The sequence below is a fragment of the Arachis ipaensis genome, chromosome B2 (assembly GCF_059453495.1).
Source record: "Arachis ipaensis isolate K30076 ecotype BB chromosome B2, ASM5945349v1, whole genome shotgun sequence".
Lineage (NCBI taxonomy): Eukaryota > Viridiplantae > Streptophyta > Magnoliopsida > Fabales > Fabaceae > Arachis > Arachis ipaensis.
This window is the reverse complement of record NC_142437.1, coordinates 87,798,958-87,871,046: the sequence shown is the minus strand read 5'-3', so window position 1 is coordinate 87,871,046 and position 72,089 is coordinate 87,798,958. Positions and strand designations below refer to the sequence as shown.

The 72,089-nt window shown below is 38.2% G+C and overlaps 3 non-coding genes across 3 annotated transcripts; all 3 read right to left on the bottom strand.

Annotated features, from left to right (window-relative positions):
* Positions 1-10,171: 10,171 nt before the first annotated feature.
* Positions 10,172-10,275, bottom strand: LOC148574737 (small nucleolar RNA R71). The gene has a single exon (XR_015906322.1). It is a non-coding gene; the product is annotated as a small nucleolar RNA R71 (small nucleolar RNA).
* Positions 10,276-48,309: 38,034 nt separating this feature from the next.
* Positions 48,310-48,413, bottom strand: LOC148574736 (small nucleolar RNA R71). The gene has a single exon (XR_015906252.1). It is a non-coding gene; the product is annotated as a small nucleolar RNA R71 (small nucleolar RNA).
* A 20,263-nt stretch (positions 48,414-68,676) lies between these two features.
* On the bottom strand, positions 68,677-68,784 carry LOC148574735 (small nucleolar RNA R71). The gene has a single exon (XR_015906279.1). It is a non-coding gene; the product is annotated as a small nucleolar RNA R71 (small nucleolar RNA).
* Between the last annotated feature and the right edge of the window lie 3,305 nt (positions 68,785-72,089).

The window sequence follows — 72,089 nt, the reverse complement described above, 5'->3', positions numbered from 1 at the left end:
TTGATTATGATAATTGATTATGATATGATGATGATGAATGATTGTATGAGGTTGAGAAGTGGTATGATATATGTGATATTGATGTTAATGATATGGTCATGTGGTTAGAAAAGTGGAATGTGAGTTGATTATGGTCTTACATCCATGATGTTGATGGTGGGGAGTAGTGAAATGTGATGGAATGATTTGTATAAATGGTGTAATATGATATAAAGATTAGATGTTGATGAAAAATAGAGTTTGGAATGGTTTTATTTGGTTTTGGTTGGTTTGAGTGGTGAAAGTGGGGAGATTGGTAACTTGTGAAACATTTGGTAAAAGTTGATTTTTGGTGAATTTTGTCTGATCATAACTTTTGCCTCGGTTTTCAAAATTTGTTGAAATTGATTTAGAATTAAAGTTTATTAAAAACCCTTCGATTTGATATAAAGTTTGTAAAATTTGGAATTTTGTAGAGGGAGTTATGATCATTCAAAGATTGGTGTTAAAATTCTGAAATTCTATAGAGTTGCAGAATTTTATGATTTCTGGTATGTGCGCACGCACACCTCTGTAAAAATTTTAACCTGTGCGTACGCACACTGACAACGGCCAATTTGCATAGGTTAGGAATTTGATTATCAAAATGGAATTGGCGTTGTAAGTATAGTCCTAATCCAACAAATTGGCCATCAATCAAATGTTATCACAATACAAAACAAAATATAAAACCGAGAGTATTTAGCTCCTGGGTCGTCTTCCCTAGGAGTTGCAATGAAATGTAATATTGGCTATGAAGGAGAGAGCATGGGGAATTGGGAATGAAAGCAAGAGCAAGAAATGTAAATAGTAAGAAAGTAGATGGAAAGCAAGAAATGCAAGAAATGTAAATGGCAAGGAAGTAAATGATCATGCAAGAAATTAAAGGAAAGCAATTAAAGGACTCTTGGTAAGAATTGGGGAGTTTAGGATTTCTATCCTAGTTATGGACTACAAGCATGGCAATTGTGTGGAATCAATCCAAATCAATCAATCCTCCTTGAGAATTAGTCAAAAAGCCATAATTGATCTCAATCCATAAGTCCTAGTCAACTCACTAATTACTTAGTGAAAGACTAGCGTCAATGGAAATCAAACCAATTAACTAATCTCACACAATGCGGAATGAACATCCACAACTCAATTCCACCCAAACATCCAAATTCTCAACCAAGAGTACGAAAACTAAACATGCAAGAAATTAAACATCAAAGCAGATAAAAGTCAAAGCAATAAAAGTCAAAGCAATAAAATGCAAGTAAAGGAAACTTAAAATACAAGAAACCTCTTGGCAAGTAATTGAAGGCTAAGGCTACCTATCCTAGTCATTGACCACAAACATATGATGATTATGAAGAGTTAATCCTACTTAGTCAATCTTACATCAAAGATAAGTCAAATAGGCATAGTTAATTTCAATCCCTAAGTCCTATGTCAACACTAAGGGGGTCACATAGAGTCAAGGGAGACCAAATCAACTAACTCACTCTAATATATCAAACAAGAATGGATATCAATGACTCAATGATCACCAAAGTCATCAAATTCAAGCCAAGAGTGGAGAAAAACTAAGTAAAAACTAAGCCAAGTATTTTATCAAACACTTGGTGTGCATGAGAATAAAATAATATTAAAATATATTAAAGTAAATTCTAAAACTACCAAAGTAAGAAAAGTAGAGATAACAACTAAAGAAAGCAATAAATGACATGAAAATATAAATTTGCATTAATTGGAATTAAAATAACAAAGAGTATTCATAAGCATAAAAATGACAAAATAAAGGAAATAACAAGAGAAATGAAGAAGAATAAAGAAACAATAACAATAAATGACAAGGAAAAGTAAATAGAAACAAGAATTAAACATAGAAATTACAAGAAAATAAACTAAGAAACCCTAATTCTAGAGAGAGGAGGGAGCTTCTCTCTCTAGAAACTAAGAGAAAACATCATAAAAACTAAACCTAATTGCCCCCTTCATTCCTCTTCACTTTGGCCTTAAATAGCTTCAGAAAATGAGTTAGATTGGGTTTTGGAGGCCCAGAATTCGCTCCCAGAGATTTGCATTAATGAGCTCACGTGCAGGGACCTGTGCGGACGCACAGGTAGACTTATGTCCACTATAGCAAATTATATATCAAATCGAAGCCCCGGACGTTAGCTTTCTAATGCCACTGGAACCGCCTCATTTGAATCTTTGTAGCTCAAGTTATGACCAATTTAGTACAGAGAGGTCAGGGCTGGCAGCTTTCCAAATCCTTCATTTCTTGAATTCTTCCACTTTATATGCTTTCCTTCCACTTTCTCAAGCCATTCTTGCCTTCAAAACCTTAAATCACTCAAAAAATATATATCAAGGCATCGAATGGGAGAAAAGTGAATTAAAATTGGCAATTTAAGCATGAAAAGCATATTTTTCACAATTAAGCACAATTAGGAAAGAATTCACAAAAGCATACTATTTAGGCGAATAAATGTGGTTTATGTGATAGAATCCACTCAAATCAAACCAAAATATAACGTAAAATATGGATTCATCATGCATCTTTATTTTGCTTAAGTATATAGTATAGATATGGATTGTGATTGGATGATGTGAATAGCATATGCCTAGTTTATTTTGATCCTAATTGTTCATGTTACTTTTTGCTTGTTAAAAATTAGGGAAAGAATAAGGAATTTTTGAAAAAATTTGCATCCATCACAACATACACGCATATAGGAAATAAGTTTTGGTGAAAAACAACAAAATTTCCAAGAATTTTGTTTCAAGGGCACTTTATTGAATTGATTTGAAAACTGTTTTCAAACTTGCTTGAATGATTTCTTTATGGAACATAGAAGAGTAAAGAACAAATACCTTGTGAGTTTTTGAGCTATATTGAGTGGTTACACCTTTTAACCACTAATTCTGTTCATTGTGTGATATATCTCTTCTATGATTGTAATCTTGGTTTTGCTTGATTCTTTATGTCCAATGATTGATGTTTTGAATTGCATTGAGCACGATTGAGGCCATTTTTTATAAAAGCTTACTTTACCCATATTGCCTACCCTTTGCATCTACCTTTATTAACCCCTTTTGAGCTTTATCTACCCCATTGTTCTTGATATTAGCACATCACAACCTTAATCGAAAAACCATGATTTACCTTGGATTGCATCCTTGATTAGCTTAGGTTGAAGAAGTGTGTTTCATCTAAGTGTAGGAGAATTTTGGAAAACATTGGTAGTAAATAAAATTGTGCATTTTTGGGCATTTTATTGAAAATTTTGGAAAATGGGAACAATCATGTATGAACTACTAAAACCATATGCATTTTACTTTCATTTCCAAAAAAAAAATATATATCATCCTGAAAAGGGGATGAAATTTACCCCTAAGTGAAGAAAATGAATAAAAAATGTATATGTGATGTGAATGATAAATCATACATGAGTGTTTGTGAAAAAGAAATGATGGAAAGTTAGGATTGCATTTTATTTTGATTTGGTTGATATAGGTTGGGTTGGATACTTAATCTAATCAAGGATTCAATCATTTTAGTCCACTTAGCCATATCTATCCCACCTTAACCCTAACCCCATTACAACCCTAATAAGTCCTCATGATAACTGCATTCATGCATCACTTGTTGTTGATTGTTAGATGAAAAGTAAATCCTTGAAAACATTGTTAGGGGAGACTTGAGTGGATTTACCCTTAGACACCGAGTGATTGGAGTGTATACACACACCTAGTGAAGATTCAATTACTCGACTCTATGTTTCCATACATCTTATCATGTATTCTTGCAAGTTGCTCCATTTCGATGAGTTGAATCAATTCTTTAGATTTTGCTTGCATTGGATTATTTTCTTGCTTAGCCCTATTTGTCTATACTTGCTTGGGAATTTGATTGTTTATCTTCACCAATTGCATATAGATACTATAGATAGATATATAGGTATGGATAGTATATAGCATACTTGCATGCATATAGGTAGTTGCATTTAATAAGTTGATTACCCCCTTTTTTTATCATTCTCCTTGTTGGTTTAGCATGAGGACATGCTATTGTTTAAGTGTAGGGAAATTGATGAGTTCATATTTGATGGTATATTTTGACTCAATTTGGATGGATTCTAACACATGAACTCACACTTAAGCGCCAAAATAGCATACTTTTGTGTTTTGTCCCCAATTTGATCCTAAATGTGAAAACATGCAATTTTGTGCTTGAAATGAGCAATTTAATTCCACTCTTATTCCCATTTGATGCCATGACATGTTTGCTGAGTGATTTGAAGCATTAGAGGCAAGAATGGGTAGCCAAAAGTGGAAGAAAGCATGTACAAGGGAGAAAACATGAAGAAAATAAGGAAAAGTACACACAGCGAAGTGTGCGTGCGCACGACCACCTGTGCGTCCGCACAAGACCCTGCACGTGATTTCATTAATGAAACATGTTCTGCGCGAATTTTGGGGGCTTTTGGCCCATTTTGGAAGGCTTGGATGCTGAATTGAAGTGCTATATGAGGGGAGAATCAACACATATGAATAGGGAGGACTTAGATTTTATTTTCCTAGTTTTAGAGAGTAATTAGGAGTAGGAGTAGGAGTAGGAGTAGTGTAGCATTGCTCTCTTAGGGTTTCTTTTCCATTTCCATTGTAGCATTTTATAGCAAGCTTTGATCTTTGATTTTGCTTCTTTAATTGTAAGTACTCTCAATTTCATCTTTAATTATAGCACTTTTACTTTCACTTTCTTTGGTTCAAGTTACTTTGTTCATAATTGCAATTTTGTGTTTCTTGAAGTTTTGACCAATGAATTTTATGTTTCATGCTTCCTTTATGTTTGATTGCTTTTTTATATTTGGTTTTGTTGATATTTGGTTATAGTTCTCTCTTTTTCCTTGCAATTTTCCATGTTTTACTTCCATGCATACATGGTGTTTGTGAAAATGCCAACCTTAAAATTTGAGTAGATTTTCCTATCTTGGCTTGTGGTTTGAGTTTCTAGGATACTAGAGTCATAATGTCTGACATTTAGTGGTAATTCTTGGGTAGTTAGTTGACTCTTGTTTCCATTGACGTTAGCCTTTTATCAACTAGTGTGGTAAATTGGCTAGAACTTATGGATTAAGGTCAATTATGCTTGCTTGACTTACTTCTCGATGTTAGGGGCTAACTAGGCGAGATTGAGTCGTGATAATTACCAAAGTTGTGGTTATGGCAATGATAGGATTCCTTAGATTCTCATTCCCAAGTCAAGGCTTTTCATGCATTTATAGCATTTTCACTAGTTTTGCGCTTACATTCTCTTCAATTGCATTAATTACAATCTTGATCATTCCTTAGTTCTTTCATTACTTAAGTTCTTTCAATATTTTATTTCTTGATTACAAACCCCTTTTTGTCCTCTTAACAACCAAAAGTGTAACACTTCATTTGCATCCTAGGGAGAATGACCTGAGGTTTAATTACTCTCGGTTACTTTGTATTGAATTTATTATTTGATCTTGAGAGTTCATTATTGGTTTAGACTATACTACTAATGAATTGATTCTTGATTCTAAACCGGCAAAAACTCTCTTCATCAAATTTGGCGCCGTTGCCGGGGACTACAAACGGTGTTATATCTTTTGGTTGTTGTAAATATGTTAATAGTGTAAATAGCACTTTTCGGTTATTTGTTTTCTTTTGTTAGTAAGTTTTTGTTTATATTTCCTTTATGAATTTTTTACACCATCACCACAATGCATCCCAATGGAACCCAAACACTTGCTTTTCTAGCCACCAATTCTATACACCATCACCTCACTACATACAAAACCCTTATCCTCATGAGTTTGATTGTTAACCTTCATCACCTCAATCTTCATCTTCACATATGGATCAAGCCACACAAGAAATACTTTTCATGCTCATTCAAGAACAACAAGAGTTCTGGAAGAAGCAAAAGCAAGTCATGTCTACAGTAGCGAAAACTCTTGACCGGTTAGCCTCATTGCGTTCATGCCGTGACCGAGAAATTCTAGTGGATGAAAAGTGTGGAGTGAGCGAAGAATTGCAAAATCAAGTAGAAGATTGATGAGCGGATAATTTATACCCTTTTTGGCATTATTTTTACATAATTTTTAGTATGTTTTAATTATTTTTTATTATATTTTTATTAGTTTTTATTCAAAAATCATATTTCTAAAATTTACTATGAGTTTGTGTATTTTTCTGTGATTTCAAGTATTTTCTGGCTGAAATTGAGGGACCTGAGCAAAAATCTGATTCAGAGGCTGAAAAAGGACTGCAAATGCTGTTGAATTCTGACCTCCCTGTACTCAAAGTGAATTTTCTGGAGCTACAGAAGCCCAATTGGTGCGCTCTTAATTGCGTTGGAAAGTAGACATCCTGGGCTTTCCAGAAATATATAATAATCCATACTTTGCCTGAGATTTGATGGCCCAAACTGGCGTTCAAAGACAGCCTAAAATATCTTGACGTAAAACGCCCAAACTGGCACCAAAGCTGGCATTTAACTCCAGGAACAGCCTAAGCACGAAAAAGCTTCAATGCTCAGTCCAAGAACACACCAAGTGGGCCCCGAAAGTGGATTTCTGCACTATCTGCACTTAATTACTCATTTTCTGTAAACCCTAGTTACTAGTTTAGTATAAAAACTACTTTTAGAGATTTATAGAAAGGAGAGTTTTTATCAATATAATACTATCATCTATTGTACACGTTTGGAGGCTGGCCTCACGGCCTTGCCTAGACCTTTCACTTATGTATTTTCTACGGTGGAGTTTCTACACCCCATAGATTAAGGTGTGGAGCTCTGCTGTTCTTCATGAATTAATACAAGTACTATTGTTTTTCTATTCAATTCACGCCTACTTCTTCTCTAAGATATTCACTCGCACTTCAACCTGATGAATGTGATGACCCGTGACACTCATCATCATTCTCACTTATGAACGCGTGCCTGACAACTACTTCCGTTCTATCTGCAATAGCTTGAGTATGTATCTCTTGGCCTCCTGGTTCACGATGCATGGTTGCCTCTCCTGAAAACAGAGCATTCCATTCCGTGAGATCAGAGTCTTTGTGGTATAGGCTAGAACCATTGGCAGCATTCCTGAGATCCGAAAAGTCTAAACATTGTCTGTGGTATTTCGAGTAGGATCTGGGAAGGGATGACTATGACGAGTTTCAAACTTGCGAATGTGGGGCACAAGTGACAGTGTGCAAAAGGACAATGGTCCTATTCCAACGCTAGCGGGAATTGACAGATGATTAGTCGTGCGGTGATAGCGCATATGGATTTGTTTTCATCCGAGAGGATCATACAGCTTGCCATGGAAGGAGGTAACGCATGGTTGGAAGAAGACAATAGGAAAGCAGAGGTTCAGAAGCAACAAAGCATCTCCAGACGCTTATCTGAAATTTCCACCAATGAATTACATAAGTAACTTTATCTTATTTTATATTTTATTTATATTTTAATTATCAAAACCTCATAACCATTTGAATCTGCCTGACTGAGATTTACAAGGATGACCATAGCTTGCTTCAAGCCGACAATCTCCGTGGGATCGACCCTTACTCACGTAAGGTATTACTTGGACGACCCAGTGCACTTGCTGGTTAGTTGTGCGGAGTTGTGAAAAAGAGTTGAGATTAAGATTGTGCGTACCAAGTTTTTGGCGCCATTGTTAGAGATCACAATTTCGTGCACCAAGTTTTTGGCGCCGTTGTCGGGGATTGTTCGAGTTTGGACAACTGACGGTTCATCTTGTTGCTCAGATTAGGTAATTTTATTTTAATTTTAAGCTTTTTGTTTTTATTCTTTTTATTTTCAAAAAAATCATTCAAAAAAAAAATAATTTATATTTGCTCTTCAGAATTTTTAAAAATGAATTCTAGAGTTTCAGATGATATATTGAAGCCTGGCTGGCTATTAAGCCATGTCTAAATTTTTTGGACTGAGGCTTCCACTTATCATTGCAAGAGCCTTTGGATTCCCATCTAATTGGTTGTTGTATGTGTGATTTGTATGCTAAAGCTTGGCTGGCCATTGGCCATGTCTAATCTTTTGGACCGAAGCTTTCACATAAAGCTTGGCTGGCTATTAAGCCATGTCTAAATTTTGGACCGGAGCTTTAGACTAACATTGCATGATTCCTGGAATTCTTATTAAATTTTTTTATCTTTTTATTTCCTTTTCCAAAATATTTTTGAAAAAATTACCAAAAATTTTTTTAATAAAATCATAAAAAATTTTTTTTTTGTGTTTCTTGTTTGAGTCTTGTGTCAAATTTTAAGTTTGGTGTCAATTACATGCTTTAATCTTTCTTTAATTCATGCATGTGTTTTTCATTGATCTTCAAGTTGTTCTTGATGATTTTCTTTGTTTGATCTTTACATTTTCTTATTTTGTGTCCTTTCTTGTTTTTCATATGCATTCTTGAATTATTAGTGTCTATAGTTTAAAAATTTTTAAGTTTGGTGTCTTGCATATTTTTCTTTTCTTAAATATTTTCAAAAATATGTTCTTGATGTTCATCATGATCTTCAAAGTGTTCTTGGTGTTCATCTTGACATTCAAAGTGTTCTTGCATGCATTTTTCGTTTTGATCTTAATTTTTCATGTTTTGTGTCATTTTTATGTTTTTCTCTCTCCTCATTAAAAATCAAAAATAAAAAAATATATTTTCCTTATTTTGCTCATAAATTTCGAAATTTTGAATTGATTTAGTCAAAAAGTTTTAAAATTTGGTTGTTTCTTGTTAGTCAAGTCAAAATTTTCAAATTAAAAATTCTATCTTTTTCAAATCTTTTTCAAAAATCATATCTTTTTCATTTTTTTTTCTACTTTCGAAAATTTTAAAAATTTGATTTTCAAAATCTTCTTCTTATTTTTATTTCATATATTTGAAATTAATGCTAACAATTAATGTTTAGATTCAAAGATTTTCAAGTTGTTACTTGCCTATTAAGAAAGGTTCAATCTTTAAATTCTAAAATCATATCTTTTAGTTTCTTATTAGTCAAGTAATCAACTTTAATTTTCAAAAATAAAATCTTTTTAATTTCCTTTCCAAATCTTTTTCAAAGTCAATTTCAAAATCTTTTCTAACTTCTTATCTTTTCAAAATTGATTTTCAAATCTTTTTCAATTAACCACTTAACTTTTTGTTTGATTTTAAAAATTTACTATTTCAATCATATCTTTTTCAAAACTACCTAACTACTTTTCTCTCTCCAATTTTCGAAAATCACCAACCACTTTTTTAAAAATATTTTTAATTAATTAATTCATTTAGTTTTCAAATCTTATTTTATTTCTTCTCTTAATTTTCGAATACTAACCAATAAGTAAAATAAAAACAAAAATATTTTTCTTTTATTTTAATTTAAAATTCGAATTCTCTCTCTCTCATCTCTTTCTATTTATTTATTTATTTACTAACACTTCTCTCCTTATAATTCAAACCCTCTCTCCCTCTCTGTGTTTGAATTCTTCATCTTCTCCCTTTTTCATTTTACTCTTCTATTCTTCTACTCATATAAAAGAATCTCTATACTGTGACATAGAGGATTCCTCTTCTTTTCTGTTCTTATCTTTTTTATATGAGCAGGAGCAAGGATAAGAACATTCTTGTTGAAGCTGATCCGGAACCTGAAAGGACTCTAAAGAGGAAGCTAAGAGAAGCTAAAGCACAACACTCTGGAGAGGACCTGACAGAATTTTTCAAAAAAGAAGAAGAGATGGCCGAACCCAATAACAATGGTGGAGATACAAGGAAGATGTTTGATGACTTTATTGCACCCTCTTCTAACTTCTGTGGAAGAAGCATCTCAATTCCTGCAATTGGAGCAAACAACTTTGAGCTTAAGCCTGAATTAGTTTCTCTGATGCATCAGAACTGCAAGTTTCATGGACTTCCATTGGAAGATCCTCATTCAGTTCTTAGCTGAATTCCTACAAATCTGTGACACTGTTAAGACCAATGGGGTTAATCCTGAGGTCTACAGACTTATGCTTTTCCCCTTTGCTATAAGAGACAGAGCTAGGACATGGTTGGAATCACAACCTAAAGATAGCCTGAACTCTTGGGAAAAGTTGGTCAATGATTTCTTGGCCAAATTCTTTCCACCTCAGAAGTTGAGCAAGCTTAGAGTGGAAGTCCAAACCTTCAGACAGAAGGAAGGTGAATCCCTCTATGAAGCTTGGGAAAGATACAAGCAATTGATCAGAAGGTGTCCTTCTGACATGTTTTCAGAATGGAGCATCATATGTATATTCTATGATGGTCTGTCTGAATTGTCCAAGATGTCATTGGACCATTCTGCTGGAGGATCTCTTCATCTGAAGAAGATGCCAGCAGAAACCCAAGAACTCATTGAAATGGTTGCAAATAACCAGTTCATGTACACTTCTGAAAGGAATCCTGTAAATAATGGGACAACTCAGAAGAAAAGAATTCTTGAGATTGATACTCTGAATGCCATATTGGCTTAGAACAAAATATTGACTCAGCAAGTCAATATGATTTCTCAGAGTCTGACTGAAATGCAAGCTGTATCAGGCAGTACTAAAGAAGCCTCCCCTGAAGGAGAAGCTTATGATCCTGAGAATCCGGGAATGGAAGAGGTGAATTACATGGGAGAATCCTATGGAAACACCTATAATCCTTCATGGAGAAATCATCCTAATCTCTCATGGAAGGATCAACAGAAGCCTAATCAAGGCTTCAATAATAATAATGGTGGAAAAAATAAGTTTGGCAATAGCAAACCTTTTCCATCATCTTCTCAGCAACAGACAGAGAATTCTAAGCAGAGTCACTCTAACTTAGCAACTGTAGTCTCTGATCTATCTAAGACCGCTTTCAGTTTCATGACTGAAGCAAGGTCCTCCATTAGAAATTTGGAGGCACAAGTGGGTCAGCAGAGTAAAAGAGTTACTGAACTCCCTCCTAGTACTCTCCCAAGCAATACAGAAGAGAATCCAAAAAGAGAGTGCAAGGCTATAATTATAACCAACATGGCCGAACCTGGAGAGGAAGAAATGGCAGTGATTTTCAGTGAGGAAGACCTCAATGGACGTTCACTGGCCTCCAAGGAGTTCCCTAATGAGGAACCAAAGGAATCTTAGGCTCATATAGAGACCATAGAGATTCCACTAAACATACTGTTGCCATTCATGAGCTCTGATGAGTATTCTTCCTCTGAAGAGGATGAAGACATTGTTGAAGAGCAAGTTTCTCAGTATCTAGGAGCAATCATGAAGCTGAATGCCAAGTTAATTGGTAATGAGACTTAGGAGGATGAACCCCCATTGCTCGTTGAAGAACGGATGATTGACGGTTTAGAATTCAGAATAAATTCCCGTTGCAAGTATAGTTTCTAAACCAAGCAATCATCCTTTCTTACAAATGTTTTGGTTGTCACAAGTAACAAACCCAATAAAATTTATAAACCGAAGTATTCAAACCTCGGGTCGTCTTCTCAAGAAATTGCAGGGAGGTGTTCTTATTATTAGTTATGGAAAACAATGTTTTTGGGTTTTGAAAGGTTTGAACAAGGAAAATAAATTTCAGGAATTAATAAATTAATATCTAATAAAACTCTTGGCAAGGTATGAAAATTTGAAAGTCCTATCCTAGTTACTCTTATGAGAATTGAGTTTAACCCCACTTAGTTAACCTTTACAAAAGCAAGAAAAAGTCAAGTGGACTAATTAGTTATATTTCCAAGTCCTAGCCAACTCCTAAGGAAAGACTAGAGTTAGTGGAATTCCAGTCAATTAGAGGAATTAATTAACAATCACGATAAGTTTAATAACTCAAGAGCCTCCAGTTAATCAATTAAAGCCAAGAATATAAAAAAGCTAAATAAGAATCATAAATCTGAAATATCTCAATTGCATTTAATAAAAGGAAATTAATCCAAAAATATAAAGAGTTCATAAGCCAATTTGGCAACATAAGTAATTAAATAAGAGCATTAAAGTATCTGAAAGTAAAAGAGAAATATAAAGTAAAAAAATATTGAACCTGATGAAAAGTTGAAATCCTAAATCCTTTAAGAGGAATCCTAATCCTAAAACCTAAGAGAGAGGAGAGAACCTCTCTCTCTCTAAAAACTACATCTAAACTTATGAAAAGTGAATAATGGAAGGCATGTTGATGAATGAATGGATTTTCCCACTTTATAGCCTCTAATCTGTGTTTTCTGGGCCGCAAACTGGGTCGAAAACAGCCCAGAAATCGCTGGAGAAGAAATCTGCCACGCTGATTTTTGTCACTGCGACGCATCCGCGTGGAGCGCGCGTTCGCTTCACCTAGCGTCAGGGCAACTATGGCATATTATATATCAAATCGAAGCCCCGAACGTTAGCTTTCCAATGCAACTAGAACCGTATCGTTTGAACCTCTATAGCTCGAGTTATGACCGTTTTAGTGCGAGAGGATCAGGCTGACAGCTTTGCAGTTCCTTCAACTTCTTGTATTCCTTCCACTTTTGCATGCTTCCTTTCCATCCTCCAAGCCATTCCTGCCCTGTAATCTCTGAAAACACTTAATACACATATCATGACATCGAATGGTATAAAGGGAGAATCGATATTAATGAAATTAAGGTCAAAGGATCATGTTTTCAATCATAGCACAAAATCGAGAAAGAAAATATAAAACATGCAAATAGTATGAATAAGTGGGTAAAGATTGATAAAATCCACTCAAAATAGCACAAGATAAACCATAAAATAGTGGTTTATCACTTGTCAATGAACTGAATCATCTGGTTCAACTGAAATTACCTCAGAAGAAACAGGATCTTGGAAAGTTCTTAATACCTTGTACCATAGGCACCATGACCTTTAAGAAGGCTATGTGTGACCTTGGGTCAAGTATAAACCTCATGCCTCTCTCTGTAATGGAGAAACTAGGGATCTTTGAGGTACAAGCTGCAAGAATCTCACTAGAGATGACAGACAATTCAAGGAAACAGGCTTATGGACTTGTAGAGGATGTCTTAGTGAAGGTTGAAGGCTATTACATCCCTGCTGACTTCATAATCCCAGAGACTGGGAAGGATGAAGATGAATCCATCATCCTTGGAAGACCCTTCCTAGCCACAGCAAGAGCTGTGATTGATGTGGACAGAGGATAGTTAGTCCTTCAAGTGAATGAGGACTACCTTGTGTTTAAGGCTCAAGGATCTTCTTCTGTAACCATGGAGAGGAAGCATGAAAAGCTTCTCTCAATACAGAGTCAAACAGAGCCCCCACGCTCAACTTCTAAGTTTGGTGTTGAAAGGCCAACATCAAGCTCTGAGTCTCTCTGAAGCTCTCTAAGAGCTTCACTGTCAAGCTACTGACATTAAAGAAGCGCTTATTGGAAGGCAACCCAATGTTATTTAATTATATTTATTTATTTTCCATTGTTATTTTATGTTTTCTTTAGGTTGATGATCATGTGAAGTCACAAAAACAACTGAAAAATAAAAAACAGAATGAAAAACAACATTAAAAATAGCACACCCTGGAGGACAGGCTTACTGGCGTTTAAACGCCAGTAAGGATAGCAGAATGGGCAGCACTCTGGGCGTTTAACACCAAAAAGGGCTGTCTGGCACAGGCTGGCGTTAAACGCCAGAAATGGGCATCTGGCTGGCGTTTAATGCCAAAAATGGGCATTTGGCTGGCGTTTAACGCCAGAAATGTGCAGCAGAGTGGCGTTTAACGCCAGGAAAGGTAGCAGAGCTGGCGTTAAACGCCAGAATTGGCATAGAATGGGCGTTTGAACACCAAAATGGTGCAGGGACTCGAATTCCTTGACACCTCAGGATCTGTGGGCCCCACAGGATCCCCACCTACCCCACTTCTTCTTCTCTCCTCTTCACACCTTTGCATAACACTCTTTCCCAAACACCATTCACCTATCAAATTTTACCCTCTTCCCCATATTCTCTTCACCACTCCAATCCATCCATCATTAAACCCACCTACCTCACCATTCAAATTCAAACCATTTTCCTCCTAAAACCCAACCCCTCATACACGGCTACCCTCTCTCCCTTACCCTATAAATACCCCTCCTTACAACCTTCAATTTCACACTTCATACACACTTAACCCCCCTTGGCTGAACCTTCTCCTCACCTCCATCTCCCCCACTTCTTCTTCTTTTACTACTTTCTTTCTTCTTTTGCTCGAGAACGAGCAACCATTCTAAGTTTGGTGTGGGAAAAGCTAAAGCTTTTTTGTTTTTCCATAACCATTAATGGCACATAAGGCCAGAGAAACCTCTAGAAAGAGAAAAGGGAAGGCAATTGCTTCCACCTCCGAGTCATGAGAGATGGAGAGATTCATCTCAAAATCCCATCACTAGAAAGAGGATGGAGCAAACAAGAGAGCCCACTCATGGACCTCAACAAGAGCATGAGGAAGTTCCTCATCATGAAATCCCCGAGATGCCTCAAGGGATGTATTTTCCTCCATAAAACTATTGGGAGCAAATCAACACCTCCCTAGGAGAATTGAGTTCCAACATGGGACAACTAAGGATGGAGCACCAAGAGCATTCCATCCTCCTCCATGAAATTAGAGAAGACCAAAGAGCCATGAGGGAGGAGCAACAAAGGCAAGGAAGAGACATAGAGGAGCTCAAGCACTCCATAAGATCTTCAAGAGGAAGAACTAGCCGCCATCACTAAGGTGGACCCGTTCTTTAATTTCCTTGTTCTTATTTTTTCTGTTTTTCGTTCCCTATGCTTTATGTTTTATCTATGTTTGTGTCTTTATTACATGATCCTTAGTGTCTAGTGTCTATGTCTTAAAGTTATGAATGTCCTATGAATCCTTCACCTTTCTTAAAATAAAAAATGTTTTAATTGCAAAAGAACAAGAAGTACATGATTTCAAATTCTATCTTGAAATTAGTTTAATTATTTTGATGTGGTGGCAATACTTTTTGTTTTCTGAATGAATGCTTGAACAGTGCATATTTTTGAATTAGTTGTTTATGAATGTTAAAATTGTTGGCTCTTGAAAGAATAATGAAAAATGAGAAATGTTATTGATAATCTAAAAAATCATAAAATTGACAAAGCAGTGAATAGACAAAGCTTGCAAAAAAAATAGCGAAAAAAAAAGAGAAAAAAAAGAAAGAAAAAGAAAAAGCAAGCAGAAAAAGTCAATAGCCCTTTAAACCAAAAGGCAAGGGTAAAAAGGATCCAAGGCTTTGAGCATTAATGGATAGGAGGGCCCAAAGGAATAAAATCCTGGCCTAAACGGCTAAACCAAGTTGTCCCTAACCATGTGCTTGTGGCGTGAAGGTGTCAAGTGAAAAGCTTGAGACTGAGCGGTTAAAGTCGTGGTCCAAAGCAAAAAGAGTGTGCTTAAGAGCTCTGGACACCTCTAACTGGGGACTCTAGCAAAGCTGAGTCACAATCTGAAAAGGTTCACCCAGTTATGTGTCTATGGCATTTATGTATCCGGTGGTAATACTGAAAAACAAAATGCTTAGGGTCACGGCCAAGACTCATAAAGCAGCTGTGTTCAAGAATCAACATACTGAACTAAGAGAATCAATAACACTATCTGAATTCTGAGTTCCTATAGATGCCAATCATTCTAAACTTCAAAGGATAAAGTGAGATGCCAAAACTGTTCAGAAGCAAAAGGCTACAAGTCCCGCTCATCTAATTGAAGCTAATCTTCATTGATAAGTTTGGAATTCATTGTATATTCTCTTCTTTTTATCCTATTTTATTTTTAGTTGCTTGGGGACAAGCAACAATTTAAGTTTGGTGTTGTGATGAGCGGATAATTTATACCCTTTTTGGCATTATTTTTACATAATTTTTAGTATGTTTTAATTACTTTTTATTATATTTTCATTAGTTTTTATTCAAAAATCACATTTCTGGACTTTACTATGAGTTTGTGTGATTTTCTATGATTTCAGGTATTTTCTGGCTGAAATTGAGGGACCTGAGCAAAAATCTTATTCAGAGGCTGAAAAAGACTGCAAATGCTGTTGGATTCTGACCTCTCTGCACTCGAAGTATATTTTCTGGAGCTACAGAAGCTCAATTGGCGCGCTCTTAATTGTGTTGGAAAGTAGACATCCTGGGCTTTCCAGAAATATATAATAGTCTATATTTTGCTTGAGATTTGATGGCCCAAACTTGAGTTCAAAGACAGCCTAAAACATCTTGGCGTAAAACGCCCAAACTGGCACCAGAATTGGAGTTAACTCCAGGAACAGCCTAAGCACGAAAAAGCTTCAATGCTCAGCCCAAGAACACAACAAGTGGGCCCTGAAAATAGATTTCTGCACTATCTGCACTTAGTTACTCATTTTCTGTAAACCCTAGTTACTAGTTTAGTATAAAAACTACTTTTAGAGATTTATAGAAAGGAGAGATTTTATCAATATAATACTATCATCTATTGTACACGTTTGGAGGCTGGCCTCACAGCCATGCCTAGACCTTTCACTTATGTATTTTCTACGGTGGAGTTTCTACACCCCATAGATTAAGGTGTGGAGCTCTGCTGTTCTTCATGAATTAATACAAGTTCTATTGTTTTTCTATTCAATTCACGCCTACTTCTTCTCTAAGATATTCACTCGCACTTTAACCTGATGAATGTGATGACCCGTGACACTCATCATCATTCTCACTTATGAACGCGTGCCTGACAACCACTTCCGTTCTATCTGCAATAGCTTGAATGTGTATCTCTTGGCCTCCTGGTTCACGACGCATGGTTGCCTCTCCTGACAACAGAGCATTCTATTCCGTGAGATCAGAGTCTTCGTGGTATAGGCTAGAACCATTGGCAGCATTCCTGAGATCTGGAAAGTCTAAACCTTGTCTGTGGTATTCTAAGTAGGATCTGGGAAGGGATGACTGTGACGAGCTTCAAACCTGCGAATGTGGGGCACAAGTGACAGTGTGCAAAAGGACAATGGTCCTATTCCGACGCTAGCGGGAACCGACAGATGATTAGCCGTGCGGTGACAGCGCATATGGATTTGTTTTCATCCGAGAGGATCATACAGCTTGCCATGGAAGGAGGTAACGCATGGTTGGAAGAAGACAATAGGAAAGCAGAGGTTCAGAAGCAACAAAGCATCTCCAGACGCTTATCTGAAATTCCCACCAATGAATTACATAAGTAACTTTATCTTATTTTATATTTTATTTATATTTTAATTATCAAAACCTCATAACTATTTGAATCTGCCTGACTGAGATTTACAAGGATGACCATAGCTTGCTTCAAGCCGAAAATCTCCGTGGGATCGACCCTTACTCACGTAAGGTATTACTTGGATGACCTAGTGCACTTGCTGGTTAGTTGTGCGAAGTTGTGAAAAAGAGTTGAGATTAAGATTGTGCGTACCAAATTTTTGGTGCCATTGTTAGAGATCACAATTTCGTGCACCAAAGATATCAAGTCACCACATGTAGCACAAGAGGAGACAAATGAAGCATTGTGGGAAAGTGATCAAAAGGATCCCATCATTCAAGATTTTTTGTCCAACTTGGTCAACCCTACCAATGACCTTTATGAGCCTCCGTTATTGGATTTAGAAGGAGATGTTGATGTGGACTTCACACAACCTCCAATTTTTTACTTGAGTGATGATGAGGAAGGTTTAGAGGAGGATGAGGAAGGTGCTATTCACCAAGAAGTAAAGATAGTTGTGCAAAAACGAATTGGACAAGTGAAGACTTCTCTAACAAGCTTTCTAGGCCTGCATCAATATGCCATCTTGGAGACAGATTGGCAACTTCAAACCTTTCTTGGAGTAATGGATGGTGAAGAGAAGGATGTTATTTGGCGAAAAAATGGAAAGTTCATCAAAGGAGCCATCTTAACATTTGGAGCTCAATTTTGGTGCAAGATAACCTTAGTGGATTCCGGGGAGTGCACAAGCATGTCAATGGTGATAGAGGAACTCAAGTATGGGATCCGGGCATTAATTTCAAGAATCAACACTTATGGATCTTAGTTGCTAGCTTGAAGTCTTTTAAGAGTTTGATGCCATTCATTTGGGACCCGGGAGGTCGAATCGAGAGCAAACTCGGTTGGAAATTCAAGGAGGAGTGGAAACATAAGCCGCCCTAACAAGGATCTCCTCTCCAAGTCCAACTTAAGGACTTTAAACCAAAGTGCTAGGTGGGAGACACCCCACCATGGTAATATCCTTCTAACTTTCTCTCTTTTAACTTTTATTCATGAATAAAGTGGTTATTTTGCTTGGTTGGTTAGTTTTATTTTGAAGTTTGTTAGGTAACTTTAGTGAAATAATATGTTTTTAGGAGTTTTATGATGTTTTGAAACTTGAAAACCTATTTTGGATATCAAGATTGGTGCCTTAGAGCCAAAATTTTTGTTGCAGGAACAGAGACCTGTGCGTCCGCACAGCCTTGTGCGCACGCACAGTTCCCCTGTTTTCCCGTCCTTGTGTGTCCGCACAGTAATATGCACACGCACACCACTAAACACTCCCGCTGTTCGCGGCATGCGCACGTCTTGTGTATGTGCATACAACCCTTCTTTTACCTCTATGCGACCACACACCCTGCATTCGACCACACACTTCGCCCTGTTCTCTTCAGAAAAAAAAGAGCCACCTTTGCGCGCGCATAGCTCTGTGCACCCGCACAGCCTTTGGCGACCCCTCTGGTCGCAACAAACACATCCCTTGTGCGTGGGAACGCAACCCCCTTTCCCCTTCTGTGCGTCCAGACAGAAACTTGTGCCTCCGCACAGGTTGTGATACATCTTCTGCCCGCAACGCCCGCACGCTGCTGTGCGCGCGCATACCCTTCCTTCTTCCTTGTGTGCGTCCGCACACGACCTTGTGCGTCCGCACAAGTCACTTTTCAAACGTTAATTCGAAATGGGGACTCGCGCTTCAGTTTCTCCAGTAACCCTTTTCATCTTATTTTCTCTGAAACACCCCCAACCTTTTCTCTCTTTCTCCGAGACACCACCAACCACCACCTCCGTCCAACAGCAACACCGCCGGCGACCACCGTCGCCCCTCTCTCCCTTCCTTTTCCTCTCTCCTCCGTTTTCCCATTTTCTTCTTCTTCTCTTCCCTGTCTCTGTACGACAGTAGCCTTAGCTAGCGCCCAGTCTCCAGTCGTGTGCTTCCAGCCGGCGACTAGCCATCAGCGGCGGCGAGTTTCTGTGCCGCCGCGACATTTGCAACCCTCCTCCTCTGTCCATTTCTTCTTCTCTTTCTGTCTACATTACAGGTTCCATTTCTTTCTCTGTAACCTGTGTTTTTAGTGTATCTGTTTTCTTTACTATCTTTATCTGCATTTAATTTCTGTTTTAGTAACTAGGTGGTTTTAGGGTAGATGACTTCTGTTTCTGGACTGAATATTGTTGATTGACTGGTTATTTTTGGATTTCTGGGTGAATGCTTCTTTGTATGAACTATAAATGCTGCTGTGACTAAACTAAGCATGCTGTTTTTGGACTCTGCATATAACATGCTTGACGAATCGCCCGAATGAGTATTTTTGATTTGATTCTCTTGTCTGATCAACATAGGCTTCAAATTTTGTTTTCATTTGGCATTTTAATGCATATTTGTGCAGTCCCCTATTAATTTTGATGATGCTTGAGTTTGGATTATGATTATGCTCCTTGTGCAATTCTATGTTAAATTTTGGATGCTGCCTGAGTTGAAATTGTGTATGCACTCTGTATTTTTATGCTTAAACACCAATTTGAGCTTGAAATTTATACCTATGTTTCCTTTGATTGGTGTTAATTCCTCCTGTGCATATCATACTTCAGTTGATAAATTTTTTTTAGTGGAGCACTTGGTTATTCATTTTGCTGGGACATCAAACTGAACTTGAATCTGCAGCTGTGTCGAAAACCGAGCTGACATCATTTTGGTTGATGCATTTGCAAGTGAATAACATATTAGTTACTGCTTTATGTACTGACTGCTCATTTCTTTTTGCTTAAACACCAAACCAGCCTTAAACTCATAAATTTTGAAACCTGTTTGGTGCCATTTTCAGCAGTGCATACATTGTTTTCTTTGAGTGAATTGATTGAATGCTTATTCATGTGTTTTTAACATCAAAGACCATATACATAGCCGCTTGTTCCCTTATGTTTTTTAGCAATGCACTTTGTTCTTCAACCAAGTATTGCTTTGGACAGGAAGTTATGTATATGTGATCAATTCTTACCTTCTCGACATGAATAAGTGCATGCTTTCACTGTTGCATTGATTATTGATTTTTATGCCACTTTTTGCTAAGTCTTCAAACCTCAAATGCAAAAATTGCAATAGTTAATTCCTTCAAATTCAATTCACTTTCATTGTACACCTAAGTCATATATGTTCCTCCATTGTTGTTCATTTCTTCATTTGTCACTTAGGTTGCTTGATTTTGGAAAAATGCATTTCCTTTTGAGCATTCAACCGCTTTTTTACATGTTTTCCCTTAATTGAGTATTTGTTTATCTTATTGGCTCTTATTTGATTCGTTTAACTGTTTCCTTCTTCCTTCTGTGATTTTTATCTATTTCTTCTGAGTTGTACTCTGTTTTTGTCTTTTTCAGGATGGCTCGCAAAGGAAAGGAGAAAGCCAATCCTTTGGCTCGTCCTCCTCCTGTACCTCCAAGCACTCAACCAGACACATTCATTAATGCTGAAGCCCAAGAACAGTACAAGAAACTAGAAAAGTGAGCCTTTCACTATGAGAGAAAGCTAAACCTGCCCGAGAAATATACAGACCAGATTCTTAACAGGTTAAACTTTTACCATTGAAAATTCGTAGAATTCGATCAGGTGGAAGTCAATGACCACCAGGTCAAGGAATTCTACAAAAATTTCCTAAAGAGGGATGCCCCAATTGTTTTTTTAAGAGGTGTCACACTGGACACCTCTGATACTGCTTTAGAGGCCCTCTTAGATATTCCGCATAATCCTCCGGCTCATGACGCCTATCCTCAAATAGTGAAGGACGTGACAATGGGCAAGCTTTCTCTGGAGGTGGTTCTGAAAAAGATTGTCCTGCCTGAGGCTAGATGGGAGTACAGCAGAGGGGAGGATGTGGCTCCGTTGAGCATTGTGTGCACTGACCTCAATCCTGAGGCAAGGATCTGGCACCAGATCATTGCCGACTACATTCTACCGAGCATGCATGTCACGCACATTAGAGTCCATGTGGCGGTTTTGCTGTGGGTTATTTGATAAACCCCATTTGGAGGGTTTATCTTGTGTTGAATTTAGAGGGTTTTATCATCTTTTCCCACATTTATTCAATGAAATAGCATGGTTTTGTAAATTCTCCTTTAATTGTGCTTAAGAGTGAAAACATGATTTTTAGGTCTTAAAATAGTTAGATTTAATTAACCTTGATTCCATTAGATGCCTTGATATGTTTGTTAAGTGATTTCAGATTTAGGAGGCAAAGATTGGATTGAGGGAATGAAGAAAAAGCATGTATAAATGGAAAACTCATGAAGAAATGAAGGAATCGCAAAGCTGTCAAGCCTGACCTCTTCGCACTTAATCGACCATAAATTGAGCTACAGAGGTCCAAAGAGATGGTTCCAGTTGCATTGGAAAACTAACATCCGGGGCTTCAAATTGATATAAAATTTGCCATAGTTGCATCGCGTTTAAGGGCGCGCACGTGCACTGTATGTGTACGCGCCGATGTCTACACGTGATTCACTAATTACAACTCGTGGCCAGCGATTTCTGGTGCATTTTGGGCCAAATCCAACTCATTTCTGATGCTATTTAACCCAAGGACTGAAGAGGGATGATGCATCTAGTTAGTTAGTGAGTTTTATTTTAGTTTTATCATGCTTTAGTTAGTTTCTAGAGAGAGAAGCTCCCTCTTCTCTCTAGAATTAGGAGTAGGTTAGATCTAGATTAGAAATTCTTAGATCTAGGTTAATTTCATGCTTTGATTTACTTTTCTTTTGTAATTCTTCTTCTTCTACATCTCTTCTCTCTAGTTTAGCATTTAATTCTTGTAATTCTTTACTTTTCTGTTGATGCACTTTTGTTCTTTTATTTCTCTTTAATGCAATTTATGTTTTCATGTTCCTTTATTGTTGAATTGCTTTGTTGTTGTTTAATTCCTTGCAATTGAGTAGTGTAAATTTACTTTCCTTGCAATTTTATTATGCTTTCCTTTTATGCTTTCCAAGTGTTTGATAAAATGCTTGGTTGGATTCTAGAGTAGAATTTTATGCTCTTGGCTTGGGATGGTAACTTAGGAACTCTTGAGTTACTAATGTCCAAGTGATTGATGATTGGGAGCCATTAACTCTAGATCTCACTAATTGAATTGGTGGAGAACTAGGACTTATGGACTTGGATTGATATAGCTCATTTGACTTTCCTTTACTACTAGTTAGAGGATGACTTAATGGGATTGATCCTCGCCAATTCTCATGTTGTGGTTAGTGATTAGGATAGAGATCTTTGACCACCAAACCTTTCCAAGACCTTTGTAGCTATTAGTTTACTTCCTTGCCATTTATTTTTCATGTCTCTTATCAAAACCCCAAAAATATGCAACTCATAACCAATAACAAGGACACTACCCTGCAATTCCTTTGAGAGATGACCCGAGGTTTAAATACTTTGGTTATTAGGATTATTAGGGGTTTGTACTTGTGACAACCAAATTTTTGTATGAAAGGATTATTGATTGGTTTAGAAACTATACTTGCAACGAGATCTCATTAGAGAAATTCTATACCGTCAAAATAATCCAATCATCAAAATGGCGCCGTTGCCGGGGAATTGCAAGGGTGTTGTGTTATTGGTTATTATATATATGTGAATATTGTGAATAGGTTTGCCTTTTGCTTCTTTGTTAGTTCTTGCTAGTTTTAGGATTTAATTTTCTTACTTCTTATTTGATTTTGTTTTCATCTTCTCTTGCTATCATGAATTCTCACCTTGGCTATGAGTTTGGTTATCAACATGTTGTAGGAAATGAGGACTATAATGAGGACGTGTATCAAGGATGGGATAATCAAAGGTGGGAGGAGCCATATGCATATGATCAATCTTCATGGCAACAACCTCCACCAATAGACTATGAACAAGAGCCATTCTATGATGCATATCAATCTAATGGCTATGGTGAATCTCCTTGTGACTTTCAAGAACCACCACCATATGCCTACGAGTCATATCCTCAACATGAACCTCAACCATACTCACAAGCCCCCTACCACCAAGCACCTCCATATGACCTTGACCCATATCCATCCTACCAACCACCTTTTGAACCATATGAGCCATACATGAATCCACCATTCCAATATCCATACTCCCAAGAACCACCTCAATATACACCACCATACCCTTACCAAGAAGAACCACCTTCCTATTATGAACCCTTTCTCCAAGACAATGAACCCTCTTATCCATTCCAATCCTCAATAGATGAAATCATTGGCCTTATACTTCAAGGACAAGGAGAAATGCAAAAGGAGACACTAGAATTTGTGGCTACCTTGACCAAGGTAGTAAGCATTTTAGCCTCCCAATGCTTGAGCACTCAAAGCACTCCCATGGTCACATGTGGAGAATTAATTGAAGAGTATAGCATGAAGGAGAGACTGAAAACTCCGGTGGGTGATGAGGGAGGCCACTTTGTATTAGAACAATTGGAGGAACCTATGATCATTGAAGAAGAGGAAGAAGTGGTTGAAGACTTAGGAGATGCAGAACCTCCTTGGGAACCTAGAGTCAAAGAGAACCTCTCCAAGAAGATTGAATTTGATGTCGGGAAGGAGAGTGCACAACCTCCAAAACAATTTTTGAATGAAGACTTGGAAGGAATGAAGCAAGAATTGAGTTCCCTTGGAGATGAAGATCATGCATCCAATCTTCTTGGTGGTGAATCCTCTGAATTTGAAGAACCTTCTCCCAATGAGATAGAAGGCAATGTGGAGGTAGATTTCTCTCAACCTCCCATTTATGATTTGAGTGATGGAGAAGAGTTAGATGAAATTGATGAACAAAGGATTGAAGTTGAAGAAGTTTGTGAAGAGATGGAGGCAACTAAGGAAAAATATAAGGGAGTAGAGCTTGCAAGGACATTGGAGATACCTCTCCCCAAGCCATCACCATCCATTCTTTCATTCAAGTGAGTAAATTCCTTATACTTAAGCTTTAGTATTCCCTTGAATATGGTTTGCTTGAGACGGATGGTCAACTCAGAAATATTTATGGCTTTAAGAGCAAGAAGGAGATGATTATGGTGACATGTTCAAAGCTTAATAGCAAGGGTTGGTATAGATCTAGATTGCTTGGGTCTAGGGGGATGTTTGGTCGCTTACATGAGAATTCTAAAGTCATGCCACCCTGATGGACTAATAATGATCAACTTCAAGACGGGTGTGAAAATAAAGTGTGGGATCCCGGATCGCACAAGGAAAATCAATTTTGGGAGCCCCAAGCTTGTGAAGAACTCCATCAACACTTGGTGCAACAAATAGGGAATCTTGGAGCACAATGGAGGACCAAGCATTGGTGGATGTTCAAAGATAGCTTCAAGCACAAGCCACCTTGATAAGGAGCTCCCCATAAGTCCAACTTAAGGACAATAAATAAAAGTGCTAGGTGGGAGACACCCCACCATGGTAATATCTTTTCATTTTCTCTTTTGTAAATATTGTTAGAATTAGTTTAATCTCATGTTTAGATTAGTCAGTTGAGTTTACTTGGTAGTCTAGTGTGTTAAATAAGGTTTTATGGTGTTTTGGTAGCTGTTTGGATGTTTGGAGTGCTTGGATTGGTGCAAAAACATAGAAAATTTTTGAAAAACAAAGCACCATCCACGCGTACGCGCACTTCACGCGTACGCGTGCATCAAGCGTTTTCGACCATCCACGCGCACGTGCCATGTACGCGTACGCGTGGATTGCAAGATTTCACCTCCCAGCCATTTTCCCGAGAGTTGCGCCTACACTGCGCCAGCACTATGCCTGAGGCACCAACCAACTCGCGCGCACGCGTACATGACGCGTACGCGCCACTCTCAAAATAAGCCATCGACGCAGATGCGCCATGTACACGTACGCGTCGCGTCCATTGCACCACCATCCGCGCGCGCGCCATGCACGCGTACGCGCGGATGCCTTTCTTTCACCACACTTCTTTTCTTCTTCTCTTTCCATTTCTTTCCTTCCTCTTTCTTCTTCCTTTCTCCTAACCCCCATCTAACACTTCCAGACACCATTGATAACCATTTGTTTTATTTAGTTAGTTAGTTAGTTGATTAGTTAGTGTTAACTTGGTTTTCATTCTTTCTTTTTTCTTTTTCATTATAAGTGTTGGATTATTGATTTTGTTTACTATATATTGCTGTCTCTTATTGCCTAAATGCTATTTTAGCATGAATGTTTTTAGATGCTTATTGTTGGATGTTATTTTTGAGGTTATACTTTGCTACTTGGTTTTAAATTCTTCATGCTTACCTTTTGAAAATACCAAGTGATGAGAATCGCCTTCGAGCTTGTAACTCTTCTTGAATTGCATGATTTGGCCACCATGTAATTGGAATCCTTTTCCTCGATTAGGCAATTTCTTGATGGATGTTGTGCATTTATCTTAATGCATTGTGTTTCATGATCATAAGCGTCCATATGTTTTTGGCTTGAATGCTCTCATGCTTCTTTAATGCTTGTTTTACCTTACAAGTTTACTTAAAGCATCTCAAGCACACTAGAATAAGTAAAGTGCGTGCTTCTTTTGTGACACAGTTTTTTATGCTAATGTGTGTTTTACAAGGCACCTAATTTAGGACTCACATCCCTACTTTCAAAATGTCACACTAATTCACTCACTCAATTCTAGTGATTATTACCTCATTCCAGCAATGTATGCTTCCTTGCTTTTGTATCTTCTTATCTTATGGTGTTATTTTCTATTTTTCATGATTGATGAACCACAAGCAAAAACGGAAGCGAGACAAAGAACACGCAGCACCGGTTGATCTACCTGCTGAAGGTAGCAATCCGGAAAGTCGCCGTACCCCCTTGCTCATCTTTGAATGCACCGAGGACGGTGCAATCTTCAAGTGTGGGGAGGTCATTCGACCGATCTCCATGGGTAACAATTTCTTTTTTTCAACACCAATTCTTGATTTCTTTGTTAGTTAGTTGTTGCATTGCATGATAGGTTGCATGTTTGTTAGAATTTGTACATATTTTTACGACTTCTTTCTTATTAGGACTACTTGGTTAGGGTGATAATTTCTTTTCCAAGAAACTATTTTTAGGGCACCCTACTGATGAGCGGATAATTTATACGCTTTTTGGCATTGTTTTTAGTATGTTTTTAGTAGGATCTAGTTACTTTTAGGGATGTTTTCATTAGTTTTTATGTTAAATTCACATTTCTGGACTTTACTATGAGTTTGTGTGTTTTTCTGTGATTTCAGGTATTTTCTGACTAAAATTGAGGGACTTGAGCAAAAATCAGATTCAGAGGTTGAAGAAGGACTGCTGATGCTGTTGGATTCTGACCTCCCTGCACTCAAAATGGATTTTCTGGAGCTACAGAACTCAAAATGGCGCGCTTCCAATTGAGTTGGAAAGTAGACATCCAGGGCTTTCCAGAAATGTATAATAGTCCATACTTTGCCCAAGTTTAGATGACGCAAAATGGCGTTCAATGCCAGCTCTCTGCCCAATTCTGGCGTCCAGCGCCAGAAACAAGCTGCAAAGTGGAGTTCAACGCCCAAACTGGCACAAAAGCTGGCGTTCAACTCCAAGAAGGACCTCTACACGTGCAACACTCAAGCTCAGCCCAAGCACACACCAAGTGGGCCCCGAAAGTGGATTTATGCATCAATTACTTACTTCTGTAAACCCTAGTAGCTAGTGTATTATAAATAGGACATTTTACTATTGTATTAGACATCTTTGGTCTCAGTTTTAATCCATTGTTCATCTTAGGAGACTATTGATCACGTATGGGAGGCTGGCCACTCGGCCATGCCTACCCTCTATTCACTTATGTATTTTCAACGGTAGAGTTTTTACACTCCATAGATTAAGGTGTGGAGCTCTGCTGTTCCTCAAAGATTAATGCAAAGTACTACTGTTTCCTATTCAATTCATCTTATTTCGCTTCTAAGATATTCATTCGCACTTCAACCTGAATGTGATGAACGTGACAATCATCATCATTCCCTATGAACGCGTGCCTGACAACCACTTCCGTTCTACATCAGATTGAATGAGTATCTCTTAGATCTCTTAATCAGAATCTTCGTGGTGTAAGCTAGAATGATGGCGGCATTCAAGAGAATCCAGAAAGTCTAAACCTTGTCTGTGGTATTCCGAGTAGGATTCAATGACTGAATGACTGTGACGAGCTTCAAACTCGTGATTGATGGGCGTAGTGACAGACACAAAAGGATAGTAAATCCTATTCCAGCATGATCGAGAACCGACAGATGAATAGCCGTGCCGTGACAGGGTGCGTTGACCATTTTCACTGAGAGGATAGGATGTAAACCATTGACAAGGGTGATGCCTCCAGACGATTAGCCGTGCCGTGACAGGGCATTTGGATCATTTTCCCGAGAGAAGACCGAAAGTAGCCATTGACAATGGTGATGCATCACATAAAGCCAGCCATGAAAAGGAGTAAGACTGATTGGATGAAGATAGCAGGAAAGCAGAGGTTCAGAGGAACGAAAACATCTCTATTCGCTTATCTGAAATTCTCACCAATGATTTACATAAGTATTTCTATCCCTATTTTATTAATTAATTTCGAAAACTCCATAATTATTTTATATCCGCCTGACTGAGATTTACAAGGTGACCATAGCTTGCTTCATACCAACAATCTCCGTGGGATTCGACCCTTACTCACGTAAGGTATTACTTGGACGACCCAGTGCACTTGCTGGTTAGTTGTGCGAAGTTGTGAACCATGGTATTGGCATCATGTTTTTGGTGCCATTACCAGGGAAAGAAAGAGCGATGAATTTTACATAATCAAAGTGTAATCACAATTTCTGCGCACCACCTACCAATTTGAAAACTTTTTGTTGAACTTGCTTGAAAGAATATATTTTGGAACATGGTTTTTGAGCTAAGAACACAAGCTTGTGAGATTTGAGCCTAATTGTGTGGTTACATCTTATAACCACTTATTTTTCCTTCTTGTGTGCATTATTCTCTTTCTATGATTGTAATCTTTGATTTGTTTGATTCTTTATGTCCATTATTTTGTGTATTCATGCATTTATATGATTGATGTCATTATTTCATTTAGCTCACTACCTAAATAGCCTTACCTTTTATCTTCCATTGTTAGCCAATTTTGAGCCTACGCTTAACCAACTTGTTCTTAATTTTAGCACATTACAAGCCTAAAGCAAAAAACAATAAAGTCCTTAATTTGGATCTTTGATTAGCTTAGGCTAGTATGTGTGTGTCATTCAAGTGTGGCAAAATTTGGGACATTGGTTGAGAGAAAAGGGTGTTTTTGTTTTGTATTTCTAATATTTGGGAATTGGGTCCATACTCATGTGTTAATTAAATATAAAACCATATGCATTAACACTTTTGTATATACTTTATTGCAAAAAGAAAAAAAAATAAGAAAATAAAAAGAAAAAAAATATATGTAGATATCAAAAGAAAAAAAAAAGAGAAAAATAAAAAAAATAAAAAAAAAGAAAAAAAAAGTAATAAAAAGGGGACAAAATGCCCCAAGTGAAGCTCAATAATAAGCAATGCATATGTGCTGTGATCAAGGAAAAACATGCATGAGTATGTGAAAAAGTGAAGAATTGGTAGTTATGTTTGTTTAGAATTGTATAGGTTGCTATATAGGTTAGGTGGGAAGTTTAAGGTAATCAAAGATTCAAATTTCAAGTCCACTTGACCAAATATGCATCTTTATCTTGATCCTAGCCCCATTACAACCTATGAAAAGTCCTCATGATAGTTGTATGCATGCATGAAATAAATGTTAATTGTTAGATGAAAAACAAATCTTGGAAAGCATGATTAGGGGAGAATTGAGAGAATCGACCCTATACACTTGAGCGACTAGAGTGCAAACACTTCCGGTGAGGGTTCAATGCTCAATTCCTTGATTCCCGGCTTTCATGAGCGTTCTTCTTGCAATGACTACTTGAACTTTATTTTTATACTTGAATTGGTAGGATTCATGAGTCATCATATGACCTTAGCCCTACCCGTTTATACATGCTCTTGGAGGATTGATTTATTTTAACCAAGTAAGTAGAATCATTTTGTATTTAGTTGCACTCATATAGATAGATGCATTTAGGTTATTTGCATTGAATAAATGTTCATACCCCTTCTCTTATTCTTCTTAGTTTAGCATGAGGACATGCTATTGTTTAAGTGTGGGGAGGTTGATAAACCCCATTTGGAGGGTTTATCTTGTGTTGAATTTAGAGGGTTTTATCATCTTTTCTCACATTTATTCAATGAAATAGCATAGTTTTGTAAATTCTCCTTTAATTGTGCTTAAGAGTGAAAACATGCTTTTTAGGTCTTAAAATAGTTAAATTTAATTCACCTTGATTCATTAGATGCCTTGATATATTTGTTAAGTGATTTCAGATTTAGGAGGCAAAGATTGGATTGAAGGAATGAAGAAAAAGCATGTAGAAATGGAGAACTTATGAAGAAATGAAGGAATCGCAAAGCTGTCAAGCCTGACCTTTTCTCACTTAATCGATCATAACTTGAGCTACAGAGGTCCAAATGAGGCGGTTCCAGTTGCGTTGGAAAGCTAACATCTGGGACTTCAAATTTATATAATATTTGCCATAGTTTCATCGCGTTTAGGGGTACGCACGCGCACTGTATGCATACGCGCTGATGTCTGCATGTGATTCACTAATTACAACTCGTGGCCAGCGATTTCTGGTGTATTTTGGGCCCAATCCAACTCATTTCTAATGCTATTTAACCCAAGAACTGAAGCGGGATGTGGCATCTAGTTAGTTAGTGAGTTTTATTTTAGTTTTATCTTGCTTTAGTTAGTTTCTAGAGAGAGAAGCTTGATAAACCCCAATTTTGTGGTTTATCTTGTGCTTATTTTGGGGAATTTTATCATCTTTTCACACATTTATTTGATGAAATAGCATGGTTTTGTAATTCTCCCTTGATTTGTGCCTAAATGTGAAAACATGCTTTTTAGGCCCTAAAATTGATGATTTTAATTCACTTTAATTCCATTCGATACCTTGATATGTTTGTTGAGTAATTTCATGTTTGTAAGGCAAGTATTGGATGGAAGAAGTGAGGAGAAAAGCATGCAAGTGGGAGAACTCATGAAGAAATGAAGGAACCGTAAAGCTGTCAAGTCCGACCTCTTCGCACTCAAACGACCATAACTTGAGCTACATAGGTCCAAATGAGGCGGTTCCAGTTGTGTTGGAAAGCTAACATCTGGGGCTTTGCGTTCAGGGGCACGCACTTGCGCGCGGCGCCGATGCTGTCCGTGGCCCACTTTTATGAAATCACCCCCAGCAATTTTGCAGGTCATTTTGGGCCCAATCCAACCCATTTCTGATGCTATTGAACCCAAGGATTGAAGGGGGAATGAAGGAAGTAGTCATAGTTTAGTTTTCATCATGTTTTAGGGTAGAATTCTAGAGAGAGAAGCTCTCTCTTCTCTCTAGAATTTAGGGTAGTTTAGGTTTAATTTTCTTAAATCCAACTTTTAATTCTTGTTTTGATTTAGTTTCTCCTTTTAATTTCTTGTTGTTACATCTCTACTCTTCTAGTTTTTACTTGTTCATTTCTTTTATTTTGTTGCTTTTATGTTCATGAACCTTGTTGGATCTTAATTTTCCTTTAATGCAATTTTTTGTTTGATGTTATTTTTATTGTTGATTTGAGTTATTGATTTTACTTTTCTTGCTATTGGTAGTTGGTAGATTTTATTATTCTTGCACATTTACTATGCTTTCCTTTTATGCCTTCCAAGTGTTTGATAGAATGCTTGGAAGGATGTTAGAGTAGATTTTGAGCATTCTTGGCTTGGAAAGAGTAATTAGGCAATCTTGAGTCATGAAAACCCAACTTATGTTGGTGATCTAGAGTTGTTAGCTAATATTGTTTCCATTGACGCTAATCTTTTGCTAATTTAATTAGTGAGTTGATTAGGATTTATGGAATATTGTTTCCATTGACGCTAATCTTTTGCTAGTTTAATTAGTAAGTTGGTTAGGACTTTTGGATTGAGATTAGCTAGTCTAGTTAGACTTTCTTCCTATTTGTTGGAGTTGACGTAATGAGATAAATTCTTGTTTATATTTGTAACATGATTGATTAATCTTGTTTGACTTTCTCCCTATTTGTTGGAGTAGACTAAATAAGATGAATTAATCATGCATGACTAGGATAGAAAGCCTATGATCTCAATCCTTACCATGAATGTCTCTTTTTATTAATTGCTTTCTTTAGTTGCTCTCTTTACTTTTCTTGTCATTTATTTTATTGCCCTCTCATCAACCAAACCCCCTGATAAACCCATATTTCATGAGTTCTTTTGTGCTTAATTTGAGTGATTTATACAATCCTTCACCCACTTATTCACATTAATTACATGATTTTACTTTCCCTTCCTTATTATGTCATATTGTGAAAAACATGTTTCCTAAGCTTTAAAATTAATTAATTTAATTACCTTTATTTCCATTCGATGTCGTGATTAGTGTGTTGAGTAGTTTCAGATTTTCTAAGGCAGAATGACTTAAAGGATGGAAAAGAAAACATACTAAAATGGAAGGAGAAAGCAAAACGGAGCTTTAAGGAAACTGGTATCCACGCGATCGCATGGACGACGCGATCGCGTGCCAAGCACGAATCAGCAGCGACGCGGCCGCATGACTGACGCGACCGCGTGGCAAGGAAAAGCTCCAAATGACGCGACCGCGTGACCCACGCGGACGCGTGACAGGGGCCACGTATCAGAATTTACAGAATGCGCCCCCAGCAAATTCTGAAGCCCTTTTTGGCCCAAATCCAAGTACAGACAGCATAGACCAAAGGTTATAAAGTGTAGAAATGCACCCATTCAAAGAGAGCTCGCATATTTTTAGTTTTCAATGATTTAGATTTAGTTGAGAGGGAGATCTTCTCTCTCTCTCTTTTAGGATTTATGATTTCTTCTTTTTTTAAGAGTAACTCTGGATCCCAGGTTTAATGTTCTTTTATTTTAGTTTTACTTCTATTCATTTATTCCAACATTTGAATTGATTATTATAATTTGATTTAAGAATTCTTCCATGTTACAGACTGTTATTTGAATTAATGATAATTGAGGTATTTTCAGTTCATGATTGTTCTCTTTGATTTAAGTTACCATTGCTTCCCATCTAAGGATATTTTTATTATTCCAGCAATTATACTTTTTTCCCCTTTTGGTTCTGGTTAAGAATTCAATAACTCAACAGTTATTAAACTCAACATAATTGATAATCGTTATCTTGCTAATTGAGCTGAACTTGAGTAATCCCAACCTTTTCTTAGGAAATAAATAGGATTCAAAGGTCAATTTAATTAGTCTCTTGACTTTCCTTTGCCCTAGTACAGGTTGATCAAGTGGAGTTTAGATTCAACTTTCATTATAGTTGAGAGAGATAACTACGTTGGACCTCCAACTTCTCTTACCTTGCCAAAGGCCTGCTTTATAGTATTTATTTATTTTAATTGCCATTTACTTTACTTGTCATTTAAATTACTTGCTTCTCATCTTCTAAACCCCGATTACAACTTTTATAGCCAATAGTAAGAACATACTTCCTCGCAGTTCCTTGAGAAGACGACCCGAAGTTTGAATACTCGGTTAACAATTTCTAAAGGGGTTTGTTACTTGTGACACCCAAAACGTTTGTACGAAGGGATTTTTGTCGGTTTAGAGACTATATCTACAACGCAACTGTTTCTATGAATCTCTTTACTGGTAAAAATCCTCTAGTCAAAATGGCGCCGTTGCCGGGGAACTGCTAACGTGTGCCTTATTATTGGTTATTGTAAATATTTTTCTTTTGCTTGTTTATTTATTTTTGTTTTTCCTTTTTATCTTTATTTGCTGCTATGAACTCTCACCCCTCTCGCTTTGAGTTTGGTTCTAATGTTGTTAAAGGAAATAGAAGTTACAGCAGGAATGTGTACCAAGGTCGGACCAATCAAGGATGGATGGAACCAAGAGGATCTAATCAACCCTTTTGGCAGCAACACCCTCCGAGATATCCTGGACAAAGACCATTCTACAATGCATACCCAGCTGAAAGACATGGTGGACAACCTTGTAACTACCAACAAGCCCCACCCCGTACATATAAACCATCCTTTCAACATAACCTTGAACCACCACACTCACAAGCTTCTCTTCACCATTCGCCACCATATGATCCATCCTTACCCCAATACCAATCCAATCGCTCCCAATCACCACCACTTTCCTTTGTAGCATGTCCAAGTCCAGCAACCCGAGAAGCAGAAGATCGCCTAAGGGAAACAGTAATTAAATTTCAAACAACCATCAAACAACTGGAGCAAGCGATGATTCAATGGGCTTCTAGGCGCTCAAATATACAAGGATCAACCACAGCTCCATGTGGACAGCCCAATGAAGAGCAGAGCATGAAGGAAGTGCCAGAAACTCCAGTGGACTTAGAAGAAGCTGTCTTTGTTCAAGAAGAAGAGTTGGTTGAAGACCTAGGAGATGCTGAACTTTCATGGGAATCCAGAATTGAGGAAAACTCCGTCCAGGATGCTACAGTTGATGCTAAGGAAGGTACTGTACAATCTCCAAGGCAAGTCGTTTATGAAGAATCAGACGGAATAATCCAAGAAGCAATTTCCCTTGATGATAATGCTCACAAGTCTAGCTCTCTTGGTGATGAACTTACATCCGCAAGTGAATTCTTTGAGATCGAAGAATCTTCCCCAAGTGAATATGAAGATGATGCAGAGGTAGATTTCTCTCAACCTCCAATCTATGACTCAAGTGATGAGGAAGACACAGAAGACTTTGACCAAGACACAGATACAATTGAAGATCTTTGCAAAGAAGTGGAGGAATTCACAGAAGAGCACAAGGAAACGGAACTTGCAGAACCACCAAAAACACCTATCCCAAGGCCATTACCACCTAATACAAGCTTCAAGTGGGTACAATCCTTAACTTATAACTTTACTTATTCACTTGAATATGGTTTGCTTGAAACAGATGGCCAGCTTAGAGCTCTCTGCGGCTTTAAGAGTAAGAGGGAAATGGCTCGTACTCAGAGCTGGTGCACAAGGTTCAATAAGGTTCCACGCTTCACTTCGAAGTACACGGATTGGTATCATGCTCAATCACATGGATCACGGAAAATGTTTGGTCACCAAGGTGAGATTCTACTTTTTAACCCGCCCGAATGGAGACATGTAGATCAAGACGGAGGCGGATTTAAAAGCAAGGCTTGGAATCCTGGAGTTTATCCTGACATTTCTCATCCCGGGAGCCTAACAATATATTTAAAGCTGTTCAGAAGCTTTGCGTGCTTAGTTTGGGACCCCGGAGGCTATTGGCATTCCAAGCACTGGTGGAGATTTTTGGACGAATTTAAACATAATCCACCATAACAGGATACTCCTCCAATGTCCAACTTAAGGACTTTAACTAAAAGTGCTAGGTGGGAGACAACCCACCATGGTATGGTCGCTTCTTTTTCAATTTATTTTTTTTATTTGCTTTCATTTTTCCTTTTTCATTTTAATTTATTAAACATGGAATCATGCATAGCATTCATGTTAATCATTGCATTCTGCATTTTCATGCATAAAAAAAAGGGGGATGCACGACGCGACCGCATGCCCCATGCGATCGCGTCATATCGCGGAAAACACCACCCGCGCGACCGCGTGACCTACGCGGCCGCGTGATATATATATCGGCGTAAGGATCCAACGAACAGAAAGTTAGGCTGGAATCGTGTGGCCCTTGTGCATTTCGCACAAATTGGCCCACGCGATCGCAAGCCCCATGCGATCGCGTCACTTGCACAATACCAATCCCACGCGACCGCGTGAGCGACGCGATCGCGTCGCATGGATTGCACATCACCCCAAAAGGAGACAGAGAGTTGCGCTAAAACGGCGCTGGAGTCGTGCGTTTAGCACAAATTCCAGCGACGCGATCGCGTGACCCACGCGATCGCGTTACCCTTCTTTTTCCCCCTCTCATGCGATCGCGTACCCCACGCGATCGCGTCACTCCCATTTTCACCCCAACCACGCGACCGCGTGCCCCACGCGGCCGCGTGGATTCGAAAATATAACCTCATCCAGCCCGCGAACCCTATCAGTCGCGAGCCCCTCCACCCCCAACCCTCTTTTCCCTCTCTGCTCCCTCTCCCTCCAACCACCACCCAGCCGCCACCACCGGCCACCCAGACGCCGTCGCCACCCCGGACGCCACCGCCGCAACCCCCTCCCCTCCCTTCTTCTCCCTTCTTCTTCTCTCCTCCCCTCTCCACCACTGCCTCCGCGACCACCGCCCCCCCACCGCTGGCCACCCAGCCGCGCGCCCCCCCTCCTCCGCCACCCACCCGCACCCCCCTTCTTCTATCACTAACCCAAAACCCTCGCCGCCACTGCCCCCATCAGCCGCCACCGCGCCGGACGCCGCCGCAGCCACCTCTTCCCCGTTCCACCCCTCCCGCCTACCAGGTTCCGCAAAAAGCAACCCCCTTTTATCCATTCGTCATTTTTTTGTAATTTTTTCCGTTTCTGTTGATCATTAGGATAGATAGATATGCATGCTGTAGTGGATTTTTAGGTTGTTAGGTAAGCTTAGGCTCTGATTAGTGGATCTAGGTCCGTTTACTTGCACTGTTCCTGTTTATGTTTTATCATAACTGCAATTTTGCTGTTCCTGTGACCTCATTCATATGTTGTGATTTCTTGCAATTGCTGCTTGTTACTCTAAATTTTCCTGTTTCTGCAGCTAGTTTTTAAATTCATATGAACTGCTATGATTGCTGTTTATTTTCTGGGATAATCCAATTTTAGCCGAAATGCTGCCCAAATTTTTAAAAAAAAAATTTCATTCATGTTTTGGTTTGGCATTTCTGAACTCTGTTTTACTCTGCTTTACCCAAACCATTTCATGACTGCTATGGCAGACTTTCTTATGCTCTTTGATTTTCTGGTTGATAAACTGCATTTGTGATTCACTAATTCCAATTTTTACTTTCTTTATTTCTATCTGAATCAGCATCACCCTGTTTTCCTTGTTCGATTATGAGTACTTCTATTCTTACCTGTGAATCCTTGTTATATGGAATTTTTCTATGCCACTTAATTTAACCCGCACTTTCCTAACTCGCTAACTCTAATTTCCTAACTTCTTTTTCAAATTCTAACCATACTAACCCTTTTGATCTCTTTTCTGATTATTTTCACTTTCCTCTAACTTTCTAACCATGGCATATTGATTATTTTTTTCCAATTAACATACATTCATCATATTTCTTATACTCATTTTCCTTATTTTATTTCTCCTTTGCCGCTTTGAGTTTCCTTTATTTAATTGCCTAATTGCTTTCCTATTTTTATCCATATCCTGATTTTCTGTTTTTCAGGATGTTTGCCTCACAGAGAAAAGGAAAAGGCAAGGCTACTGGCAAGCGCAAGAGAGGATATTCCTCCCAGTCCATCATTGCTTTAATGCACGATTCTTCATGGCGGGAGAAGAACTTCACACAGCAGGAAAAAGCTGACCAGCTGCTCCCTGCGACTGATCCTATAAAATTTGCAAACCGGTACTGTGAACTGAAGTACCCAGCTTTTGCAAACTCCAGAAATCTATACCTGGAATGAACTCTGAAGATTCCAGAAGCCCTTCAGCAGTACACCACTGAGCAAATTAAGCAAAGGGGCTGGTTCTTTCTGGAGAGAACACTGACAGAGGTCAATTCATCTTGGGTACGGGAATTCTACTGCAACTACTATCTCACTACCCTAGATGCAGTGAACCTGAGAGGAAAACAAATTCTGGTCACTGAGGAGGCCTTAGAGGACATTCTCCGGCTCCCAGCCAAGTGTGATCAGCCTGATGGTTATTCAAAGGCTGAGGAGGACATGCGCCAGATGAAGTTTGATTGGGATGCCGTAAAGGCACGGATAGCTCTCGACCCGACAGTTCCTTGGGAGATGGGTCAGGACACTACCATGGCTAGAGGGATCAAGAGAGCATACTTGAACAATGAGGCTCGGTTATGGCATCAGATCTTGAGTAATTATGTGATGCCGAGTACTCACGAGACGGAGATCCCGGCTGCTATGATCACCCTCCTTTGGTGTGTGCTGGAGGGTAAGGGCCTTTATCTGCCACATTTCATTCGGCATTATATGGCCAGGGTCCACGTCCGAGGCACCCTCCCCTTTCCATATCTAGTTACACAGCTTGGCCGTCGAGCTGACGTGCCATGGGAGGATGCCGATGAGAGACCACCAGCGGCAGATTGCAGGAAGATCATTCTGCACAGTCGGAACTTCTTAGCCCTGGGCCACAGACCAGCACCATTCACTGCTACTGATGAGTCAGCCCCACAGTCTGCTGGACCCTCTTCCTCCACTGCTGCACCACCTACCCCTGCTACCACCACTGCACCTCCACCTGCCACAGAGCCCGTCTATCATCTGGTGCACCGCTTGTTCCGACGACTTGACCAGATGGAGCGTCACAACAAGCGGCGCTATGAGCACCTAAAGCTGATGATACGATCCGGCGACATCTCCTCCGAGCCCGACACACCATCCGAGGCATCTGAGAAGGAGGCGGATGCGTCCGAGGCAGAGACCCATCCCCAGGAGGCAGCACCAGCCACACCACAGGCAGCGGTCCCACATCAGATTGAGGCTGCGGATCTTGAGATCCCGATCCAGTCAGCACCTCCTCCACAGCAGCCAGACCCTCAGCCCACCACCACCACTGAGACTCCAACTACCATCCCTACCAGTGATGACACTCCTTCACACCCGGCTTGATTGAGCGTCGAGGACGATGCTTTCTTTTAAGTGTGGGGAGGTCGCCATCTCTAGCATTTATTTTGGTGAACCACTACATACTTTTTCTTTTATTTTGGATATTTTTTTCTGTATTTTTCTCTTTTTCTTTTACTGTTATTTTCTGAGTACTTATACATTGTTTTTTATGTATTTTTACTCCATTTTCTACATTTTGCATCTTTAGCTCATATTTTAGCCATTTAGTTTATTTTAGTTATTTAGTTTAGTTTGCAATTCTGATTTATTAGTGGATTAATTAGTATAGTTTACCCTTTTTAGCATAAGATAGTATAGTTTAAAATTGAAAAATATAAAAAGGAAGTAAGCTAGGAAATTGAACATATCATATTTAAATCCACAAAACTTGTATATAGCATTACATGATGTAGTTAAGCTGACAACATTTCATCAAGGAGGAACATTAAAACTTTAAAAGCTACCCTAAATAATTTTTTTATGAGAATAACGGGAATTTTTAACTAAACCTGCATACAATATATAAATGATATATGATGCTTGAGTTAGAGAACACACAGCCGGTGAGTCTTGAGCTTAAATTGTATGGTTGCATTCAAACCATAATTTCATTTCTGTGTGTTACATTTCTTTTTATTCTGATGTTCTTTCCTTTGCTTTAATCTATATGTCCAATTATAGAATATAGAATAGATACATACCAAGAGAATGAGTGAGGCCATCATTTGATTTTAGCTCACTCACCCCAAATTAGTCTACCTTTTACATCACCCTTGTTAGCCCCCTTGAGCCTTTTAAAACCCCTTTATTCTATTTAGCCAAATTACTAGCCTTAAGCAGAAAAACAAAAGAAATTCCCAAGTGAATCCTTGGTTAGCTTAAGATAGAAAATCACGAATAGAGTTAAATGTGGGAAACCTTTTTGGGAACATGGATGATAGAAACAAAAGGTAGAAAAGTTAAAAAGGAATAAAATAAAATTTGGGAAGCATGCTCATGAGAAAATCTAAGTGATTCAATTACCATGTGCATTAAAAAAAAAGAGAGAAAGTTATTTTTTTCAGCATTTGAATAAAAGGGGATATAAAAGAATTTCCCCAATACAAAATAAAAATAATGCACATGGGATAAAAATAAAGAGTGAAACATGAGCATGTAACAATAAGTGGGATAATATGGGAAAATAGGTAAAGAAGTTTTATCTTGCTAAAAATGTATGTTAGGTGAGATCTTAGTCTAATTAAGGATTCGCTTATTAGCTCACTTAACCCTATACATAAATCCTTACCTTTACCTTGGCCCCATTACAACCTTAATTAAGACCTCATGACTTTTTGGTATGACTATATTCTATAATTGTTGATTGGTTAGATGAAGAACAAAGCTATAGAAAGTAAGAATAAAAAGAAAAATAGAGTGAATAAACCCAATAAACACTGAGTGACTAGAGAGTAAACACAAAATCCAATGAGGGTTCAATAACTCATCAACATATATCTGTACTTAATTTACTAATTGTTTTGCAAGTTTGTACAATGTTTTCTTTCCCATCTCATTTGCTAAAATGCTTTATTATTTAAGGGTTGGCTATATATACATACATGACTCCTTGAGAATGGGAATTAACTTAACTACATGTAAGCTTTATATATGAGTGAATAAATTAGAGTTGCATGATGCATCATTCATTTAGGTAGTTGCATTTAAATTAGGTTGCATTGCATGACATTCCATCACTTTAACCTTAATTATTTACCTTGGATTTAGCATGAGAACATGCTAGTGTTTAAGTGTGGGGAGGTTGATAAACCCATATTTCATGAGTTCTTTTGTGCTTAATTTGAGTGATTTATACAATCCTTCACCCACTTATTCACATTAATTACATGATTTTACTTTCCCTTCCTTATTATGTCATATTGTGAAAAATATATTTCCTAAGCTTTAAAATTAATTAATTTAATTATCTTTATTTCCATTCGATGCCGTGATTAGTGTGTTGAGTAGTTTCAGATTTTCTAAGGCAGAATGACTTAAAGGATGGAAAAGGAAACATACTAAAATGGAAGGAGAAAGCAAAACGGAGTTTTAAGGAAACTGGTATCCACGCGATCGCATGGACGACGCGATCGCGTGCCAAGCACGAATCAGCAGCGACGCAGCCGCATGACTGACGCGACCGCGTGGCAAGGAAAAGTTCCAAATGACGTGACCGCGTGATCCACGCCGATGCGTGACAGGGGCCACGTATCAGAATTTACAGAATGCGCCCCCAGCAAATTCTGAAGCCCTTTTTGGCCCAAATCCAAGTACAGACAGCATAGACCAGAGGTTATAAAGTGTGGGAATGCACCCATTCAAAGAGAGCTCGCATATTTTTAGTTTTCAATGATTTAGATTTAGTTGAGAGGGAGATCTTCTCTCTCTCTCTCTCTCTCTCTCTCTCTTATAGGATTTAGGATTTTTTCTTTTTTTAAGAATAACTCTGGATCCCAGGTTTAATGTTCTTTTATTTTAGTTTTACTTCTATTCATTTATTCCAACATTTGAATTGATTATTATAATTTGATTTAAGAATTCTTCCATGTTACAGACTGTTATTTGAATTAATGATAATTGAGGTATTTTCAGTTCATGATTGTTCTCTTTGATTTAAGTTACCATTGCTTCCCATCTAAGGATATTTTTATTATTCCAGCAATTATACTTTTTTCCCCTTTTGGTTCTGGTTAAGAATTCAGTAACTCAACAGTTATTAAACTCAACATAATTGATAATCGTTATCTTGCTAATTGAGCTGAACTTGAGTAATCCCAACCTTTTCTTAGGAAATAAATAGGATTCAAAGGTCAATTTAATTAGTCCCTTGACTTTCCTTTGCCCTAGTACAGGTTGATCAAGTGGAGTTTAGATTCAACTTTCATTATAGTTGAGAGAGATAACTACGTTGGACCTCCAACTTCTCTTACCTTGCCAAAGGCCTGCTTTATAGTATTTATTTATTTTAATTGCCATTTACTTTACTTGTCATTTAAATTACTTGCTTCTCATCTTCTAAACCCCGATTACAACTTTTATAGCCAATAGTAAGAACATACTTCCTCGCAGTTCCTTGAGAAGACGACCCGAGGTTTGAATACTCGGTTAACAATTTCTAAAGGGGTTTGTTACTTGTGACACCCAAAACGTTTGTACGAAGGGATTTTTGTCGGTTTAGAGACTATATCTACAACGCAACTGTTTCTATGAATCTCTTTACTGGTAAAAATCCTCTCGTCACCCCCCTTGCATTTTCATAGCCAATAATTGATCACTTCATTGCAACTCTTCGTGAGACGACCCGGAGTTTAAATACTTCGGTTAATTTTTATTGGTATTTGTACTTGTGACAACTCAAATTTTTGATGTGGGAATTGTTTGTTGGTTTAGAACTATGCTTACAACGAAGTTCTTATTTCTAGAAGAGAAATTCTAAACCATCGAGCAAAACTCTCTTATCAAAGCTCCCTCTTCTCTCTAGAATTAGGAGTAGGTTAGATCTAGATTAGGAATTCTTAGATCTAGGTTAATTTCATGCTTTGATTTACTTTTCCTTGTGTAATTCTTCTTCTTCTACATCTCTTCTCTCTATTTTAGCATTTAATTCTTGTAATTCTTTACTTTTATGTTGATACACTTTTGTTCTTTTATTTCTCTTTAATGCAATTTAAGTTTTCATGTTCCTTTATTGTTGAATTGCTTTGTTGTTGTTTAATTCCTTGCAATTGAGTAGTGTAAATTTACTTTTCTTACAATTTTATTATGCTTTTCTTTTATGCCTTCCAAGTGTTTGATAAAATGCTTGGTTAGATTCTAGAGTAGAATTTTATGCTCTTGGCTTGGGATGGTAACTTAGGAACTCTTGAGTTACTAATGTCCAAGTGATTGATGATTGGGAGCCATTAACTCTAGATCTCACTAATTGAATTGGTGGAGAACTAGGACTTATGGACTTGGATTGATATAGCTCATTTGACTTTCCTTTACTACTAGTTAGAGGATGACTTAATGGGATTGATCCTCGCCAATTCTCATGTTGTGGTTAGTGATTAGGATAGAGATCCTTGACCACCAAATCTTGCCAAGACCTTTGTAGCTATTAGTTTACTTCCTTGCCATTTATCTTTCATGTCTCTTATCAAAACCCCAAAAATATGCAACTCATAACCAATAACAAGGACACTATCCTGCAATTCCTTTGAGAGACGACTCAATGTTTAAATACTTCGGTTATTAGGATTATTAAGGGTTTATACTTGTGACAACCAATTTTTTGTATGAAAGGATTATTGATTGGTTTAGAAACTATACTTGCAACGAGATTTCATTAGAGAAATTCTATACCGTCAAAATAATCCAATCATCAGCACACAAGGAAGAAGGAAGGGTATGCTCGCGCACTATAGCGTGCAGGCGCTGCGGACCGAAGATGTATCACAACCTGTGTAGACGCACAAGTTTGTGTGCGGACGCACAAGTTTGTGTGCGGATGCACAGAAGGGGAAAGGGAGTTGCGTTCCCACGCACAAGGGATGGGTTTGCTACGACCAGAGGGGTCGCCAAAGGCTGTGCGGGCGCATAGAGCTATGCACACACACAGGTGGCTCTTTTTTTTTAATAGAATAGGGCGAAGTGTGCGGTCGCACGCAGGATGTGCGGTCGCACAGAGGTAAAAGAAGGGTTGTATACACATGCACAAGCCGTGCGTGTGCCTCGAACAGAGGGAGTGTTTAGGGGTGTGCATGCGCACATTACTGTGTGGACGCACAAGGACAAAAAAAAGGGGAACTGTGCATGCGCACAAAGCTATGTGGACGCACAGGTCTCTGTTCCTGTAACAAAAATTTTGGCTCTAAGGCACCAAACTTGATATCCAAAACAGGTTCTCAAGTTCCAAAATATCATAAAACTCCCAAAAATATATTATTTCACTAAATTTACCTAACAAACTTTAAAATAAAACTAACCAACTAAGCAAAATATCCACTTTATTCATGAATAAAAGCTAAAAGAGAGAAAGTTAGAAGGATAAACCATGGTGGGGTGTCTCCCACCTAGCATTGTGGTGATGGTGTGAAAAAGTCATAAAGAAAATATAAAAAAAAACTTACTAACAAAAGCAAACAAACAACCAAAAAGTGCTATTTACACTATTAACATATTTACAACAACCAAAAGATATAACACCGTTTGTAGTCCCCGGCAACGGCGCCAAATTTGATGAAGAGAGTTTTTGCCGGTTTAGAATCAAGAATCAATTCGTTAGTAGTATAGTCTAACCCAACAATGAACTCTCAAGATCAAATAAAAAATTCAATACAAAGTAACCGAGAGTAATTAAACCTCGGGTCGTTCTCCCTAGGATGCAAATGAAGTGTTACGCTTTTGGTTGTTAAGAGGACAAAAAGGGGTTTGTAATCAAGAAATGAAATATTGAAAGAACTTAAGTAATGAAAGAACTAAGGAATGATCAAGATTGTAATTAATGCAATTGAAGAGAATGTAAGCGCAAAACTAGTAAAAATGCTATAAATGCATGAAAAGCCTTGACTTGGGAATGGGAATCTAAGGAATCCTATCATTGCCATAACCACAACTATGGTAATTATCACGAGTCAATCTCGCCTAGTTAGCCCCTAATATCGAGGAGTAAGTCAAGCAAGCATAATTGACCTTAATCCATAAGTCCTAGCCAACTTACCACACTAGTTGATAAAAGGCTAACGTCAATGGAAACAAGAGTCAACTAACTACCCAAGAATTACCACTAAATGTCAGACATTATGACTCTAGTATCCTAGAAACTCAAACCACAAGCCAAAATAGGAAAATCTACTCAAATTCTAAGGTTGGCATTTTCCCAAACACATTGTATGCATGGAAGTAAAACATGGAAAATTGCAAGGAAAAAGAGAGGACTATAACCAACTATCAACAAAACCAAATATAAACAAACAATCAAACATAAAGGAAGCATGAAACATAAAATTCATTGGTCAAAACTTCAAAAAACACAAAATTGTAATTATGAACAAAGTAACTTGAACCAAAGAAAGTGAAAGTAAAAGTGCTATAATTAAAGATGAAATTGAGAGTACTTACAATTAAAGAAGCAAAATCAAAGATTAAAGCTTGCTATAAAATGCTACAATGGAAATAGAAATGAAACCCTAAGAGAGCAATGCTACACTACTCCTACTCCTACTCCTAATTACTCTCTAAAACTAGGAAAATAAAATCTAAGTCCTCCCTCTTCATATGTGTTGATTATCCCCTCATATAGCACTTCAATTCAGCATCCAAGCCTTCCAAAATGGGCCAAAAGCCCCCAAAATTCGCGCAGCACATGTTTTATTAATGAAATCACATGCACGGTCCTGTGCAGACGCACAAACGTGTGCATCCGCACACTTGGCTGAATGTTAACCCGTGCATACGCACAGGTGGTCGTGCGCATGCACACATGGAAATTATTCTTGTGCGCTCGCACGCTTACTTGTGCGCACGCACACTTTGCTGTGTGTGCTTTTCCTTATTTTCTTCATGTTTTCTCCCTTGTACATGCTTTCTTCCACTTTTGGCTACCCATTCTTGCCTCTAAGGCCTGAAATCACTCAGCAAACATGTCATGGCATCAAATGGAATAAGAGTAGAATTAAATTGCTCATTTCAAGCACAAAATTGCATGTTTTCACATTTAGGATCAAATTGGGGACAAAACACAAAAGTATGCTATTGGCACTGAAGTGTGAGTTCATGTGCTAGAATCCATCCAAATTGAGTCAAAATATACCATCAAATATGGACTCATCAAGATGGTGTACATTGAGGTAGTTCTTGGGCATAATTGTGCTGGAATTATTGTGGTTCTATGTATGGTTCATATGGCTCATAAGGTAGTTGGTATGGTGGATAAGGATTAGCATCATATGGAGGTGTTTGGTGGTAGGGGGCTTGTGAGTATGGTGGTTCAAAACTATGTTGAGGAGGTTGTGATGCCAAGGCATCTTAGGCGAGTTTCACTAGCATTTTTCTGTTAGTTTTAGTTGTTTTATGCACTTTCTTGAGCTTAAAGTAACCAAGAATGGTTAAATGAATAACAAAGCAATGAACCATCCAAACAGTATGATTTTTATGCAAATTTCATGAGTTTTTAGTTATATTACTTGAATGCTATGAATGGAAGATTCTCATGAAAATTTGCAAGACTTTGATGCAGTTGTTTGGATGATTTCAGGGAAGAAGAGGCTAGGCAAGGAAGCAACAAAAATCAATAAAGGAAGCTTGAATATCACATGTGGAGTTTAAGTTCCAGTTTAAGCTTAAACTGGAACTTAAACGGCCAAAATCATGAAAGCTGAGGAAAGGGTGAAAGTGGCGTTTAACCTCCAGTTTAACCTTAAACTGGAAGTTAAACGCCAGAAATGGGAAATGCACCAGGGAGCCATTTCCACGTTTAAGCTCCAGTTTAACCTTAAACTGGAGCTTAAACGTGTTCGACCTCCAGGGCTACCTTTCTCCATTTCCACGTTTAAGCTCCAGTTTAACCTTAAACTGGAGCTTAAACGTGTTCGACCTCCAGGGCTACCTTTCTCCATTTCCACGTTTAAGCTCCAGTTTAACCTTAAACTGGAGCTTAAACGTGTTCGACACCTCCAGGGCTACCTTTCTCCGCTTCCACGTTTAAGCTCCAGTTTAACCTTAAACTGGAGCTTAAACGTGTTCGACCTCCAGGATGGCTTTCTCTATTTCCACGTTTAAGCTCCAGTTTAACCTTAAACTGGAGCTTAAACGTGTTCGACCTCCAGGGCTGCATTTCCTATCTCCACGTTTAAGCTTCAGTTTAACCTTAAACTGAAGCTTAAACGTGTTCGACTACGTTACCCTCCAGGGCTGCCTTCTTCCATTTCCACGTTTAAGCTTCAGTTTAACCTTAAACTGAAGCTTAAACGTGCTTCCACAAAAGGCATCACTGGAAGTGTCTGGCGTTTAAGCTGCAGTTTAAGCTTAAACTGCAACTTAAACGCCACTATTGGAAAAGGTTTCTGGGCCAAAAATATTGCAGTTTAAGTTAGCTTTTGAGCACAAACATTAACTTAAACGTACTCTGGTATGAAACCCAATTGAATATCATGGTTTATGGGATTGGGCCTGAAGGATTGATGAGTCTGGAATTTCAATTTGTTGAGTCATGTGTCATTACTTGATTATCACTAAGTTGGCTCAATGAATGTTACAGAATGTGGATCAGCAGCCTCATCAAGATTATGGATCATAAACCCAAAGCAAAAGGAAAGCAGGGAGAGGCCTCAAAGCCCAAGAAACACAACAGAAGCTCAATATAGAAAGTGTATAAATAGGATAGAATTTAAGTTAGGAAGTACTTTACTTTTTCATTTTGGCTAGTTTTCATACCTTTGTAATTGAATTCAGAGCTATGACTCACTAAACCCCCTTTCATTGGGTTAGGGAGCTCTATTGTAATTCAATGAATCAATAATAGTTTATCTTCTTCTTCAATCTTTTCTCTTGAATTTTGTTAGAAAGCTTCTCGATCTAATTCCATTGGGTAGTTGTCTTGGGAAAGAAACTACCCATAATTGGAATCCTTCGGAACCTTGGGAAAGGAATGGAGGATTCATGCTAGAGAAGCTTTCTCACAGTGAATTGGATTGGGGTTTGGATGGATATTGTGACATGTAATCCTACCAAATTGTGGTTCATGAAACTGTGTGGTATAATCAGTGATCGAGCATCATCTCTTCTTATGAACATTTAAACCAAGGGATTGGGAATTTGTTTGTTTTTAGAGAGAATTGGTGAGCCAAGGGATTGGGATCCAATCATATAAGATTGCCAAGCAAAATTCAATGAACGCATTGGTTGAGGAAGAGATAAACATGTTTTGATTCGGAGATCTCAATATCTCCTATAACCCAATGAATTCCCCATCTCCGATTTTCACTTTCTCTTTACATTCTGCAACTCAATTCATGCAATCACCCCCATTCCCTTTTAATTTCAGCAATTTAGCTTCTGCTCTTTAATTCATGCAATTTAAGATTCCGCCATTTCAATTTCTTGCTATTTACGTTTCCCGCCAATTTTACATTCCGCAATTCTCATCTAATTCTTGATTCCGCTCAACTAAACACACTTCTAATCCGAATTGCTCATTCAACCAATCCTTGTGGGATTCAACCTCACTCTATTGTGAGTTTTTACTTGACGATAACCGGTGCACTTGCCGGAAGGAATTTTGCCGATCGTGCAATTTCCTAAATCGTGGCATAACTAGTTTATGCGCATTAAGTTTATGGCGCCGTTGCCGGGGATTGGTTTTCGATTGACAATTCTCCAATTGGAAGTTAACTAGATTGAGCATTTTTTTTTTTGCTTTGTTAATTCAGTTCAAGTTATTTGTTGAATTTTAATTTCTGCACTCTGTTACATGCTTTCTTTCTTTATGCCTTTAAATTCAAGCAACTAACTCACTGACTCACTAACTATTTGAATTAATTCCTCAACTGCTCTAACCATAATCTTCCACTAACCAAGAGTATTTTACTTGTTTGTTGCCTGTGCTGTGTTCTTGTATGACAGGTAGAAGAGGAGAGACATCAACTCCTCCATATACCGAACCAGAGAGGACCCTTCATAGACTTAGAAGGGAAGCAAGAGGGAAGAGAGTACTGGGAGAAGAAGAATCTGAAGGAGAATCTGAGGACAATTTTGAGGAAGCTCTAGATCTCAACATGGAAAGAGAAGTTCATAACCATGGGAGAGCTGATGGAAACAATGCCATTCCCGAGAGGAGGGTTCTTGGTTCATACATAAACCCAACATCTGGGAATTGTGGTAGCAGCATTCAGAAACCACCCATTCAGGCCAACAATTTTGAGCTCAAACCACAGCTAATATCACTTGTGGAGAATCATTGTTCATTTGGTGGGAGTGCTAATGAAGACCCAAACCAACATCTCACAAAATTCCTGAGAATTTGCGACACTGTGAAGTCTAATGGAGTCCAGGAAGATGCCTATAAACTGCTTTTGTTCCCATTTTCACTTAGGGACAAGGCAGCTAAGTGGCTGGAATCATTCCCAAGGGGGAGCCTAACAACATGGGATGAGGTGGAAAGCAAGTTTCTGGCACGTTTCTACCCCCCGCAAAAGGTCAATAGGCTTCGATCTGAGGTTCAGACTTTTAGACAACAAGATGGTGAAACTCTCTACGAGGCATGGGAGAGGTTCAAGGATTTGACAAGGAAATGCCCACCAGACATGTTCCATGACTGGGTGCAATTGCACATTTTCTATGATGGACTTTCTTATGAATCAAGGAAGGCTGTAGACCATTCATCAGGAGGTTCATTGAACAGGAAAAAGACTGTGGAAGAAGCCATTGAAGTGATTGAGACAGTGGCTGAGAATGAGTACTACTATGCATCAGAGAGACACAACACTAAGGGAGTCATGGAGCTGAACCATGTTGATACAATTCTAGCCCAAAACAAGGTGTTTGCCAAGCAACTAGCAGAGCTCACCAGGAAGTTAGAAACAAAGCAAGTGGCTGCAATACACACACAAGATCAAGAGGAAGAAAGCACTGAAGGAGGTGATTGGGAAGAGGCCAATTATGTAGGAAATCAACAAAGGCAACCATATGATCCACATTCCAACACTTACAACCCAGGCTGGAAAAACCACCCAAACTTTGGGTGGGGAAACCAGCAAAACCAACATAACAAGTCCACATACCAAAACTCCAACCAAAGATCATATCAAGCCACACAAAACACTTACTCCCAACCATCATATCAAGGCCAAAATAATCGACCTACCCAACCTAATCCGAACCAACAATTTCAAGATCAATTAAACAGGATAGAAGGAATGCTTGCAACCATGGGTCAAGACATAACCGAATTGAAAGCTTTTAAGGAAGAAGTAATTTCCAACTTGCAAAACCAAGGAGCTGCCATCCAGAAGTTAGAAAATCAAATTGGGTATTTGTATAAGCAAATCCCTGGGCCAAGTGTCTCTCATGCTGCCAAGGCTATTGCAAGGGAAGAATGTAAAGCCATAACCCTCAGAAGTGGAAAAAAGCTAAAGGAGATCTCAAGTGAACCCACAGAGGATGAAGCAAAGGAAAATGTGAGAGACAAGGAACAGGGACAATCCTTTACACCGTCTGCAACAAGAGAAAAAGAAAAAGAGGTCCTGAAGCCGTATACACCCAAAGCACCATATCCTCAACGTTTGATGAAAGGTGAAAAGGATAGCCAATTCTCCAGATTTTTGGAGATTTTCAAGAAGCTTCAAATCAACATTCCGTTTGCTGAGGCAATAGAGCAAATGCCACTCTATGCAAAATTCTTAAAGGAATTAATGACCAAAAAGAGAAGCTGGAGAAATGAGGAAACTGTGTTGTTGACTGAAGAATGCAGTGCCATCATTCAACACAAATTGCCTCAGAAACTGAAGGATCCAGGCAGTTTTCAAATCCCATGCATCATAGGAGAAGTCATGGTGGAGAAGGCCTTGTGTGACTTAGGGGCCAGTATCAATTTGATGTCTCTAACAATGATGAGAAGAATGGAGATTGAGGAAGCCAAACCAACAAGAATGGCCCTCCAATTGGCAGATCGAACCTTTAAATTCCCTCATGGGATAGTTGAAGATTTGTTGGTAAAAGTGGGAGATTTCATATTCCCTGCCGATTTTGTGGTATTAGATATGGAGGAAGAAGCCGAAGCTTCAATAATTCTGGGAAGACCCTTCCTGGCTACTGCAGGGGCCATCATAGATGTCCAAAAGGGAGAGCTCACTCTTAGACTGCATGATGAGCAATTGGTGTTTAACGTATTCAAGGCAATGAGCTATCCATCAGAATCACTAAAGGAATGCATGAGGGTGGATGTAGTGGACATTGCAGTACAAGAAACCTTTGAGGAAACAACAAAGGAAGTGGCAGAGGAGGAGTTCACCAAGGATATTGAAGATAGTGATATCAAGGTTGCTGAAACAACCATGCCAAGCATGCCAGATAGAGTGAAAGAAGAGAAGGAAGCACCAAAACCTGAGCTCAAAGCATTGCCCTCTAATCTCAAGTATGCATACTTGGGTAGTAATGAGAGCTATCCTGTTATCATTAGCGCTGCCCTGAGCCAAGAACAGGAAGAAGAATTGATCAATGTGCTACAAACTCATCAAGACGCCATTGGATGGACCCTAGCTGATTTGAAGGGGATAAGTTCATCCATATGCATGCATAAAATCTTGTTAGAAGAGGATGCTAGACCCTACATTCAAGCTCAGAGAAGATTGAATCCCGTCATGAAAGAAGTGGTACAAAAGGAGGTCATGAAGTTATGGCAGGCAGGGGTAATCTACCCCATTTCTGATAGCCCATGGGTTAGTCCCATCCATGTAGTGCCCAAGAAAGGTGGCATAACTGTGGTGCCAAATGAGAGGAACGAACTCATACCCACAAGAACTGTCACTGGGTGGAGGATGTGCATAGGCTACAGGAAGCTCAATGAAGCCACCAGAAAAGATCATTTCCCACTCCTATTCATGGATCAGATGCTTGAAAGGCTTGCAGGACATGCCTACTATTGCTTTCTGGATGGATACTCAGGCTATAATCAGATAGTAGTTGATCCTAGAGATCAAGAGAAAACATCATTTGTTTGTCCATATGGAGTTTTTGCTTATAGACGCATGCCCTTTGGATTGTGTAATGCACCTGCCACTTTCCAAAGATGCATGCTGTCCATCTTTTCGGACATGATTGAAAAATTTATTGAGGTTTTCATGGATGATTTTTCTGTGTTTGGAGATTCTTTTCCTAGCTGCCTACACCACCTTGCTTTGGTGCTTAAGAGATGCCAAGAGACCAACCTAGTATTAAACTGGGAAAAGTGTCATTTCATGGTCACAGAAGGAATAGTCCTTGGCCACAAAATCTCGAATAGAGGCATTGAGGTGGACAGAGCTAAGGTGAAACTAATTGAAAAATTACCTCCACCAAGTAATGTCAAGGCAATTAGGAGTTTTTTGGGACACGCTGGCTTTTACAGAAGGTTTATTAGAGACTTTTCTAAAATAGCCAAACCTTTGAGTAACTTGCTTGTCTCTGATACACCCTTTGTATTTGATAAAAATTGCATGATAGCCTATGAACTTTTGAAGCAAAAACTTTCCTCTGCACCTATCATTGCCCCACCTGATTGGAACTTACCTTTTGAACTGATGTGTGATGCATCAAACCTTGCTGTTGGGGCAGTGTTAGGACAAAGGAAAGACAATTTGATACATGTGATTTATTATGCCAGTAAAGTCTTGAATGATAACCAAAGGAATTACACAACCACTGAAAAAGAACTCTTGGCAATAGTCTTTGCATTTGACAAATTTAGGTCTTATCTCATTGGATCTAAAGTCATTGTTTTCACTGATCATTCAGCTTTAAAATACTTACTTGCTAAACAAGAATCCAAACCAAGACTTATTAGATGGGTTCTTTTGTTGCAGGAATTTGACATTGAAATCAAAGACAAGAAGGGCGTAGAGAACAAGGTGGCAGACCATTTATCAAGGATACCATGTGAAGAAGGAAGCGCACAAAACACACATATAAATGAGTGCTTTCCTGATGAACAACTCATGGTAATTCACAAAGCACCCTGGTTTGCAGACATAGCGAACTTCAAGGCGACTGGGAGTTTGCCGTTGGAATTTAACAAGCATCAAAGGAAGAAATTGGTAAATGATGCTAAATACTTCATCTGGGACGAACCATACTTGTTCAAAAAATGTTCGGATGGCATACTCAGAAGATGCATATCAGAGGAAGAAGGAAGGGAAGTCTTATGGGACTGCCATGGCTCCACTTATGGAGGACATTTTGCAGGAGAAAGAACAGCAGCTAAGGTGTTGCAGTGTGGTTTTTATTGGCCCACTATCTTCAAAGATGCAAAGGAACTAGTGAAGCACTGCCATGAATGCCAGAAAGCGGGGAACCTGCCAAGAAGAAATGAAATGCCACAACAATTCATTCTGGAACTTGAATTGTTTGATGTATGGGGGATAGATTTCATGGGACCCTTCCCCACCTCATACTCAAATAATTACATCCTTGTGGCAGTAGACTATGTCTCCAAATGGGTTGAACCAATAGCAACTCCAACCAATGATAATAAGGTAGTCATGAACTTCCTCAGAAAACACATTTTTTGCCGTTTTGGGGTTCCAAGAACAATCATCAGTGATGGAGGAAGCCACTTCTGCAACAAACCATTAGAGGCATTGCTTCTAAAATATGGAGTTAAACACAAGGTAGCCACACCATACCATCCACAGACAAGTGGGCAAGCCGAAATATCTAATAGGGAACTCAAAAGAATCCTGGAAAAGACTGTGGGAACTTCAAGGAAGGACTGGTCGATTAAGCTGGATGATGCTCTTTGGGCATATAGGACAGCTTTCAAGACACCAATTGGAATGTCTCCTTACCAACTAGTATATGGAAAAGCTTGCCATTTGCCACTGGAGTTGGAGCACAAGGCATTCTGGGCCTTGAAACTCTTGAACTTGGACAGCAAAGCTGCTGGAGAAAGAAGGATGTTGCAAATTCAAGAGTTGGAAGAATTCAGAGCTGAAGCCTATGAGAATGCCAAAATTTACAAAGAAAGAGCAAAGAAGAAGCATGACAGCAACATAGCCCCAAGGAAATTTGAGGAGGGACAAAAAGTATTGCTCTACAATTCTAGGCTGAAGCTATTTCCAGGGAAGCTAAAATCAAGGTGGTCTGGACCATTCCTTGTCACCAAAGTTTCCCAATATGGACAAATAGAAATCATGGAAGAAAAGTCACAACGAACCTTCACGGTGAATGGTCAAAGACTCAAACATTACTTGGGAGATGTGGAGGAGAAGGACAAAGTTAAATATCACCTCAACTGAGGCAGCTGACCGTCAAGCTAATGACGTTAAAGAAGCGCTTGTTGGGAGGCAACCCAACCTGAGGTAATACTACCTTGCTGTTTCTTTTATTTGTTTCAATAAAAAGGTGAAGTAGTTTCTGTGCATTGCAAGGAATTAAGTTTGGTGTTTCACACCAAACAATGAATTCGTGGATCAATAATTCAAAGGGGAATGTGTGACTCCAAGTTTGGTGTTCCACCACACAGATTAACTGAACACAACAACCTTTGAATTATATGAAAGGAACAACCATTCTAAGCAATCATAGAAATGCTTAAAATCCTTAGTAGCAACTTCATTCCAAGGAGATTTCAAGGACTCAAAGAGCAGAGGAGTAAGTAGAAGACTAAGTTTGGTGTTCACACACCAACTTAAGACTCAGACACTTACCCATATATAGTTGAGCTAACCACTCAAGTGCTTGAGAAGCAAGCAACTTCATCACTCTTTGCAGGAAAGGAAACAAGGATCTTAGAAAGAGCATGAAACAACAACTAGGAGAAGAAGGAGAAATCAAATTGTTTCCTGGCAACAAAGAGAAAACAAGGAATTTCACAAGGTGGTATTATTCCTTGACAATTCTTTAAAAAGGGCAAACAAAAGCATGCTTGTTCTGATTTAAACTGTAATTGTTGAATCTTTCTGGAATGAAAGTTCTAGTATGTTTGTCTGTTTATTGCTTTGAATAAAGTGAATGCCTAGATGTTTGGATATAACTTCACCTTCTTAAACAAATGCTTGCCGTGCTTGTTCTGTTTCCAAAAATTAAAAGAAAAGTTTGAACAAAAGTAGCTGGGCTCAATTAGTGACAAATCAAGTAGAATTAAGTGGTGGTATGCATGCTTGATTGTTTAGTCAGATCACTGGAAATAGAGTGTAGAATTATCATTTTTTGTGTAGAAATTGAAAACTGTCTATGGATCTTGATAAATAAATGTCTTTGGCCATAAAAAAAAAAAGAAAGAAAAAGAAGAAGAAAAAGCCACTGAAAAAGGGCAACCAAAAAGAAAAAAAAATTGAGAAAATAAGCTAGGCACCAATGGTTCGAACTTCTGAGACAAATGCCTGTGGTGTTTATGTATTAAGGATATGCTTGGATGAATAGGTTCTGAGGAGTGTTTCAACACTTGGTAACTTGGGTTAACTAACCCGGGATTATCAACCAAAAGTCCATTATCAAGAGCAACCTAAATACAAAACATTTAGTCACACAAAGAGGTGCTGGGCACCAATGTCTCAAGAAGAAATGTGAACTAAAATGCCTGCAGTGGATATGTGTAGTGCACTGATAAGAAAAAGAAAATGCCAAAGGCTTGTGCAACACATGACACTAAGCAAACAAAGAGCAAAGGAGCTCAAAGAAAAAGAAAAGAAAAACAAAGAAGAGAAAAGTGCCAAGGACATAAGAATAACAAGAGGCCATAGCAGTGTTTGATGAATGCAATGAAAAAGTGATAATCTTACCTGATAAGAATGAAAAAGTGATGCTGCAACTTTCTGCATAAAACCCTTCTGATGAACTTCAAGTGCTTACTAATATAGCCAATGTAATTGCTTTCTGTTTCATACTTTCTTCTCAAATAACTCAGGACTTGCTTAGGGACAAGCAAGTATTAAGTTTGGTGTTGTGATGCCAAGGCATCTTAGGCGAGTTTCACTAGCATTTTTCTGTTAGTTTTAGTTGTTTTATGCACTTTCTTGAGCTTAAGGTAACCAAGAATGGTTAAATGAATAACAAAGCAATGAACCATCCAAACAGTATGATTTTTATGCAAATTTCATGAGTTTTTAGTTATATTACTTGAATGCTATGAATGGAAGATTCTCATGAAAATTTGCAAGACTTTGATGCAGTTGTTTGGATGATTTCAGGGAAGAAGAGGCTAGGCAAGGAAGCAACAAAAATCAATAAAGGAAGCTTGAATATCACATGTGGAGTTTAAGTTCCAGTTTAAGCTTAAACTGGAACTTAAACGGCCAAAATCATGAAAGCTGAGGAAAGGGTGAAAGTGGCGTTTAACCTCCAGTTTAACCTTAAACTGGAAGTTAAACGCCAGAAATGGGAAATGCACCAGGGAGCCATTTCCACGTTTAAGCTCCAGTTTAACCTTAAACTGGAGCTTAAACGTGTTCGACCTCCAGGGCTACCTTTCTCCATTTCCACGTTTAAGCTCCAGTTTAACCTTAAACTGGAGCTTAAACGTGTTCGACCTCCAGGGCTACCTTTCTCCATTTCCACGTTTAAGCTCCAGTTTAACCTTAAACTGGAGCTTAAACGTGTTCGACACCTCCAGGGCTACCTTTCTCCGCTTCCACGTTTAAGCTCCAGTTTAACCTTAAACTGGAGCTTAAACGTGTTCGACCTCCAGGATGGCTTTCTCTATTTCCACGTTTAAGCTCCAGTTTAACCTTAAACTGGAGCTTAAACGTGTTCGACCTCCAGGGCTGCATTTCCTATCTCCACGTTTAAGCTTCAGTTTAACCTTAAACTGAAGCTTAAACGTGTTCGACTACGTTACCCTCAAGGGCTGCCTTCTTCCATTTCCACGTTTAAGCTTCAGTTTAACCTTAAACTGAAGCTTAAACGTGCTTCCACAAAAGGCATCACTGGAAGTGTCTGGCGTTTAAGCTGCAGTTTAAGCTTAAACTGCAACTTAAACGCCACTATTGGAAAAGGTTTCTGGGCCAAAAATATTGCAGTTTAAGTTAGCTTTTGAGCACAAACATTAACTTAAACGTACTCTGGTATGAAACCCAATTGAATATCATGGTTTATGGGATTGGGCCTGAAGGATTGATGAGTCTGGAATTTCAATTTGTTGAGTCATGTGTCATTACTTGATTATCACTAAGTTGGCTCAATGAATGTTACAGAATGTGGATCAGCAGCCTCATCAAGATTATGGATCATAAACCCAAAGCAAAAGGAAAGCAGGGAGAGGCCTCAAAGCCCAAGAAACACAACAGAAGCTCAATATAGAAAGTGTATAAATAGGATAGAATTTAAGTTAGGAAGTACTTTACTTTTTCATTTTGGCTAGTTTTCATACCTTTGTAATTGAATTCAGAGCTATGACTCACTAAACCCCCTTTCATTGGGTTAGGGAGCTCTATTGTAATTCAATGAATCAATAATAGTTTATCTTCTTCTTCAATCTTTTCTCTTGAATTTTGTTAGAAAGCTTCTCGATCTAATTCCATTGGGTAGTTGTCTTGGGAAAGAAACTACCCATAATTGGAATCCTTCGGAACCTTGGGAAAGGAATGGAGGATTCATGCTAGAGAAGCTTTCTCACAGTGAATTGGATTGGGGTTTGGATGGATATTGTGACATGTAATCCTACCAAATTGTGGTTCATGAAACTGTGTGGTATAATCAGTGATCGAGCATCATCTCTTCTTATGAACATTTAAACCAAGGGATTGGGAATTTGTTTGTTTTTAGAGAGAATTGGTGAGCCAAGGGATTGGGATCCAATCATATAAGATTGCCAAGCAAAATTCAATGAACGCATTGGTTGAGGAAGAGATAAACATGTTTTGATTCGGAGATCTCAATATCTCCTATAACCCAATGAATTCCCCATCTCCGATTTTCACTTTCTCTTTACATTCTGCAACTCAATTCATGCAATCACCCCCATTCCCTTTTAATTTCAGCAATTTAGCTTCTGCTCTTTAATTCATGCAATTTAAGATTCCGCCATTTCAATTTCTTGCTATTTACGTTTCCCGCCAATTTTACATTCCGCAATTCTCATCTAATTCTTGATTCCGCTCAACTAAACACACTTCTAATCTGAATTGCTCATTCAACCAATCCTTGTGGGATTCGACCTCACTCTATTGTGAGTTTTTACTTGACGATAACCGGTGCACTTACCGGAAGGAATTTTGCCGATCGTGCAATTTCCTAAATCGTGGCATAACTAATTTATGCGCATCTAGAGCGATGAAGTTGGGTGGGAAAGCAGTCACAGAAATGCTTAAAACCCTTAGCAGCAACTTCATTCCAAAGAGAACTCAAGGATTCAAAGAACAGAGAAGTAAGTGGGAGACTAAGTTTGGTGTTCACACACCAACTTAAGACTCAGATACTTACCCACACATAGTTGAGCTAACCACTCAAGTGCTTGAGAAGCAAGCAACTTCATCACTCTTTAGATGCGCATAAACTAGTTATGCCACAATTTAGGAAATTGCACGATCGGCAAAATTCCTTCCGGCAAGTGTACCGGTTATCGTCAAGTAAAAACTCACAATAGAGTGAGGTCGAATCCCACAAGGATTGGTTGAATGAGCAATTCGGATTAGAAGTGTGTTTAGTTGAGCGGAATCAAGAATTAGATGAGAATTGCGGAATGTAAAATTGGCGGGAAACGTAAATAGCAAGAAATTGAAATGGCGGAATCTTAAATTGCATGAATTAAAGAGCAGAAGCTAAATTGCTGAAATTAAAAGGGAATGGGGGTGATTGCATGAATTGAGTTGCAGAATGTAAAGAGAAAGTGAAAATCGGAGATGGGGAATTCATTGGGTTATAGGAGATATTGAGATCTCCGAATCAAAACATGTTTATCTCTTCCTCAACCAATGCGTTCATTGAATTTTGCTTGGCAATCTTATATGATTGGATCCCAATCCCTTGGCTCACCAATTCTCTCTAAAAACAAACAAATTCCCAATCCCTTGCTTTAAATGTTCATAAGAAGAGATGATGCTCGATCACTGATTATACCACACAGTTTCATGAACCACAATTTGGTAGGATTACATGTCACAATATCCATCCAAACCCCAATCCAATTCACTGTGAGAAAGCTTCTCTAGCATGAATCCTCCATTCCTTTCCCAAGGTTCCGAAGGATTCCAATTATGGGTAGTTTCTTTCCCAAGACAACTACCCAATGGAATTAGATCGAGAAGCTTTCTAACAAAATTCAAGAGAAAAGATTGAAGAAGAAGATAAACTATTATTGATTCATTGAATTACAATAGAGCTCCCTAACCCAATGAAAGGGGGTTTAGTGAGTCATAGCTCTGAATTCAATTACAAAGGTATGAAAACTAGCCAAAATGAAAAAGTAAAGTACTTCCTAACTTAAATTCTATCCTATTTATACACTTTCTATATTGAGCTTCTGTTGTGTTTCTTGGGCTTTGAGGCCTCTCCCTGCTTTCCTTTTGCTTTGGGTTTATGATCCATAATCTTGATGAGGCTGCTGATCCACATTCTGTAACATTCATTGAGCCAACTTAGTGATAATCAAGTAATGACACATGACTCAACAAATTGAAATTCCAGACTCATCAATCCTTCAGGCCCAATCCCATAAACCATGATATTCAATTGGGTTTCATACCAGAGTACGTTTAAGTTAATGTTTGTGCTCAAAAGCTAACTTAAACTGCAATATTTTTGGCCCAGAAACCTTTTCCAATAGTGGCGTTTAAGTTGCAGTTTAAGCTTAAACTGCAGCTTAAACGCCAGACACTTCCAGTGATGCCTTTTGTGGAAGCACGTTTAAGCTTCAGTTTAAGGTTAAACTGAAGCTTAAACGTGGAAATGGAAGAAGGCAGCCCTGGAGGGTAACGTAGTCGAACACGTTTAAGCTTCAGTTTAAGGTTAAACTGAAGCTTAAACGTGGAGATAGGAAATGCAGCCCTGGAGGTCGAACATGTTTAAGCTCCAGTTTAAGGTTAAACTGGAGCTTAAACGTGGAAATAGAGAAAGCCATCCTGGAGGTCGAACACGTTTAAGCTCCAGTTTAAGGTTAAACTGGAGCTTAAACGTGGAAGCGGAGAAAGGTAGCCCTGGAGGTGTCGAACACGTTTAAGCTCCAGTTTAAGGTTAAACTGGAGCTTAAACGTGGAAATGGAGAAAGGTAGCCCTGGAGGTCGAACACGTTTAAGCTCCAGTTTAAGGTTAAACTGGAGCTTAAACGTGGAAATGGCTCCCTGGTGCATTTCCCATTTCTGGCGTTTAACTTCCAGTTTAAGGTTAAACTGGAGGTTAAACGCCACTTTCACCCTTTCCTCAGCTTTCATGATTTTGGCCGTTTAAGTTCCAGTTTAAGCTTAAACTGGAACTTAAACTCCACATGTGATATTCAAGCTTCCTTTATTGATTTTTGTTGCTTCCTTGCCTAGCCTCTTCTTCCCTGAAATCATCCAAACAACTGCATCAAAGTCTTGCAAATTTTCATGAGAATCTTCCATTCATAGCATTCAAGTAATATAACTAAAAACTCATGAAATTTGCATAAAAATCATACTGTTTGGATGGTTCATTGCTTTGTTATTCATTTAACCATTCTTGGTTACTTTAAGCTCAAGAAAGTGCATAAAACAACTAAAACTAACAGAAAAATGCTAGTGAAACTCGCCTAAGATGCCTTGGCATCAGTGGTTCATAGGCATATGGTGATTGTGGTTGACAACCACAATGAGCGTCACCACATCCATTAGGTTGGTATGCATTAGGAGTTGGATTGTACCCATAAGAAACCGGAGGAGGTTGTTGCCAAGAAGAGTGATCAATTCCTTGAGGCTCCTCCCATCTTTGATTGTTCCATCCTTGATGCATGTTGTCATTGTAATTCCCATTTCCTACAACATAATTTGAACCAAACTCATAGCCAAAGGGGTGAGAATTTATAGTAGCAATAGCAAATGAAAACAAAATCTAATAAGAAACAAAGAAAACCAAATCCTAAAACTAGCAAAACCTAACAAAGAAACAAAAGGCAAACATATTCACAATATTCACATATATACAATAACCAATAACAAGCACACATTATAATTCCCCAGCAACGGCACCAAAAACTTGAAAGAGCAAAACCATCGGCTTAGAATTTTCTTCTCGGTTAGAGGAAATAACTTCGTTGCAAGTATAGTTCCAAACCGACAAGTAATGCTCAATCAAAGTTTAATTTTTGGTTGTCCCAAGTCCAACCCAATAAAAATAACTGAAGGTATTAGTCTCGGGTCGTTCTCCCTAGGAATTGTAATCGAGTGCCTAATTATTGGTTATGAAGTTCAACGGGGCTGGGTTGATAAAACAAGAAATTAAAAAGGCAACAAAAGTAAAGCAAACAATTAAATAAAGCAAGTAATAAAGAGAGACATTCATGGCAAGAATTGAGAATATAGGCTTTCTATCCTAGTCATTAATCATCATACAATGATTAACAAGAGCTAATCCCATTTAGTCATCTCCAACAATGGAAGAAGGTATAATTTTATCTTCACATGAGAGAAAGTCAAATAAGACTAGTTAATCACAATCCAAAAGTCCTAATCAACTTACTAATTGAATTAGCAAGAGATTAGAGTAAATGGAAACAATATTAACTAACAACTCTAGATCACCAATCTAAATTGGGTATTAATGACTCAAGATTGCCCAATTTCCCTTTCCAAGCCAAGAATGCTCAAAAAGTTACTCTAACATCCAACCAAGCATTTTGTCAAACACTTGGAAGGTATAAAAGGAAAGCATCATAAAATTACAAGAATAATAAAATCTACAACTACCCAGAGCAAGAAAATAACAATAAAAGATCAATTAAACATCAAAGAAACATAAAACATAAATTGCATTAAAAGGAAATCCAAATCCAACAAGAGTGCATCAACATAAAAGAGGCATAAAAGGGGAAATTGACAAGAGAACTAAGAAGAATAAAGATGTAAGAACAAGAAATTATAAAGAAAACTATATGAGAGCAAGAAATTAAACCTAAATCTAAGATGAAATTAACCTAAAACCCTAATTCTAGAGAGAAGCTTTCTCTCTCTAGAAAACTACCTACAACATGATGCTAACCTAATCTAATTGCTCCCCCTTGTCCAATCTTCAATTCTGCATGAAATAGCCTCAGAAATGAGTTGGATTTGGGCCTGGGAAGCTCAGAAATTGCCTCCAGCGTATTCACTTTAATGAGGTCACGGCTGATTGTGACGTGTACGCATGGGTCACGCATACACGTCGACTGGACGACCTCTTCTTCACGCGTACGCGTCGCTCTAAGCACTCCAAATCCTTATTTTTCTATGAATTCTCCATCTCGCATGTTTTTCTCTTCACCTATTTGATCTATTCCTTGCCCTTTCAATCCTGAATTCACAAATAAACATATAAAGGCATCGAGTGGAATTAAAGGTGAATTAAAATTGGTAAATTTAAGGCATAAAAAGCATGTTTTTACGCTTAAGCACAAATTTAAGGAGAATTAAAAAACAATGCTATTTCATTGAATAAATGTGAGATAAGTTGATAAAATCCCATAAATTAAGCATATGATAAACTTCAAAATTGGGGTTTATCATGTTGTCTTGGGATAGAGACAAGACAAGCTTATGCACGTCATTTACTATGCTAGTCGTGTACTAAATGATGCTTAAAAGAATTATACAACTATAGAAAAGGAATTACTGGCAGTTGTGTATGCATTTGATAAGTTTAAATCCTACTTAATTGGTTCCAAGGTTATTGTTTATACTGACCATGCTGCTCTTAAGTACCTTCTAACCAAGCAGGATTCTAAACCAAGACTGATCAGGTGGGTTTGAATTTGATTGAATGTAAATTGGTGAATTTGGTTTATTTGGGGTCAATTTGATAGATGAAAATGAATTTGGCTTGTGAACCTTGGAAAAAAATTAGTGATTTCTGTTCTTAGGTAAAACCCGATTTTTGACCAACTTTGGCGGTCCGTAATTCGGCCATCGAAGTTGGAAATTCTTCAAAACTAGATTTTTATGAAAGTTCATTCAACAATCTTTCCAACGATACAAGAATGGTTGAAAACGGAATTTTGTGGAAAAACTTATGAGGTTTTGAAAATTGGACTGAAAAACTTATTTCTGCAACATATCAATTTTTTTGTTTTCTGATATGGATGCGTACGCGTCTCTGGACATGCATACACAGACGTTCCCCTCTGCCAAGTGCCCTTTGTATGCGGACACTGCTTGCGTACGCAATATGGTCCAAAATCCGTGTATGCATACGCGGGCCTTTTGCATGCGTACGTACGCACTCAGATCTTCATCTTGTGCGTACGCACACTACATGTATGCGGACGCACACTTTCTAGAATTTGGAATAAAAGTGTTTTTATGACTTTTAACTATTCTTTTGGTCTTCTAAACCTTTATAAACTTCGATACGAGTCAAGAGACGGTGGAATTAAGGATGGAAAAGTTAGGGATAAAGCCAAATGAGTTGAGTTAGTAAAATTGAGAAAAAGAAACAAGAGGTTAAGTGAGAACGATGATGATTATGAGATTGTTAATGAGAGTGATGATGATTATGCGATTGATAATGAGAATGATGATGCTTATGAGATTGATAATGAGAATGATGATGCTTATGATATTGATAATGAGAATAATGATAAATATGAGATTGACGATGAGAATGATAATGATTATGAGATTGATCTTGAATATGAACCTAATTGTGATGCACCTGCCTGGGTAGATGCAGTGGAGTGATTTCGCTTGCTCCGAGATATGGTGAGATATACCTGCTTGGGTAGATACAGTAGAGTAATTTTGCTTGCTCCGAGATGTGGTGAGATATACCTGCCTGGGTAGGTGCAGTGGAATTGATCCACTTGCTCTGGGTTTGGTTTGAGTCTCCTAGGGTAGATGCAGTGGTTAGCCCCTACTTGCTCCCAGTCAAGAATGATTTGAGACTTGAGAAATTATCTGAGTTTCAGATTTCCTAGGTAGATGCAGTGGGTCAGCTCCACTTGCTCTAGGTTGAGATCCGAGATTCTGTTGACCCTGTGTCGTAAGTGTGGCCGGACTCTTAGACCTTTCCAGATGAGCTCTCCCCCATGGATATTTTTATTTTGAATCATTATGATTTTGAGCTTAGGGATGCGCGCTCGTAGGGACTGTCCAATGGTTAGATACCAGGACATGTCAGGTTGGCTATATAACCGACAGATGATATCATCAGGCATAGGGCAGGCATACATCATTTGCATATGTTTGATTTGTTTGGCTTTGCCTAGTTGTTTTGGTTTGTTTAACTGTATTTGCCATACTATGTGACTATGTGCTATTTGCCTTACCTGAATATACTTGTGTATTATTTGTCTGCATTACATGTGTTTGTACAACTGAGAGGTCCTTCATGCTGGTATCGGTTGACGCTGAGGGCTATTCTTGTTGAAATGAAATGATAAGATGATTGATTAATAATGATGAATATTAAATGAGATGATTTGAGTTCTCTGGGTAGATGCGGTGAAGTGATTTCACTTGCTCTAGGTGAAGATATGAGATATTGATATAGAATTACTGAGACAATAACTGGTGATAGTTTTGTTTATGATTCTGGATTCTGTTATGTTGGAGAATTGGAAAGTTGGGAAAGATTTGAAAGATGAATTAGATTTAGTATTCCCTTATGACAGTTGCCTATTTATGGATTAGTGAAAACCTAGGATGAATAGTTGATGAAAGGAAGTTTAGGATGCTTAGTGAGTTTTTATTATAGTGCATTGTATTTATTTGGCACTTTTACCGTACCAGAAATCCATGGGTTCGAGGTTCTCATTCTGTATATATCTTTTGCTTCCCAGACACATGTTTAGGTGCTCAGAAGTGAGCTATGGTTCATCTGAGAGATAGCGAAGACCTTATATTCTCTGCTTTATATTTTGTATTGATCTCCTTTGGGACTTGCCTATAGAGGCCTCTTTGTATCATTTAGGAGAGACTAGGAAATACTGTTGTCAACTACTTTTATACTGTAATCTAGTCGGCCTAAACTTCGCGGGTCGCAACTAGTGGCTATTTACTTATGTTGTATATCTATACTTTGTCTTATTCTTACTCTTCTTTATGGCTTTATCTTCGTATCATTTTCGATTTACGCTTTGCCTTTTATTTTTCGATACGTGAGTGTTACGACTTCCCGATTTTATTTTCACTCTCTTCAGGCTTCTCGATTAATCTTTCTTTTTTTTAATTGTAATTAAGTATTATAATCTACTTGAGAGTTGTACCTCCTTATTATCATTGACTTATGACTCGAGCATAAGGATTTAAATATTAGGGTGTTACATTATAGTATCAGAACAGTTCATTCTTGTGAGCCTGAGGGATGGAACTACTTATGCTTCAATGCATACTCTGAGTCTATGCTGTGCTAGTTAGGGTATCTAACTGATACATCTAGCATGAAATTCATGAGCATACCTTTGTTAAATTGAAGCATTTAACTTGGGATATTGAGATTGATCACCGATGAGCGGATAATTTATACGCTTTTTGGCATTGTTTTTAGTATGTTTTTAGTAGGATCTAGTTACTTTTAGGGATGTTTTTATTAGTTTTTATGTTAAATTCACATTTCTGGACTTTACTATGAGTTTGTATGTTTTTTGTGATTTCAGGTACTTTCTGGCTGAAATTGAGGGACTTGAGCAAAAATCAGATTCAGAGGTTGAAGAAGGACTGCTGATGCTGTTGGATTCTGACATCCCTGCACTCAAAGTGGATTTTCTGGAGCTACAGAACTCAAAATGGCTCGCTTTCAATTGAGTTGGAAAGTAGACATCAAGGGCTTTCCAGCAATATATAATAGTTCATACTTTGGCCGAGTTTAGATGACGCAAAAGGGCGTTGAACGCTAGTTCTACACTGAAGTCTGGAGTTAAACGCCAGAAACACGTCACAAACCAGAGTTGAACGCCAGAAACACGTTACAAACTGGCGTTCAACTCCAAGAATGATCTCTCCACGTGTAAACTTCAAACTCATCCCAAGCACACACCAAGTGGGCCCCGGAAGTGGATTTATGCATCAATTACTTACTTCTGTAAACCCTAGTAACTAGTTTAGTATAAATAGGAATTTTTACTATTGTATTAGACATCTTATGATTTTTAATTCATCTTTAGATCATATTGATCACGTTGGGGGCTGGCCTCTCGGCCATGCCTGAACCTTCATCTCTTATGTATTTTTAACGGTAGAGTTTCTACACTCCATAGATTAAGGTGTGGAGCTCTGCTGTTCCTCACGAATTAATGCAAAGTACTACTGTTTCTCTATTCAATTCAACTTATTCCGCTTCTAAGATATCCATTCGCACTTCTATATGAATGTGATGAATGTGACAATCATCATCATTCCCTTACGAACGCGTGCCTAACAACCACTTCCGTTCCACCTTAGATTGAATGAATATCTCTTGGATCTCTTAATCAGAATCTTCGTGGTATAAGCTAGATTGATGGCGGCATTCATGAGAATCCGGAAAGTATAAACCTTGTCTGTGGTATTCCAAGTAGGATTCAGGGATTGAATGACTGTGACGAACTTCAAACTCGCGAGTGCTGGGCGTAGTGACAAACGCAAAAGGAGGGTGAATCCTATTCCAGTATGATCGAGAACCTCAGATGATTAGCCGTGCTGTGACAGAGCATTTGGACCTTTTTCACAAGAGGATGGGATGTAGCCATTGACAACGGTGATGCCCTTACATAAAGTTTACCATGGAAAGGAGTAGGTGATTGGATGAAGATAGCAGGAAAGCAGAAGTTCAGAAGAACGAAAGCATCTCTATACGCTTATCTGAAATTCTCACCAATGAATTACATAAGTATTTCTATCTTTACTTTCTATTTATTTAGTATTTATTTTCGAAAACTCCATAACCATTTGATATCCGCCTGACTGATATTTACAAGGTGACCATAGCTTGCTTCATACCAACAATCTCCGTGGGATCGACCCTTACTCACGTAAGGTTTTATTACTTGGACGACCCAGTGCACTTGCTGGTTAGTTGTGCGAAGTTGTGAAGTTATGTTTGGACCATGGTATTGTGCACCAGTTGTTGGCGCCATTGCCAAGGAGAGAACGAACAACAAATTTTACAACCTCAGAGTAACAATTTCGCATACCAAGTTTTTGGCGCCATTGCCGGGGATTGTTCGAGTTTTCGGCAAGCTTTTGGTCCGGTAACATCAGTGCCAAATTTTCGGTCCGGCAACAACACCAAGTTTTTAGCACCGTTGCCGGGGATTGTTCGAGTTTGGACAACTGACGGTTCATCTTGTTGCTCAGATTAGGTAATTTTCTTCTTATTTTATTTTCAAAAAGTTTTCAAAAATTTTTCAAAAAAAATATTTTCTTTTTTTTTTGTTTTTCAATTAATTTTTGAAAAAAAAAATATATATAAATCTTTTCAAAAATATAATATTCTTCAGAATTTTTAAGAATGAATTCTAGAGTTTCATGAAGCATGTGAAGCCTAGCTGGCTGTAAAGTCATGTCTAAATTCTTTTGGACTGGGGCTTTCAACCCAACATTATCAAGAGCAAGCTAGTTGTTGCTAATCCATCAGCTGCTGTATGCTTGATTTGTCACTTAAAGCTTGGCTGGCCATTGGCCATGTTTAGTGTTTTGGACCGGAGCTTTCATTGAAAGCTTGGCTGGCTAGTGAGCCATGTCTAATTCCTGGACTGAAGCTTTAGACTAAGAATGCAAGATTCCTGGAATTCATATTAAAAATTTTGGAATCCTTATTTTTCTTTTTCAAATTAATTTTCAAAAAATACCAACAAAAAATTAGAAAATCATAAAAATAAAAAAAAATATTTCATGTTTCTTATTTGAGTTTTGAGTCAATTTTAAGTTTGGTGTCAATTGCATGTTTTAAAGTTTGCATAAAATTTTCGAAAAAATTCATGCATTCATAGTGTTTTTCATGATCTTCAAGTTGTTCTTGGTAAGTCTTCTTGTTTGATCTTGATGTTTTCTTGTTTTGTGTCTTTTCTTGTTTTTCATGTGCATTTTTGCATTCATAGTGTCTGAACATGAAAGATTTATAAGTTTGGTGTCTTGCATATTTTCTTTGCATTGAAAATTTTTCAAAAATATATTCTTGATGTTCATCATGACCTTCAAAGTGTTCTTGGTGTTCATCTTGACATTCATAGCATTCTTGCATGCATTCATTGTTTTGATCCATAACTTTCATGCATTGAGTCTTTTTCATGTTTTTCTCTTTCATCATTAAAAATTCAAAAATCAAAAAAATATCTTTCCCTTTTTCACTCATAAATTTCGAAAATTTGAGTTGACTTTTTCAAAACTTTTTAAAACTTAGTTGTTTCTTTTGAGTCAAATCAAATTTTCAATTTAAAAATCTTATCTTTTTCAAATCTTTTTCAAAAATCATATCTTTTCCATTTCTTTTTATTTATTTTCGAAAATTTCAAAAATCTTTTTCAAAATATTTTCAAAATCTTTTTCTTATTTTTATATCATATTTTCGAAAATCACATCATCAATTAATGTTTTGATTCAAAAAATTTCGAGTTTGTTACTTACTTGTTAAGAAATATTCAAACTTTAAATTCTAGAATCATATCTTGTGATCTCTTGTGAGTTAAGTCATTAATTATGATTTTAAAAATCAAATCTTTTTCAAAACTAATTCTAATCATATCTTCCTATCATATCTTTTTTTTTTAAATCTTATCTTTTTCAAAAATTTGACTTTCAAATATCTTTTCTAACTTCTTATCTTCTTATCTTTTCAAAATTGATTTTCAAATCTTTTTCAACTAACTAATTAACTTTTTGTTTGTTTTTTATCTTTTTCAAAACTACCTAACTAACTCTCTCTCTCTCTAATTTTCGAAAATATCTTCCCTCTTTTTCAAAAATTCTTTTTAATTAAATAGTTATTTCAATTTTCAATTTTAATTTGATTTCATTCCTAATTTTCGAAAATCACTAACCCCTTTTCAAAATTTTATTTTCGAAAATCCTCCCTCTCTCTCATCTCCTTCTATTTATTTATTTATTTACTAACACTTCTCTTCATCTCAAATCACTGCTCCTATCCTCACTCTTCTGTTTGGATTCTCCTTTCTTTTCTCTCTTCTACTCTTCTTTTCTTCTACTCACACAAGGGAACCTCTATACTGTGGTAAAAAGGATCCCTATTATTATTATTTTTCTGTTCCCTCTTTTTCATATGAGCAGGAGCAAGGACAAGAATATTTTTGTTAAAGCAGACCCTGAATCTGAAAGGACTCTGAAGAGGAAACTAAGAGAAGCTAAAATACAACAATCCAGAGATAACCTTACAGAAATTTTCAAACAGGAAGAAGAGATGGTAGCCGAATAATAATAATGCAAGGAGGATGCTTGGTGACTTTAATACACCTAATTCCAATTTATACGGAAGAAGCATCTCCATCCCTACCATTGGAGCAAACAATTTTGAGCTAAAACCTCAATTAGTTTCTCTGATGCAACAAAACTGCAAGTTTTATGGACTTCCATCTGAAGATCCTTTTCAGTTCTTAACTGAATTCTTGCAGATATGTGATACTGTTAAGACTAATGGAGTAGATCCTGAAGTCTACAGGCTCATGCTTTTCCCGTTTGTTGTAAGAGACAGAGCTAGAGTGTGGTTGGGCCCTCAAGTCTCAACCCAAATATAGCCTGAACTCTTGGGATAAGTTGGTCACGGCTTTCTTAGCCAAGTTCTTTCCTTCTCAAAGGCTGAGCAAGCTTAGAGTGGATGTTCAAACCTTCAGATAGAAAGAAGGTGAATCCCTCTATGAAGCTTGGGAGAGATACAAGCAACTGACCAAAAAGTGTCCTTCTGACATGCTTTCAGAATGGACCATCTTGGATATATTCTATGATGGTCTGCCTGAATTAGCTAAGATGTCATTGGATACTTCTGCAGGTGAATCTATTCACCTAAAGAAAATGCCTGCAGAAGCTCAAGAACTCATTGACATAATTGCTAATAACCAGTTCATGTACACTTCTGAGAGGAATCCTGTGAGTAATGAGATGCCTCAGAAGAAGGGAGTTCTTGAAATTGATACTCTGAATGCCATATTGGCTCAGAATAAAATATTGACTCAGCAAGTCAATATGATTTCTCAGAGTCTGAATGGAATGCAAGCTGCATCCAACAGTATTCAAGAGGCATCTTCTGAAGAAGAAGCTTATGATCCTAAAAACCCTGTAATAGCAAAGGTGAATTACATGGGTGAAGCATATGGAAACACCTATAATCCCTCATGGAGAAATCACCTAAATCTCTCATGGAAGGATCAACAAAAGCCTCAACAAGGCTTTAATAATGGTGGAAGAAACAGGTTTAACAATAGTAAACCTTTTCCATCATCTTCTCAGCAACAGACAGAGAACTCTGAACAAAATACCTCTAATTTAGCAAACTTAGTCTCTGATCTGTCCAAGGCCACTGTAAGTTTCATGAATGAAACAAGGTCCTCAATTAGAAATTTGGAGGCACAACTGGGCCAGCTGAGTAAGAAGATCACTGAAACTCCTCCTAGTGCTCTCCCAAGTAATACAGAAGAAAATCCAAAAGGAGAGTGCAAGGCCATTGATATAACCATCATGGCCGAATCCAAGGAGGAAGGGGGGACGTGAATCCCAAGGAGGAAGACCTCCTGGGACGTCCAGTGATCAACAAGGAGTTTCCCTTTGAGGAACCAAAGGACTCTGAGGCTCGTCTAGAGACCATAGAGATTCCATTAAACCTCCTTACGCCATTCATAAGCTCTGAAGAGTACTCTTCTTCTGAAGAGAATGAAGATGTTACTGAAGAGCAAGTTGCCAAGTTCCTTGGTGCAATCATGAAGCTGAATGCCAATTTATTTGGTAATGAGACTTGGGGAGATGAACCTCCCCTGTTCACCAATGAACTAAATGCATTGGATCAACTGAGATTGCCTCAGAAGAAACAGGATCCTGGAAAGTTCCTAATACCTTGTACCATAGGCACCATGACCTTTGAAAAGGCTCTATGTGATCTGGGGTCAGGAATAAACCTCATGCCACTCTCTGTAATGGAGAAACTGGGAATCTTTGAGGTACAAGCTGCTAAAATCTCATTAGAGATGGCAGACAATTCCAGAAAACAAGCTTATGGACAAGTAGAAGACATATTAGTGAAGGTTGAAGGCCTTTATATCCCTGCTGGTTTCATAATCCTAGATACTGGGAAGGATGAGGATGAATCCATCATCCTTGGAAGACCCTTCCTAGCCACAGCAAGAGCTGTGATTGATGTTGACAGAGGTGAACTAGTCCTTCAATTAAATGAGAACTCCCTTGTGTTTAAAACTCAAGGACATCCTTCTGTAAACATGGAAAAGAGGCACAGTAAGCTTCTCTCAAAACAGAGTCAACCAGAGCCCCCACAGTCAAACTCTAAGTTTGGTGTTGGGAGGCCACAACCAAACTCTAAGTTTGGTGTTGAACTCCCATATCCAAACTCTAAGTTTGGTGTTGGGGAGTCTCAACAATGCTCTGAACATCTGTGAGGCTCCATGAGAGCCCACTGTCAAGCTATTGACATTAAAGAAGCGCTTGTTGGGAGGCAACCCAATTTTTATTTATCTAATTTTATTTTTATTTTTGTTGTTCTTTCATGTTTTATTAGGTTCATGATCATGTGGACTCACAAAATAAATATAAAAATTGAAAATGGAATCAAAAACAGCAGAAGAAAAATCACACCCTAGAGGAGGATCTTACTGCCGTTTAAACGCCAGTAAGGAGCATCTGGCTGGCGTTCAACGCCAGAACAGAGCATGGATCTGGCGTTGAACGCCAGAAACAAGCAGCATCCTGGCGTTCAGATGCCAGAAATGCACACTGAGGAAGAGCTGGCGCTGAATGCCAGAAACAAGCATCTGGCTGGCGTTCAACGCCAGAAATATGCTGCATCTAGGCGCTGAACGCCCAGAACAAGCATCAATTCGGCGTTTAAATGCCAGAATTGCATGCAAGGGCATTTTACATGCCGAATTGGTGCAAGGATGCAATTCCTTGACACCTCAGGATCTGTGGACCCTACAGGATCAACTCAGCATCTGTGGACCCCACAGGATCCCCACCTACCACCACTCACTCTCTTCCCTCTTCTCAATGTTCATCCTCTCTTCCCAATAAATACTCTTCCCCAAAACCCTTCACCAATCACCTCAAGCTCTCTTCCCTATTACCTATTCACCACTCACATCCACCCACTCTTCCCCATAAACCTACTTCATACACCCCACCTACCTTCAAAATTCAAAATCACTTTTCCACCCAAACCCTCCCCATATGGCCAAACCTTAACCCCCCCTCCCTTCCCTATATAAAGCCCTCCATTCTTCTTCAATTTCACACAACACAACCCTTTCCTCCTCTTCTTGGCCGAATACACCTCTCCCTCCTATCCTCCATTTCTTCTTCTTCATCTATTCTTTCTTCTCTTGCTCGAGGGCGAGCAATATTCTAAGTTTGGTGTGGTTAAAGCATAACTTTTTGTTTTTCCATTACCATTGATGGCACCTAAGACCGGAGAATCCTCTAAAAAAGGAAAAGGGAAGACAAAAGCTTCCACCTCCGAGCCATGGGAGATGGAAAAATTCATCTCCAAAGCTCATCAAGACCACTTCTATGATGTTGTGGCCAAGAAGAAGGTGATCCCCGAGGTTCCTTTCAAGCTCAAGAGAAATGAGTATCCGGAAATCCGACATGAAATCCAAAGAAGAGGTTGGGAAGTTCTAACAAAACCCATCCAACAAGTCGGAATTCTAATGGTTCAAGAGTTCTATGCTAATGCATAGATCACTAGGAACCATGATCAAAGTAAGAACCTGAACCCAAAGAATTATCTCACCATGGTTCGGGGAAAATACTTAGATTTTAGTCCGGAAAATGTGAGGTTGGCGTTTGACTTGTCTATGATGCAAGAAGATGCACGCCCCTACACTAGAAGGGTCAACTTTGATCAAAGGTTGGACCAAGTCCTCATGGACATATGTGTGGAAAGAGCTCAATGGAAGATTGACTCAAAAGGCAAACCAGTTTAACTTAGAAGACTGGACCTTAAGCCTGTGGCTAGAGGATGGTTGGAGTTCATCCAACGCTCCATCATCCCCACT